At 38.0% G+C, this 72,089-nt stretch overlaps 1 protein-coding gene and 1 pseudogene across 1 annotated transcript; both read right to left on the reverse strand.

Annotated features, from left to right (window-relative positions):
* Positions 1-4,087: 4,087 nt before the first annotated feature.
* Positions 4,088-39,093, reverse strand: LOC104220052 (epoxide hydrolase 2-like; annotated as a pseudogene).
* Positions 39,094-54,343: 15,250 nt separating this feature from the next.
* LOC138868375 (uncharacterized mitochondrial protein AtMg00810-like) lies at positions 54,344-54,838 on the reverse strand. The gene is made up of 2 exons (XM_070145926.1): positions 54,734-54,838; positions 54,344-54,550 (listed from the first exon to the last, which is right to left on the reverse strand). Exons 1-2 carry the CDS (start codon positions 54,836-54,838, stop codon positions 54,344-54,346), a joined length of 312 nt encoding a protein of 103 aa, XP_070002027.1.
* Between the last annotated feature and the right edge of the window lie 17,251 nt (positions 54,839-72,089).

The following is a 72,089-nucleotide window of genomic DNA, read 5'->3' on the forward strand; positions in this document are numbered from 1 at the left end:
GGTGTGTGGGATTACCACATGGAGTTCGTGCGCCTTTCTAAGTATGCTATTTATATGTTGCCCACTATAGAGGCTATAGTGCGCTGGTTTGTGCAGGGCCTTAGCCCCTTGGTTATCAATGAGGCTGCAACAACTACCTTGAATTTTGATATGAACTATTGTAAGATGGTGGCATTTTCTCAAGCTATAGAGAATCATAAACTGAAAAATAGAATGGAGCATGAAGGTACCAGCAAGGCCGGGTCCGAGGGAAACTTTAGTGGTTCTTCCGGTGGTGGTGGTAGTAGGTTGGCACTTAGGGGAGGGTCATTGGGGCCATCTCAGTCTTTCGCTCAATCTTCGATGAGTGCACAACCACTAGGGCCCAGTCATCAGCGGTGGAGTCATTTCAGGCCCAGTCAGGGCAATAGGGGACCCCACCAGCAGGGTCGATCTGGAGGGATACTGTAGCAGCAGCGGAGGCCCCCATGCCCCAAGTGTGGGAGGATGCACTTTGGGATCTGTTTCCTGGACCTACCTATATGCTATGAGTTCAGTATAAGGGGTGACATTTAGAGGGATTGCGACCGCAGAACAGGTCTGTAGACCGCATAATGGCCATAGAGTGGGGCAAACCTGCCTAGTTCCGGAAGGCCATTTTTTGCGGCCCATTTCGCGAACTGCAGAAGCAATATGCAATCACATATGCAACCACAGACCTGTGTTGGGGCTCCTATTTTCTAATTTTTGAACCCAACCCCATTCTACTAAAATACCCTTGGGGATCATTTTAAAGGGGAAAAATATATTTCTAGAGAAAGGGAGTGATATAGAGTGAGAAAGAGAGTTCTTAAGCTTTATCCACCAGTTCTTACTCAGATCTTGGAAGATTAACAAGGAAAGCACACTAGGTCTTTATCTTAGATGAAAGATTCTACACCCTAACTCTTAATTTCGAAATTTAACTAGAAATGGACAATTAGTAAGGTAATTCATGGGTATAGGAGTTGTTCATCTTGCATGCATGTGTTATCAAAGGGTGTAAGAAGATTGTTGAGCTAAAAATGGTAGATAATCGGTTTGGGATGATGGAATCCACCATAGGAGGACCTTGAAACCTTAATGCACACCTAGTGTTTGATAAAATGCTCAAATGAGTTAGAACCATGATCATCTTCCTAATTGTTGTTCAATTTGTTACGTTTCCAAAATAGATCGAAGTTGCTATGATTTCCAGAATATTTTAGAGTGTAAGGAAGCTCAAGTGAGGTATGTTAGCTAAAATTTTCTTTAAGAATTGAACCCCACATTACTCTTGTAAGTTTCATGATGTTCACTATGAATCCATTATTCCGAATAAGCTTTGTGATAAGATATATGTTCAATTCGTGTTTTCAAATGCTCTTATTATGTTATACTATTAATTGAGGATGTGTTCCAAATTATGGATTGTGTATCTACATGTTGTAACTCCAAGTTATTTTTCATATGAAAATTATTATGCCAATTTGCGCAGAGATTGTGATTGGCATTACACCTTCACCCACACATACATTGGGCTGAGGCGGCACAGCCTCTTTGTGTGGGATTTTGGGTATTGTTGTTACAACACCACCCGCATATATATTGGAGTGAGGCGGCCTAGCCGCTTTGTGCCGTATTTGTATCGTTGTTACACCTTCACCTGCAGATATTGGGGTGAGGCGGAAAGGCCGTTTTGTGTAGGGTTTGGTACTATGGTTACCCCTCCACCCGCATACATTGGGGTGAGGCAGCGGAGCTGCTTTGTGTAAAGATGGTTACAAAGGATCTCGTCTTAAAATTGAAAAATGTTATTGGCAACTCTTAATAAACTTGCTTTGGCTTCAATGGCCATCTACACTATTCTATTATCACCCTGATTCATCATATCCAAGATTCTTGATTAGGTGTTTGATTTTCATATTAGTACTATTCGATATGTACTAACGTCCCTTTTACCGGGGGCATTGCATCTTTAATAGATGTAGGTGGTACCATATTGGAGGATGTTGACCAGTGATAGCGATGACCATTCTTCCCAGCTGACTTGGTGAGCCCCATCTTATTTCAAGGTTGTGCATCTTTTGTTTCATTTATATTATCATGTTTTGAGGTATAGCCGGAGTCTTATTGCCGACGCTATCATTATACTCTTTGGTATTTTTAGAGGCTTCGTAGATATAATGTGGGTTGTGTATTGGTGTGGGAAAAGTTGAACTAAAAATGTCACAATCATATCACATGCTCCTATTGGTAGACTATGGTTGTGAAATATACTATTTTGGATACTTATTAAATGAAGTAACTAATGGATATGTATTTAGTATTGTCTACATGATCTCTTGTTGGTCAATTTACAAGTTATGCATTCTCTTTAAATCATGGGTGAGTTGGGTAGAAAGTATTCAACAGGCTTTCTTGACAGGGTTCACTCGGTTGAGTGCCGGTAACGCTCCCCCGAGTTTGGGGCATGAAAAAATATTTGAAGTATGGCATAAAGTAAAGGGAAGTGTGTGTTGAAGGCGTATGCTAGAGTTTAATTGTTTCTATTAACCATAGTCGTAGGTATGATGTGCTTCGGATATACTAAAAGAAAATAAAGTGCTCAAGGTTAGTGTGAATTGGTGGTTAACTCGAGGAAGAGCAATCTTTAAGTGTGGGGTGAAGATGTTAGGCTAAAATGCTATACTTTTAGTACATCACTCGCCCTATATTTTATTGGTTTCGTGATTAATTGTACGACATTTCACCTAAATTGTGTTGTTTTATATGTAGCAACATCAGAAGGAATTGTTGAATGAGAGTTGCACAAAAAGAGGACAAAAATGCAAGAAAAGAGCACAAATGCATCTAGTAACTAAAGCGTGCTACAGATCAGGCTTCGTGAGGTCTATAGCCAGGTTGACTGTGCCATAAACCAGGCTTCGCGAGGTCTATATCCAGGTGGACCGCGCTATAGACCAGGCTTTGCGAGACCTATAGCCAGCTTGACCGCTCTGTAGACCAGGCTTCGCGAGGTCTATAGCACGGTAAATACAAATCAGGGGACAATAAAATCCAACCCAGATTTGGACTGGGGAATTTCGACCCTAACATATAAATACTTCCCAAATGAGTTGGAAAAGGGTTGGACACTATTTTGGAGAAGAAAACGTCTAGAGAACACGGTGGAGCAAGAAGCAAACGAGTTTTCCCTTCTTACTTCTCTATACTTTGTAGTTTAATGTATTTAAACATCATGATGATCGTTAATATAGTTATGAGTAGCTAAACTTTCTAATAGGGTTTGTTGAAATTGATTGGAGGATGATTTTCTACTACGTTTAATATATATTTGCCTTTGATTTTTTTCTACTTGTTCAACTATATTTTCATTGTGGTTGATTGAAGAGCTCTCAATTAACTGTGCCTATTTAGTATGTATATTGCTTGAGAGAGTACACATTTAGGTAATTGTTGAACAACACCACTCTTAATGTATCTCAGAGATCAATACGGTGGGTTTTAAGGCAGGATTAAAGATAACGAAACCTTGGTGCGGTCATAGTGAGCGGTGAATTAGTGCCAGGTAGCGTAGTTTGAGAGAATACGTCTAATAAATTGTGGTAGTTACTCGAGAGAGAGCTACGACACCCAAAGTACTCACGATCAGTAGAGAATACTTAAGCGAATTTATAGGAAGCGTGGTAGGGAGATTCCGACAATTGAGGAAATCATAACCCTAGACTTTTTCAAATCTTGTCCACAACATTTCCTCTTTAGTTATAGATTACTGCATTTTAATTACTTTACTCGTAGTTAGTAAACATTCAAATCGTTATTTAATATTTCTGAAGGTTAAGTACTTGAATTCGTGCGAAATTAGTGGTTATAATTAGTAGGTTAATTTCCTATGGGATTCGACTTCCGACTTATAAACCGGATTATAATTGCAACGAACGCTTAGTTCTTTTTATAAGACATAACTGAGCATGATCATTTATCTTGTATCCTTATTAGTCTTTCTTTAATATTTTATCTGCTAATAGAAAAAAATAAACAAGACATTGAATTTCAAATTACTTTGCCTTTTCCCTCTCAAGGCTAAATTATTCCTCCTGTATTTTCCACTTAAAAGTGTCATAATGTCACTTGTCTGAAGTACAAGTGTCATAATGTTCCTCTCAATACGTTGAAGAGTTTTATTACAACAGAAAATACAAAGGGATAGAAGTAAGTTTAAAACTTCTGAATGAAGTCATATATATGCTTGCTTATCTCATTTGGTCTTTCTTGGTTAACAAAGTGAGCTGCACCTTTTAAAACCACCACTTCCTCCAACAATGGAACATCTTTCTTCAATTTACCATTGTGTATGTACTCTTTAGCACCTGGTATATGATAAACCAAGTCTAATTCTCCGACGATAAACTTGGCCGGAACTTTAACTTTAGCTCCTGTCCAGGGTGTTGTGCGTTCCCAGTTTCTGCATTTCATCATAGGACAGAGAACTTTAGGATGTAAATTGTGCCATTTCAATTTCAAACTTTCCAAATATATACCACAAATCTTGTGGAACTGATATCAGGTGGCCTTTTAAGCATGTCGTTTAAGATATATTCATAGTTTACAATGTATTTAAAAATTAGTCAATTCGCTCAAACTTCAGACACAACGTCCTGAAGTTTAAACATCAAAGCTCAAACTTCATGACACCGTGTCCTAAAGTTCGAAAATTGTATCCAAAAATTTGAATCTTATGTCCTACATTTTAAATTAACAGTTCAGAAATCGAGGACACTTAGTCTGAATTCAAATTAATAGCTCAAAAACTACAGAGCCCGTTTGACATAAGAAATTTTTGCCTTTTTTTCGAAAAAATTTCATTTTTTTTTTTTCGAAATCAACGTTTGTTCATAAAATTTTCGATTTCACTTGAAGATGCATTTTGGAATTTTTAGAAAATTTGAAAAACTCCAAAAAAAAAAAAATCCAAAATTTTCACTCAGATCACTCACAAAACTTCAAAAACAGCCCAAAATTATATTCATGTCCAAACACAACTCTAATTTTCAAATACCATTTTCATTTGAATTTTCTTTCACTTTTTTGTAATTTTACAATTCTTATGTCCAAACGCCCACGAAGTCCCGAGTTCCAAATTAGCATCTCAAAATTCAGGAAATAAAAATTCTGGATACTTAGTCCTGAAATTTTCATGAATTGGCTAATCTTTAAATATATTGTAAATTCTAAATATATTTTCAATAGCAGTCTTAAAAGTGGTTATTGGTGCACTTCCTTCTTGACTAATGTGGAGGAAACGAAGTCCAAGTAATTGACAAAGGACTGAGACCTACTAGCTTCCATGTAAGAAAATTTTGATCAAAACAATCTGTAAGCAACTAATAGAACAGTCTCATGAATTTCACAACTTTCTTGACTTTCTAGAAAACATGATAGTTTATATCAATCAATTGATTACACCTCGATTTCAAATTAGTTGGGTTCGGCCATACACATCCGCTATATTGATTCCACCTTTAGTCAAACCTGCTTCATTCCAATAATAAGAATGTCTTTTAAGGCAAATTAGAGACATTTTAAAGGTAAAAGTTCCCTAAACCTCATACTTATCTTTGAACGAACACACATATTGTTTCACTCAACAACACCAACAAATTCAGTGTTATCCCACAACAGTAAGTAGTTTGTCTATTGAGCGAAATTGGGGATTTCTAAAGGTGTAGAAGTTCTCTAAATATCATACTTATACATACAAGTCTGTAACCAGAACAAAAGTCTCTTGACAAAGATCAGACCTAATGCATATGTAAAAACAACAATTTAAACGTTAATCCCAACTAGTTGAAACAAATGTGAAGTATAGAAGCATACAAGTAATTAAAGCGAGGAAAACAAATGCAATTGAATTTATGATATCATAAAGGCGAGGAAGGCTTACATGGGAAAAGCGCGATAGTAGTTAACTCCACCAGTGAAGCCAGTCTGCTCAAACTTGTTGGTATAGTAATTCAAATCTTCCTCCGTCAGCCAAGACGAAAGCTCAATTGGAGCATCAGGGATAGCCTCAACGCCTTTGCCTTTAGGAAAATAAAATGGCGCAGAGTCGCAGAATCTGAGAAATTTCTTAAGAACAGACTTAGCACCAATTGGAGAAAATTCAGCTTCAATTTCTCCTGGTATCTGCAGGTAAGATTATAGATAAACTTTCTAATTTAATCACAACGAAACTCCCACTGTTATTCTTTGTGCATATAGAACAACCTTATTTTATCAAATTTAAAAAGTACTTCCTTCACAAATGAGATGGAGAGCATTGTTGCATTAGTAAGAGTTATTGTCGTGCGATCAGAAGGTAACGAGTTCGAGTTGTGGAAACAACTTCTTATAGAAATTTAAATTAAGAGTGTTGAGGCGGATCTAGAATTTCTAGAATATCAGTGCACTACTAAAGAAAGGAAAATAAAGAAAATATTAAGTGGAAATCAATCACTATTCCTCTGGGTAAATAACTTAGCATTCAATCAAGTACACCATTCAATCTTTTCGAAGCATGAGACTAACAGATAATATTAGATCAATTCTAAAAAATACGTACATAAAATATATAGTTTGGCGGAGAAACTATGAGTTTACATGCATCATAATTTGGACAATAATTCGCCCCCTCAATAGACTCATCGTGGTTTGGCCCATCCCTAAAACCCCGTACATAGGGAGAGTTTAATATACTGTGCTGCCCTTTATCACGACTGATTTATTTTGTATATGAAGTCTTTTTCTTTTTTTCCCTAATTAGTAGCTCATACTTCATACCAAAAAAGTCAAATTTCTGATGCAAGTATTCGATAGGGGGAGAACCTGAAATCTCCAGACATAATGATCATCACCATATATAGCCCTCGATCATTCCATCAACAATATGCATGCGTGGGTTCCTTGGAAAATAATGGATACTCAAATTAACCAAAGCCTTAACTTTGTCTGGCCTAAAAAGGGATAAATGCCAAGCAATTAAGGGACCCAAGTCATGACCCACAACAAACACCTTATCTTCATTAGGAGCTATGGCTTCAATAAGTGCTATGACATCACCCACAAGGTGAAACATACTGAATTTTGTATGGTCATTAATGGGTGCACCTGTTACCAAAAAAAAAAAAAAAAAGAAGGAGAAAGACTGTTAGAGTGAGAACAACTTTTCTTTAAAAAGATATTGCCCATATACTGTTCGACAAAATGCACATAATTTCCTTCGTGATACAACAAAGCCACCGTAATTCAAATTAACTTAGTCATTTCTCATAAAAATTCTAAATTTTGTAGAGCTGAAAGAGAACTACTACAAAAAAATCATCTTATTTCATGAAAATAAAATTCAAATATTAAACAAAATTGAAAATATCAAGTCTTTTTATACATAATACTTCAAACTTTTATCTTAGCCTTCTGATATAAAAATTGGAAAAAATGACACTGTATAGTCGCTCTCAAAATAATAGCCGAAAAATATACTATATATATATATATATATATATATATATATATATATATATATATATATGCAAAGGAGGATCTAGGATTTAAACTTAATGGGTTTAGAATTTAAGATTCTTAGTATTGAACTCATTACATTTCTAAAATAATGGGTTCATATCTACTCGTTATTGCAATTTTAGTAAATTTTACACATAAATTTATGTTCCGCATCAAAAGTTATGGGTTCAATTGAACCCGTCGGTATTATGCTACATCTGCCTTTATTTGTATGTTATGTATAAAAAAATATAAATTTTACATGCTTTTAGGTCGTCGGATGTAAATAGTTTCGGCTACGGGGTAAAAGCGATGTGCACCCTGTCACACCTCCTTTTTACCTATACCCCCGGAAGGGTATATAAGGAGTTTTTCCAATTAAAGGACAATCGAAACGGGATCATATTATTAAAAGATTCAGAGTCGCCACTTGGGAGAATTTTATGGTGTCCCAAGTCACCGGTTGAATCCCGAATCGAGGAAAAGCTAGACCTTGTATTACAGTCCGCGAACCAGAAATCTGGGTAAGCAATTCTGTTAACCCGGGAGAAGGTGTTAGGCATTCCCGAGTTCCGTGGTTCTAGCATAGTCGCTCAACTATTGTAATTTGCGTATTATCTGATTTTTATACATGTTTTAACCTATGGTTCAATTTTAACTTTTTAACCGCTTTTATTTAATTTTAAAAAAATTCAACGTCACATAAAAAAGCGTTTTGAACCGCGTCACATAAATGCGCACTCGCAGTCCGCAACACATTTTATATAACATTGTTAGGATTTGGATTTAGGTCACATAAATACGCACCCGAATTTAGGAAGGTAAATTGTTGAAATAACGCGCCTAAAGCAACTACGTATTTTTAACTTTACGAGGGACATGGGAATTTGCTAAACGGCGCGCCTCAATTTCCAAAGAATTAAGATTCATCAAGTGATGACCATAGGTTATATGATTCAAATGTGTGAATGGGACGCCTCAAAATTATTCAACTAAAAGAATTAGGGAGATGCGTAATGAAAACTAATTTGAAATTAAATATCCCTACCACACCCCGAAAACAGTACCCTTGATTTAATTATGTGCCTAAAGCTTGATCAACCATCACTCCACCTAGTTCAAACTCAACTTTGTATATCCTCTCTTAAAATGCCGAAATCAGTACTCATAAAATCTGTTCGTACTATGTACACATTTGGCATTTGCCTATTTATCAACATCACAATTTTAATCATATACAATGCACCGAAATTTTCACAATTAAGCAATCATTACTTCAATCCAGACGAGCTCATCACATGAACCAAAACCGCCTTCCACATAACTTCTACACATTCATTTCTAGTCTAAGTCCTAACCATTCTGTTAATTTGCTTATGACGATTTGGTTTTAGACGAATAAAATCAAGCCAATTGTTGTCCAAACTTGTGAAAACTATTTACAACTACCAAATCTATACCTTGTAATAATATTGACATCACTTTGTTATAAGAAACAGACTAATTACACTCTTAAACTAAAATAGGCAATTTATTATCAAGAAGGAGAAATAGTCTACAAATTGATTTGATAGGCAAATTCACACTGCATCTACCATGAATACACAATTGAACCTCTCCGAATATCCCAATACTTTAAACATAATGGACCTTATCAATTTACCTCTAACTTATGGTTATCACAATAGCTGTTCTCATACAAGATTACAGACAAACAAAAACACTTATCTCAGCTGGAATTAAAGATGTTTGACGAAGTATCCTACTGTAGTTCCTTGATAGTCCCATACTACCATACACTTAGCTAACATGGCTTAAACACAAAAAACTTAGTTAATGGTCAACATTCTATCAAGTTTCCTTTCTCAGCAGTTCAAAACCAGCTATAACCATAAGAGTTTCAGAGGCAAGTAAAATTACTATAGGGCTATACTGACTTCAAAGAGGCAAGCTGACTAATAGCTCCCATATTAAGCATACGACATGTCAATTAACTAAAAAAAACAAAACAGAAACTAAACTAATAGATTTGAATGTGCAGAAGACTCATTTGGAACTCCAGCTTTCATTTCATTTCAATACCAAAACCTTGTGTGAGATATTCTAAAAAAACATGTACCTGGAAGTAAAGATGAAACAGATGGGTGAGGATTTCACCAGTAACATCAGTAAAGTAGAATTCAGCAGCAACAAGTGACCCAATTTCAAACTCAAAAAATGATATACAGCAGCCCAGAAATCAGTTTTGATCGAACAGCAAACCAGATTCAATAATCTTCGATGAAATTGACTCAAAATCAAGGAGACAGTGAATAAAATGCAAAATTTGCCCAGACTTTTTCAACGAGAAACAGATTCAAGCCCTTTATCACACTTGATGAACCATAGATGCCTTAACAAGTTGAAATTTAAAAATCGAAATCAATGGAACCACAGATCCCAACTGCCTCTCTGTGTATATGAATTTAGTCTCCCTTTTCTCTGAGGTCTGTCCCCCATTATATACCTCATCAACCAGCCCTTTCCAGCTTCTCTTTTCTTTAAAAATGTATTCTTTTAGCTTCTGAAAATGTCTCCCATGTTCTCTTACTTTCCAGCTCTAAAAGGGTATCAAGCTGACCACTGTCAGTTTCCTTTTTATTTTTAATTCACTCAACTAGACTAGTGCTTTTTATTAATTTAGCAGTGCGCCACTACCATTTGTTGTGAGACATAATTAGTAACCACTCGCGCTAAACAATCTGAGCGGAATCACCGGCACCAATGATCATGGTATGCATTTGGATTAATCAGCCCAGTCTATTTAAACAATCTCCTTTCCAATTATTTTACTTTGTTCTCCAAGATTTCCACAACCCAATTTTACTTTTCGCCAACTTACGGACCTTGTTCGACTTGTAGTGCCCTGAAGGGTTTTCACCGACAAACCTCACTCATTTGTTTTCTCTCAGCTTTCATCGCCTCATGGTGCCTACGAAGGTTTTCACCAATAAGACTCTCATTTTTATTTTCTCTCAGCTTTTGTCGCCTCATGGTGCCCATGAGAGTTTTCACCAGTAAGACTCTCTCATTTTTTTTTTTGATTTTTCTTACTTAAACTGGAGTGTTGCCCCTGATATGAATTCTCTTTACATTGCTCGACTTGGCATCTTTCGAAGACTGATCTGAAGGTCTTTCTTTGGACCGTAATGTGGGCTTTTGGATGGGGTTATAAAGAAAGGGTATCAAAGGCTCAAAACCATTTTGACACGGGTTTAAAATTACAACTCTTGGAATCACAGTTCTTATTACAAGTACAACTTCTGCCCCAGTTTCTTGCTTGGGGATCTTTTGATATTTCATTTTACTATGACCGAGCCCAGAAGCTACCTACGTATCCTTAACAGAAATCAGGTCAAACGTAGTTCACACGTGAATTTCCTTGTTGTTATACTTTTTACTTCTTTTCTTTTCTCTTTTTCTTTTCTTTCTTTTTCTCTCTTTTTCGTTATTGATTCCAAAAGAGGGGTATGAAAGATGTAAATAAGGCTCTAAAGGGGGAACAAAGGGTGAAGTGTTTAGATAGCAGAACAAATTGCCTTCGTCATTCCAATCTTCGAAATAATGTCAAATACAAACAATCAACAATTATAACAAAGAAATCATACATAGTATCTTTTTACTGCATCAGAATTGATAGCCATGTCTATGCATTTTCCTTCGATATCTGTTAAACATAAAGCACCATTGGACAATACTCTGGTCATAACGAATGGCCCTTGCCAATTTGGGGCGAACTTGCCTTTCGCTTCATCCTGGTGTGGAAGGATACGTTTCAGCACCTGTTGGCCCACTTCAAACTTCTGGGGACGTACCTTTTTGTTGTATGCTCTTGCCATTCTCTTTTGATATAACTGGCCATGACACACTGCTACTAATCTTTTTTCATCAATCAAATTCAACTGCTCCAAACGGGTTTTGACCCACTCATTATCATCAATTTTAGCCTCAGCGACAATCCGAAGGGACGGGATTTCAACTTCCGCAGGTATCACTGCTTTAGTTCCATATACCAACAAATAAGAAGTTGCACCTACTGAAGTACGGACAGTAGTGCGATAACCCAGCAACGCAAATGGTAATTTTTCATACCATTGCTTGGAACTTTCTACCATTTTCCGAAGTATCTTCTTTATGTTTTTGTTGGCTGCCTCAACTGCTCCATTTGCCTTGGGACGATATGAGGTAGAATTGCGATGTGTAATCTTAAACTGTTGGCATACCTCTTCCATCAATTTACTATTAAGATTAGAACCATTATCCATGATGATCACCTTTGGGATTCCGAATTGAGATGATATTTGAGTGAACAAAATCGACCACTGCTTTCTTGGTCACCGATTTGAAAGTTTTGGCCTCAACCCACTTGGTGAAATAATCAATGGCTACCAGAATGAATCTATGCCCGTTGGATGTTGCTGGCTCAATTGGTCCAATGATATCCATGCCCCAAGCAATGAAGGGCCATGGTGCCGACATCGTGTGCAATTCCGATGGTAGAGAATGAATCAAATCTTCGTGTATCTGGCATTGACGACATTTGCGAACAAAACTGATACAATCTCGCTCCATGGTGAGCCAATAATAACCTGCTTGGAGAACTTTCTTTGCCAGTACATACCCGCTCATATGTGGTCCGCAAACTCCCGAATGTACTTCGAAGATGACAGTCGTAGCTTGTCTAGCATCTATGCATCTTAATAATCCAAGGTCTGGTGTTCTCTTATACAAAACTCCTCCACTTAAGAAGAATCCATTTGCCAACCGTCGAATTGTTCTCTTTTGATCCCCCGTGGCTTGCACTGGATATATCCCCCTTCTGATGTACTCCTTGATATCGTGGAACCATGGTTCGCCATCAAGTTCTTCTCCAATCATGTTACAGTAAGCATGTTGATCTCGGATTTGAATATGTAGAAGATCGACATAAGCTTTGTCCGGATGGTGCAACATTGATGCCAGGGTAGCCAAAGCATCGGCTACCTCATTATGGACGCTCGGAATATGCCTGAACTCCACTGATCGAAACCGTTGACAAAGATCATGTAAACATTGTCGGTACGGTATGAGCTTCAAATCTCGTGTTTCCCATTTTCCTTGAATTTGGTGTACCAGAAGATCCGAGTCTCCCAAGACCAAGACTTCCTGGACATCCATGTCTGCAGCTAACCTTAAACCCAAAATGCATGCTTCGTATTCAGCCATATTGTTGGTACAATAGAAACGAAGTTGAGCTGTAATAGGATAGTGATGCCCTGTTTCAGAAATAAGCACGGCTCTTATCCCCACTCCTTTCATGTTAGCAGCCCCATCAAAGAAAAGTTTCCAGCCTAGTTTTTTAATTTGCTCCAGTTCATCGATATGCATCACCTCTTCATCGGGAAAGTAAGTTTTCAATGGCTCGTACTCATCATCAACCGGATTCTTGGCCAAATGATCGGCAATGCTTGGGATTTCATCGTAGTCCGAGTCACATAGATTATGTCAAACTCTGTGAGCAAAATCTGCCACTTCGCAAGTCTTCCTGTCGGTATTCGCTTTTGAAAGATATACTTCAATGGATCCAAGCGTGAAATGAGGTAAGTAGTGTAGGATGACAAATAATATTTCAATTTCTGTGCCACCCAAGTTAGGGCGCAACATGTCCTTTCCAGGTGAGTGTACTTAACCTCATAAGTCGTGAACTTCTTGCTAAGATAGTAGATGGCCTGTTCTTTCCTGCTGGTGACGTCATGCTGCCCCAGTACACAGCCAAATGAATTTTCCAGGATAGTCAAGTAAAGAATCAAAGGTCTCCCTAATTCTGGTGGTACCAGCACAGGCAAGTTAGACGAGTATCCCTTTATCTCATTGAATGCTTCTTGACACTCATCAGTCCACTTGATCGCAACGTCCTTCTTTAGCAACTTAAAAATAGGCTCACAAGTTGTCGTGAGCTGAGCAATAAATTTGCTGATATAGTTCAACCTTCCTAACAGACTCATCACTTTAGTCTTGTTCCTCGGAGGTGGAAATTATTGCATGGCTTTGATCTTTGATGGGTCCAACTCGATGCCTCGCCGACTGACTATGAATCCCAATAGTTTTCCCGATGGAACACCAAATGCACACTTGGCAGGGTTAAGCCTGAGGTTGTACCTGCGAAGCCTCTGGAAGAGTTTCTTCAAATCCTCGACGTGGTCGGCCTGATGCTTTGATTTTATGATCACATCATCTACATATACCTCAATCTCCTTGTGTATCATATCATGAAACACAGTAGTCATTGCTCTCATATAAGTTGCCCCAGCATTCTTCAACCCAAATGGCATTACCCGGTAGCAATAAGTTCCCCATGGTGTGACGAAAGTTGTCTTTTCCGCATCTTCTTTGTCCATTAGAATCTGATGATACCCGACATAGCAATCCACAAAAGATCCAATCTCGTGCTTGGCACAACTGTCAATCAAAATGTGAATATTGGGTAGTGGGAAGTTATCCTTCGGACTTGCTTTGTTGAGATTGCGGTAATCGATGCATACTCTAATCTTGCCATCCTTCTTCGGCACAGGCATGATATTAGTCAACCAAACAGGATACCGAGTGACGCGAATAACCCTTGCATCCAACTGCTTGGTAACTTCTTCTTTAATCTTCACACTCATATCAGTTTTGAATTTCCTCAACTTTTGCTTGACGGGAGGGAATGCTGGATCAGTGGGCAATCTGTGGACCACTAAATCAGTGCTTAAATCTGGCATGTCATCATATGACCACGCAAAAAACATCTTTGTACTCGATGAGTGTTTTGATTATCTCCTCCCGGATTTTTGGCTCGAGGTGAACACTTATTTTAGTCTCTCGGACATTGTCTGTGTCCCCTAAATTGATGGCTTCTGTGTCATTCAGGTTGGGTTTGAATTTTTCTTCGAAGTGAATTAACTCCTTACTAATCTCTTCGAAAGCTTCATCCTCATCATCATACTCTGATTTGTAATCAAAATCTACTTCTTGAACTAATATTTCGGAATCAGATTGATTTTTAAGACTGGGCTGAGGATTCCTTATGCATACCATGTCATAGAACTAGCGTAAAAAGAACAAGACTCCTTCCGAGTAGGGAGAGGAGTAGCCTTCCAATTATTAAGCTTTGTTGTTGGCCCAACAAATTGCACTTCTGTGTTGCTAGAACCTTTTCCAATTTCCACCATGTTCACACTGTCGAACAACTTCTCAAATCTTTCAATTAACTCCTTGTCCGGATCATCACAGAACTTGGAATTGTGGTCACTGGGCGACTCCTCGTAGCAGACTTGACAAATGATCTAGAAAGTCGTGGGACCGGCTTTGGAAGGACCCAGGCCCTCTGTTTCAATTTCCTGGCTCTTTTTATGTCTGCGACTGTGGGCTTGAATCCTAGACCAAATGTTCCCAAGTTTTCGGGAAGAGACAGGGGCTGTATGATGCCTTGCAGAGCTGATCCCAAACCCTTTTCTGGTACAAAACCATTCATCAACATTTCATACGCTACCATGACTGATGTGGCGGTTATCTTCGGATTTGGGATACACTTCCTCTCTGGAACTTTCTCGACTGATATTGCGTCAAAAACTTGGTAGACCCATGGTCCCTTATCATCTTCCACTTCAATGAATGGCATAATGGTGTTGCTGTGAGCGCACAAATTATCTTCGCCGTGCACAACTATTTCCTGTCTATCCCATTCAAACTTGACCATCTGATGGAGTGTTGATGGTATTGCTTTAGCGGCATGGATCCATGATCGTCCTAATAGCAAATTGTAGGAAACAACTATATCCAGCACTTGGAATTCCATTGTGAATTCTACTGGACCTATAGTCAGTTCCAACATTATGTCCCCGACTGAGTCTTTGCCTCCGTCGTCAAATCCTCGAACACAGATACTATTCTTATGGATCCTCTCATCTTCTACTTTCAGCTTGCTTAGAGTGGAGAGAGGACAAATGTTCGCACTTGAACCATTGTCAACCAATACCCGGGTAACCACGGAATCCTCGTATTTTACTGTTAGGTAAAGGGCTTTGTTGTGCTCAGTACCCTCTACGGGCAATTCATCATTGGAAAAAGTGACTATGTTTACTTCAAAAATCTTGTTGGCTATCTTTTCCAGATGGTTTACTGAGATCTTGTCGGGGACATGGGCCTCATTCAGGATTTTCATCAGCGATTGACGGTGCTCATCTGAATGGATTAGCAATGAGAGCAATGAGATCTGAGCGGGCGTTTTCCTCAACTGTTTTACAACATAATAGTCGTGCACTTTTATTTTTCTCAAAAATTCCTCTGCCTCTTCTCTAGTTACAGCTTTCTTTACCGGCGTTGGATTATCTTTAGCTCTTCTTAACTCCTCGGGAGTAAAACACCTTCCCGAGAGAGTCAAACCTTGTGCTTCACAAACTTCTTCTTTGATTTCTTTCCCTTTGTAAATCACTGTTACTTGTTCATAATTTCAAGGAACAACCTTGCTGTTGATCACTGGAAGTTGAGTTACTAGTTTTATAATAACAGGCTCTATGCGAGCACCCTTCACGACCAAAACAGGTTTACTTGCAACCCCTGGTACTACCACTTTAGCTTTCTCTGGTTTCACTGCAACAATGCTTGACGAACCTCTCTCAGCTACCACATCGGGCTTATCGTCTACCTCTTTCAACTGGACCACTGATTTCCCACTGGTTACCTTTTCCTTCGAGCTGGTTTTGCTGGAACGGATCATCATTACCGTCTGTAAGGGCTTCCTGGGCTCCCCCTCTTTGTGCATCAACTCAATCATATGTGTCTCATGGTGAGATGACAGTGGATTCTGATTGATATTCGGTGCTTCTGGGGCCTGAACCTCGATCCGTTAAGTATCAATAAGCTCTTGCACAACTGTTTTTAGTTTCTAACACTTCTCTGTATCATGCCCAGGGGCCCCTGAACAATACTCACAACTCACCGAGTGGTCAAGATTTCTAGGAGGGGGATTTGGCATTTTAGGCTCAATTGGATTCAGCATGCCCAACTGCCTCAACCTGTGGAAAAGACTGGTATATGACTCCCCCAGTGGAGTAAAAGTTTTTTGTTTCTGTAACCTCTCATTCTTGAAGGCTTGGTTTGGTCGGAAACCCATCCCGGGGGGATTTCTGTAGGCACTTGGGGGTGGATACGTGTTTTGTGGAGCTAGGTATGGATTTTGTGGAGCCGACGCATGCCATTGTGCGTGTGCTGGAGTTTGGGTATAGGTTTGTGCATGATGGACGGAAAAATGGGGATCTGGCGGTAGGTAATAGTGTTGTGGAGGGCTATATGGAGTGTGGGGGTAATTTTGGTGGTAGGGTCGTGATTGGCTATAGTAGGGTGATGGGCCTTTAAATCCGAACCAGGCTCCGGACTCAACAGTCGTGACATCTTCTTTCTTCTTCTTCCCAAGTACACCCCAGTGCCGCTTTGAATGGCCTGAGTGTTTGCCTTGATCGCTGAATAACTCATGATTTTGTTGGACTTAAGCCCCTCCTCGACCATGCCTCCCATTTTTACAACCTCATTAAAAGACTTGCCAATTGCAGACACCAAATGACCAAAGTAAGTTGGCTCCAAAGCTTGCAAAAAGTAATCAACCATCTCGCTCTCTTTCATTGGGGGATCTACCCTTGCTGCTTGCTCCCTCCACCGGAAACCATATTCTCTAAAGCTTTCAGTGTGCTTCTTCTCTAGTTTAGTCAAAGATAGTCGGTCTGGAATGATCTCAAGATTATACTGAAAGTGACAAGTGAATGCTTGTGCCAGATCATCCCATGTGTACCATCTTCCGTGATCTTGGTGGGTGTACCACTCCAATGCTGCTCTGCTCAAACTCTGACTGAAGTAAGCCATTAGCAATTCATCCTTTCCTCCGGCTCCCCTCATCTTACTGCAAAAACCTCTCAAATGAGCCACCGGATCACCTGTCCGTTGTACAAGTCGAATTTGGGCATTTTGAACCCTGCCGGTAGTTGTACATTTGGGAATAAACACAGGTCTTTGTAAGCCACGCTTACCTGACCTCCTAGCCCTCTCATACCCTTGAAGGATTGTTCTATGCTTTTCATTTTTCTGAATATCTCCTCATGTATGGGATTTTTGGCTGGTCTCTCAGCTTCTCTCGGGAGATCAGAACGTGGATCATAGGGGTAGGTTTCAGGAGCTTTGAAGGTGGGCTCCGGGGGATAATACTGGTTGTCCTAAGCTTGGAACACAGGTTCACTCGGGGATCTATGGAGTGCTGCTGGTGGAGATGCCACAAAGACAAAGGTGACTGGCGGAGGAGGGTATGGAATTGATTTTGGTGGTGGAGCTTGCGGCATATGAGAAGTAGTGCCATGGTAGTGTTGATAAATGGGAAAACCTGGATCGGTGGCGGGATGATCCTGAGACTGAGCTAATGGTGGGGTAAAAGACGGGTTGGCTGGGTAATACAGCGGTGATTGCCCTTTGGACCAGGCTTGGTACATTTCGGCCATCTGTTGCTTAAGCTTGAGCATCTCCTCTTTCATTTTATTGACGTCCAACTCCTCTACCTCAACACTAGTGTCGAAATCCGGGAAAGACATGATTTCTAGTATTGGTCCCTTTGATCTTGTTTGGTAATGATAATGTGCCACTATCCTCAAAATAAACTAACTGCTTGAATTCTCTGAAAAACAACAAACTTGTTAGTTCTTAGAGTTTAACACATATGTAATTACACGTTGGGATGCAATGCACCTAGGCAATTAACCATTTTCTATCATGCATTTTCTTCGGTTGTGTGCGTCATTCCGGCTTCTCATAATTGTGCCCCTTCTTTTAAGCTTCTTTTATTCTATCCTTCTTTATTTCCCCTTTTTTTTTTAGTGGTGGTCGAATCCTATAGAAATTGCCTACGTATCATGTCCCCGCATGAATCAGACCGTGCATAGTTCTGTCAGATAAGTGTGAAAGTAAATAAAATATTTTTGGGATTTTCAACTTTTATAAAAACAGATGCTTCGATCACAAAGACTCAATACTAATAAATTTCAAACGACTAAAAGACTCTGATGCAAAGACAAAGTACAGACTCTGAAATTAAGCTATCATACTTTAAAGAAATACAGACTCAAAAACAGAGAGAAAATATAAACCCAACATGCCTTACAGACTCTGACAGTAAAGGAAATAGAGACTCAAACTGAAAATCATGAGTACATCAATGCTCCTGGTGTCCGTGGGACATCATTCGGTCTCGCCACGGGCCTATGTGCAAGATCCCTTTGAAGTCGGTCCAAGCTGTTTATTATTTGTTTAACAAAGGTCATCACCGCTGGAAAGAATGTAGTGCGAGCCATATCCTTACAAATGTGGAACTTCATAATGATGTAGTCAGCGATGTTTCTAATTCTCTCTCTTATGACGCCCTTTTCTTGTAACAAATGCCCAATATGCTGGGCCCTGGCCTCCAAAGTTTGCTTGGCTGTATAGTTTTGTTCCTGAAGTTGTTGCAAGTCTATTTCTAACTACGCCAATGTCGTGTAACAGTGTTCCCTTTCAACCTTGAAGTCTTTTGCCTGCTTGATCATTTTGTTTCTCGTGGCGATGACCCTTTTATTCAACCCCGCGACCTCATCGTCGTGCCTTTCTCTCAACTGCTTAACCAGGCATACTCGTTCATCTGCATTTTTAGCCAATTGTTTTTGAGCCCCGGCTAGTTCACTTTCTGCTTTGTTCAAATAGAAACTATAGTTACTCACTTTCTGCCTTAGGTTAGCTACGAGCTTTTTATCTCTATTACTTTGAACTAGATTTTCTGCCGCTACTTTCAGTTTCTGAATTTGAGCTCGAAGGGCCTCATTTTCTTTGGCTAACATTTTCTTTTTACCCTCATCCGTCACTGCTTGTAAGCCATTCTTGAATTGAAGGTCTTTGACTTGCTTTTCCAGCTTTCCTATTGTGGCCCTATACTCGTTTTCTTTGGCCAACCAAGCCCACGGTTCTTGCGATGCCTCGACGAATTCCTGAATGTGTGGTTTTTTGGCCGGTCTTTCTGATTCGGCCCTTGCAGCATTCTTCTTTCTATACCAGGCAAGGTAGGCGGGTGAGACCTCGCCTTTAGATAGGTTTCACACTCGGGTGCTTGCCGTCAAATACTGGAACTCGTTCCAAACAGAACAAACTATTTCTTCGTGTAATTGGCCGTCGGAACTAATCTCAACCGTGTAGATACTGAGATCTTCATCTGGATGCATCACCTGACATCTTCCTAATTGTCTCATCACTCGGTAGGGAGCGTAAGGCTGAATACCTCGAATACCCATTAGGAGTAAGTAAGGACCTGTGGCGGGTATATACACAATTTCTTCAACAGGAAGCCAACCTAGTGTCCATTCTATTTGTCCCGTAGTGATGGCGCGAAGGCGCGCTATCCATTCTCCAAACCCCTCCGGTAACTTGAACCCTGAAACCCTTGTGTTGAATTCTTCAATGCAGCTTTTCTCTGCCGATCCATAACTCATCTACTAAGGGTGGTGGCACAAGTGCTCGATCATCCACATTTGTAGTAGCGAATTGCATCCCTCGAAGAAGTCTGCCCCAGCTTTACAAGCTGTGAGAGCTCGGTATATCTCAGACAATATTATAGCGGTGAGAGTGCTCTTGGCGTTGGTAACCAGGACCTTGACGACTCCAGCCACCCGCAAATCGATATTCCCGTCATTTCGGGGAAACACCACAAGGCCTAAGAATGCTACCATGAAAGCGAAACGCCTATGCTCATCCCATTTTGTTCGGTTCCCTTTACTGCAAACCCCGTTTTCCGGATCATTGAACCCTCCTACATGCCCGTACTTATGGTATATAAAACATAGAGTGGAAAAACCCCCTTCTAACTCGGAATATGGGATTCCCTTGTTTATCTTTAGCAAATCCATGAATTTGTGATAGTTAACGGCCCTTGGAGCGATCAGATACTTATGCCTCAAACCTGCAGTACTTTTCATATAACCTGCTATCTCTTCCAAGGTTGGGGTGAGTTCAAAATCTGAGAAGTGAAATACGTTATGGGTCGGGTCCCAGAACGTAACCAAAGCCTTTATGATGTCTCCTCTAGGTCTGATCTTTAATAATCCGGTGAGACCCCCCAATTATAGATTGACCTTATCTTGCTCTGACTTGCCCAGATCTTCCCACCACATACGCAACTCCAAAGGGATTTTGTTCATAATTGTTACCTGCAAATTCTGACTCGTGCTCATTCTGCATGTTTATTGGGGTGTTTAGAATTTAAGACTTATTTGACTCAAAATAAAATTAACACACATTTTTTCAAAAATAAAATAAAACCCCGATTTCGCAAATACGACCTTTCAGCACTTCGAGAACGAAGATTTTAAGGTTGTCTTGGCTCACCGGTGAAAACCTTGAAAACAATGACTACAGGTGGTTGTTCTTGCAAAAACGGTCTTCCGGCGCCTTTTTTAAGGATATTGACAAGAATGACATCACCCTAACTATTTTTCAAATAAAAGTAAAATTTGTTCTTTTGGCTATTTTTGCAAAAAGGAAGTTGGACCCGACGAGAGTTGCCTACGTATCTCACACCCTATGAGAATCAAACTGGCGTAGTTCGGGCAAATAAAATGAACTATTTTCGAAAACAAAACTCCTTTCTCATTTTAAAAAATTCGGCAGAGTTTCAGCGCTATTTGGACACTGGTTTTTCTTTAAACATGTGATTCACTCTATTAACCCTCTACACTGTTATTTATATCCCAAATTCTCTCCTTTCATTCCAAAGTCAGTCAACATGCAAATCCGAAGCAAATAAATGCACAAGTAGCAAGTAAGATGCATCAGGATAGTCTTTTTATTTTGGGTGCACCTGTCCTAGACAGACCCAACCCCTGTGTTGAGTCTCCAAAGTCAAAATGCACATGATGCAGACAAATGTTCCTACTAGGGATCCGGCATGAGGTATTGTTATACTAGGTTTAAAAACCTAGGTTTATTTGTTCTAGACCTGGCTTACCCGAGCAGACAACTCGAGCCGATGGGGGGGCTGCGTACCGGTAACCAAAAGATCATCCGGCTTTGCAACTTGTCCGAACCTTATTCTACTTGGGATTTGACACTAACAGAAAGAAGTTACTACCAGCGTGCACTCCTCAGGAGGGAGAAGAGAGGGGTTTCATAGCAGTTTATATATACAGTTCAGAAAATATCAAAGCGGTAAAAAGCAACAATTAGCACATCAGGACCAAACATGTAATAAAATCAGATAATACATAATGCCAAATAATAACAATTCATCTAAGCTCCAATTCTGAACCCTGAACTAGAGATTCTGGGTTCAATTCCCCAGCAGAGTCGCCAGAGCTGTCACACCTCCTTTTTTACCTACACCCCCAGAAGGGTATATAAGGAGTTTTTTCAATTAAAGGACAATCAAAACGGGATCATATTATTAAAAGAATTCAAAGTCGCTACTTGGGAGAATTTTACGGTGTCCCAAGTCACTGGTTGAATCCCGAATCGAGAAAAAGCTAGACTCTGTATTACAGTCCGCGAACCAGAAATCTGGGTAAGGAATTCTGTTAACCCGGGAGAAAGTGTTAGGCATTCTCGAGTTCTGTGGTTCTAGCACAGTCGCTCAACTGTTGTAATTTGCCTATTATCTGATTTTTATACATGTTTTAACCTATGGTTCAATTTTAACTTTTTAACTGCTTTTATTTAATTTTAAAAAAATTCAACGTCACATAAAAAAGTGTTTTGAACTGCGTCACATAAATGCGCACTCGCAGTCCGCAACACATTTTATATAATGTTGTTAGGATTTGGATTTAGGTCACATAAATGCGCACCCGAATTTAGGAAGGTAGATTGTTGAAATAACGCGCCTAAAGCAACTACGTGTTTTTAACTTTACGAGGGCCATGGGAATTCGCTAAACGGCGCGCCTCAATTTCCAAAGAATTAAGATTCATCAAGTGATGGTCATACGTTATATGATTCAAATGTGTGAATGGGACGCCTCAAAATTATTCAACTAAAAGAATTAGGGAGATGCGTAATGAAAACTAATTTGAAATTAAATATCCCAACCACACCCCGAAAACAGTACCCTTGATTTAATTATGTGCCTAAAGCTTGATCACCATATTCATAAATTGTTTGTTCTCTTCCTGTGCTTGAGACCAATTGTATGTGTTTAAAAACTTGCAGAACGGTTTACGTATAAAGTTAGGGAGAAACTTTAGTTAATATGAATACCCTTTGTTTTATGAAATAACCATCACTCCACCTAGTGCAAACTCAACTTTGTATATCCTCTCTTAAAATGCCGAAATCAGTACTCATAAAATCTGTCCGTACTATGTACACGTTTCGCATTTGCCTATTTATCAACATCACAATTTTAATCATATACAATGCACCGAAATTTTTACACAATTAAGCAATCATTACTTCAATCCAGACGAGCTCATCACATGATCCAACACCGCCTTCCACATAACTTGTACACATTCTTTCTAGTCTAAGTCCTAACCATTCTGTTAATTTGCTTATGACGATTTGGTTTTAGACGAATAAAATCAAGCCAATTGTTGTCCAAACTTGTGAAAACTATTTACAACTACCAAATCTATACCTTGTAATAATATTGACATCACTTTGTTATAAGAAACGGGCTAATTGCACTCCTAAACTAAAATAGGTAATTTATTATCAAGAAGGAGAAATAGTCTACAAATTGATTTGATAGGCAAATTCACACTACATCTACCATGAATACACAATTGAACCTCTCAGAATATCCCAATACTTTAAACATAATGGATTTTATCAATTTACCTCTAACTTATGGTTATCACAATAGCTGTTCTCATGCAAGATTACATACAAACAAAAACACTTATCTCAGCTGGAATTAAAGATGCTTGACGAAGTATCTTACTGTAGTTCCTTGATAGTCCCATACTATCATACACTTAGCTAACATGGCTTAAACACAAAAAACTTAGTTAATGGTCAACATTCTATCAAGTTTCCTTTCTTAGCAGTTCAAAACCAGCTATAACCATAAGAGTTTCAGAGGCAAGTAAAATTACTATAGGTTTATATTGACTTCAAAGAGGCAAACTGACTAATAGCTCCCATATTAAGCATACGACATGTCAATTAACTAAAAAAAAACAAAACTGAAACTAAACTAATAGATTTGAATATGTAGAAGACTCATTTGGAACTCCAGCTTTCATTTCATTTCAATACCAAAACCTTGTGTGAGATATTCTTACAAAACATGTACCTGCAAGTAAAGATGAAACAGATGGGTGAGAATTTCAGCAGTAACAGCAGTAAAGTAGAATTCAGCAGCAACAAGTGACCCAATTTCAAACTCGAAAAATGATATACAGCAACCCAAAAATTAGTTTTGATCGAACAACAAACCAGATTCAATAATCTTTCGATGAAATTGACTCAAAATCAAGGAGACAGTGAATAAAATGCAGAATCTGCCCAGACTTTTTCAACGACAAACAGATTCAAGCCCTTTATCACATTTGATGAACCACAGATGCCTTAACAAGTTGAAATTTAAAAATCAGAATCAATGGAACCATAGATCCCAGCTGCCTCTCTGTGTATATAAATTTAGTCTCCCTTTTCTCTGAGGTCTATCCCCCTTTATATACCTCATCAACCAGCCCTTTCCAGCTTCTCTTTTCTTTAAAAATGTATTCTTTCAACTTCTGAAAATGCCTCCCATGTTCTCTTACTTTCCATCTCTAAAAGGGTATCAAGCTGACCACTGTCAGTTTCCTTTTTATTTTTAATTCACTCAACTAGCCTAGTGCTTTTTAATTAATTTAGCAGTACGCCACTACCATTTGTTGTCAGACTTAATTAGTAACCACTCGCGCTAAACTTATACTAGTCGGTTGGTTATTATACACATTAAAACAAGAAGTTATACCAAACTATTGAACTAATCCTAATTGTTCTAACTAAGTAAAAAACGAGATATAATTTCAGAGTCTTAAACAAACTGATATCCTAATTTGTACAAAACAAATCCACAAAACCAATCTAAAGAAATAAACAATGAACATAAATAATTTATACCAGAGGATTAATCGAATTTCAATTGAAATTGATCAGAAAAAGAAAAAGAGAAAAGGGACATAACCATTTAATCAAATAAACACAAAAACACGGAAGAACCTACCGATTGAACTGGAAAAAAAATCTCGTATCTTGACTTTCCGATTCCATCGCCAAATAATGTTAGTCACTTGTTCTTTGTCAAAACAAGTGAGTAACACTATTTTGTGACGAACTCGGCTCTAAAATTATCAACAGTCTTGAGTTCAGGTTTGGCCCTTGGGTTTAAGATTTGAGCAGATTGAGTTCCGTTCGAAGAAAATTGGTCACGGATTAGGAGAGAGGGGAGTGAGGGGGTTCCACGGTGTGAATTTGGGGTTGATTGGGTAGTCTAGGTGTCACGACCCAAACCAATGGGCCGCGATGGGATCCCGATACCTTACTCAACCGAGTACCAATGTAACGTATCTTTCTTATTTACATCATCATATACATGTGACATACGGGCCTAATAGGCCAACATCATCCTTTATAAAGTCAAAACGTAGGCCGACAAGGCCATGCAATCTTTTATGTACACGACATATGTCTACAAGCCTCTAAGAATACATAAATTCCATTAAAGGTCGGGATAGAGTCCCGCCATACTAAACAATACACGTCTAAATCATACTAACCAAACGAGCAACTGCGAAGCAAATGGAGCGCACCAACATCTTCCGTTGAGCTGATAGCCTACTTGGAGGGCTCTCGACCTGTCTATCGGGACCTGCGGGCATGAAACGCAGCGTCCCCGAGAAAAATGGGCGTCAGTACGAATAATGTACCGAGTATGTAAGGCACATAAGTAAGTACATCAGAGACATTGAAGAAATATAGAGTACATGACTCAACCTGCAAATCTAAATAACTTTGCAAATCATAAATTACTTTTAGCATCATGCATGTGCGTATGAATGTCATGTCGTGCATAGGTACATGTTTCATAACATCATCAGCCTCTGAGGGCATTCCATTATATCATACCGGCCACTGTGGGCAAAATCATCATCGTATACCAGCTGATCAGGTGGTGGTGCGTATATAACGCCATAACCTTTCCCATATCCCATGTACATATATATATATACATACATATATACGCGTATATAACACCGTTTGAATACATACAAATATATGCGTATATAACGTCATTTGAATACATACATATATACGCGTATATAACATCGTTTGAATCATATTTCAGCCACTGTGGGCAACATCATCATCATATACCAGCTGATCAGGTGGTGGTGCGTATATAACGCCATAACCTTTTCCCATATCCCATATACATATATATATATACATATATACGCGTATATAACGCCGTCTGAGTCATGGGTCAATGTACATGTATAAATGCATGAAATGCATATGAAATACGATAACAAAATCTCTCAGTACGTCATAAGACTATTATACCTCTAATTAATATCATAAAATCATTTTACGTATCTTCTGAGACCCATGAACAGACGATGGAATAATAAGACATATGGAAATTCAAGAACATAGGCACTTCTAATACTTCTATGAATAGGGTCATATATGGAATTTGTGCATTTGCACGTTTCGTTCGTATCGTATGGATCATGCCAAAAGAGAGAAGGGATAGCCTTAACATACATGAACCGATTCTCCTGACAATTCCTTTAACACCCGTTGATTGTGACAACACATAACGGCGGATCAAAATAGGAAAAATTCCATGAACTCGTGCGTTACTTAATTCTTGAAAGCTCATATTTTTGAATAATGTAATCTTCACGTTTTTGAAATCTTCATATTGATAAGGTTTCTTAGCATCTGGTTGAACTTAGGGGAAAAAGTGAAATTTTTCATTTTGACTAAAAATCTAAGCTTTTGTTAAAAGACCAAGATTCAAGCCTCTTGTAATTCTTACACGTTTTTAGCCACTAAGCACCTATGACTTATTAGTCGTAGGTTTGAACGGTGGCCTACTGCCACGTGGCGAGTGGGGTGGAGATTATTAATCTTTACCCACTTATTAGTTAACTGGGTATTTTCCTGTTATCCGGTAATTAACCAACTATCCCCATAATTTAAAAATTACCCCAAATTACTTAAATTCTATTTATTACTAAAATACATCATATATACTTTATATGTTATACTACCGTGGTCATATGGTACCTTGCATGGTACTAGTCCATAAATACTGGGTATTTTAGCTCAGGCCGTATTTTACCCCAAAATGCCAATTTTGGACAAAATTCGTTTTCTTCGATATTACTTACCCTCTTACTTTCACGAATTTACTCATCACTTATAATCCTCATAATCCCCAAATAATCTTTTCCTTGGAATTATGTTGATTAACTTACGACGAAATTTTAACGTGCGAAAATGCGGGACGTAACATCTCATTTACGATCTGGTATCAATTTACTTGTGGCGTACTTCCACATATGAAAATATGGGGTATAACACTAGGGTTTGGGGTCTGATCTTCGATCCAAGATTCGAAGAATCACGGGGTGATTCGAGGAAAAAGGAGTGGGGATTTGGCATGAGAGGAGTGAGGGGGTTCTACGGTGTATTTTTGGAAGGTATTGGACCACCAGAACCACCGTGAGGCGATTTTCGGTGGCGAAAGGCGGTGGGGCTAAGCGGTGAGACAGGGGTGTCTCTGAAGAGACGAGTGGCAGATGTTTTAGTATATTAAAATGGTGATTAGATTAGGGCCGTTGGATGATGAGAATCCAACGGCCATGATGGATCCTTTAATGAGAACGGGGTCATTTTGGCCGGTTGGGGTGGGACTGGGTCGAGCAAAGGAGATGGGTCGGGTTAGGTTAAAGCTTTGGGACCGTTCGATCAAGTTAATTCAATGGTCCAGATTGAAACGCCCGAAACGACACCGTTTGGTTGAGGCTGGAGACGGACCGGGTTAGGGCTGGTTTTGGGCTGGACTAGGGTGGGTTTCCAGTGCATTTTATTTGGGCTTTGGGGATTTAAATTAACTTTGGCCCAATTCCGATTTCCTTCTCTTTTATCAATTATTTTCTTCTTAAATTGTCTTCAAAATTAAAACCAAAAATCCTAACTCAAATTATAAAACCAAAATTGACTTAAAATACTAATCCACTTCAAATAATATTTATCACAAGTAATTAAATACTAAAAATAAAACAATCACACAATTTGACATTAAACACTTTAAAAATGTAAAGTACGTTATTTTTTGTGAATTTTTCATTTTTGTAAAAATAACATTTTACTAAATTAACCAAAAATGTAAAATTAAATCCTAAGTGCAGATGCTACATTTTTGGTATTTTTAATGCATTATTAAAATTAAATATGCAAACAATCAAGAAAATTGCACAATAATTCATAAAATAACACATAATCAAAGCCAAGACCTAATTTTGGGAATTATTTTGGAGTAATTCGTATGAGGCAAAAATCACGTGCTCACACACCCTAAAAATTTCCACTTCATATATTTTTCTCATTTCACTCCTTTTAAAAAAATGAACATTTAAATGGCAATACTAAGATTAATTAATTATTCATAAGAGAACCGTATTATTGTTCTTAGATAGACTAAAAAGAAAGCATGTCACATAAAATAAGATCAGATACGAAAAAAAATTTGACAGCACCTATAGTATCACCATAACCCCTTAGGTCAGGTACCACAACACGATAGCCACGTTTAGCTAAGTAGAGGATTTGGTAGTTGTATTGGAAAAAATTAAGTTTATATATGAAATTCATTATAGGATTACACGTCATGACACGTGGACCAGTTAAAGAAGGATATGTAATGAAGAATAATCAAAGAGACATGAGCTTCAACAGGCACGGACGGACGTTCAAATAAAAAGCAAGGAGGATAGGTGCTCGAACCACTTTATGATAGAAGGGAATGAATCTAATAGTAAATAAGGTATAGATACGTACTATTGGGCATTAAATACAGAAAACGTCATGGATTCTGTATTGAATCAAATAAGATTGCTTATTGTAACGTTACATTAAATATCATTAAATCCCATTAATTGACAATATGATTGCTTATTCCTATTTTTGGTTAAACAAATTGGTTCTGTTGCCGGGAATCTGATAATCGTTTACTTTCTTAATCATTCTTTCATCAAAAAATTTACCATGTCGAATAACAACGACAACAACCAACAAGATCCTCAACATCAGGAGAATGATGAAGGTGACAGGACCGCACTTCCCTCACCACGTGATTCACAACGTCAGTCACGAGAAGGAACTCCAGATGGGTCTGAAACAAATAATAGGGTTGTAAATCAAAATGGATTCGAGTCAAATCAAAATACTGGAGTTGCGAACGAACAAGCACTCGATGATGCCTTAAAAAATCTCATTGCTCAACAAGTCAGCAATGCTCTTTGAGCTTTTACCAGCTAATTGCCAGTTGCACCACCAACACCAACTCCGAATTAGAATACTTTGGAAAACCCATGTTCTGGGCTCGTTAGCTCAGGCACTGGTAGAACTCCAAGCGAGTCTCGTGATGGAGAACTAGGTAACATAATTAATTCTAAATTACAAAATTTAGTTCTAACCTTGCAGAAGCAGCTCAAGGAGCAAAGAGATTGCATAGAGCAAATACCTGGAGTGTCACCTGTAATCAAAGGAATAGACATGGATAAGTACTAATAACAACTATGGAAGCCTAGTGCTGCTCCGGTGTCGATCCCGAAGAAGTTCAAAATGCCTGATATTCCAAAGTATGATGACATAACTGATCCACGAGACCACGTGACTGCATTCACAACTAGTGTGAAAGGCAATGATTTAACCAAACAAGAAATTGAATCTGTATTGGTCAAGAAATTTGGTGAAACACTCACTAAGGGGGTATTAATATGGTATTCCCTCTTGCCCGAAAATTCTATAAATTCTTTTACTTAGCTTGCAGATTCTTTTATCAAAGCGCATTCGAGAGCTCAAAAAGTTGAAAAAAGAATGGAAGATATTTTCAAAATCAAGCAAGAAAATTCAGAGCTGCTTAGAGAGTTCGTAGATAGGTTCCAGCGTGAAAGAATAACGTTATCACGCGTACCTGATAACTGGGCAGCTATGGCTTTTGCCAGTAATTTGAATGAGAAAATCTTAGAAGCCATGAGACGACTCAAGGAAAGTCTGCATAAATTCCTAGCAACAACCTGGAATGATGTTTATAACAGATACAACAAGAAGCCGAGGATAGAAGAAGACACTATCTCCCGATCTCAGAAAGAGGAGAAGGTAAGTTCGAGACGTTCAGAAACCAAAAAAAGGTCCGGTAAAAATAGATACAAACCATATATGGGCCTAGCAGGAAAAGTCTCACGATCAAAGCAAGATAATTCAAGGTATGATCATAGATCAAGAAATAGAGAGTCGGGTTCATCATCAAGGTTTGGAAACGATCAAAACACACGAGAAATTCGAGATGATGATAGGAACTTGAAGGCAAGATTTGGCGGTTACAATTTTAATGTTATCACTTCAGAGTTAGTAGCGGTATTAAGAGGCATGGGTGATAAGGTACAGTGGCCAAAAAATGAGATCAAATCCAAACAGGCGCAATCCTGATCACTGGTGCGAATTTCACAACGATCATGGTCATAAAACGACAGATTATAGATTATTACAAGGTGAAGTTGACCATCTATTAAATCAAGGGTATCTCACCGAATTATTCAGTAAGAAAGGTAAGCAAGCATACATGAAGAACATGTAGGAGCCCCCTAAACCTCCTTCTCCCAAAAGGACCATCAATGTTATAAGTAGGGGCGAGGAAATCAATGGCGTGATGTATACAACAGCCAATAAAGTCTCTAAAATTACAATTACCCACGGGAAGCAGGTCCGAAATGTTTTGGAGGAAGAAAGTATTACATTTGATGATGCAGATACGGATGGCGTGTTAACTCCACATAACGATACATTAGTAATATCTCTATTTGTACATGATACTAATGTGAAACGAGTTTTGATTGATCTAGGTAGTTCTGTGAACATTATTCTGCTAAGAGTACTAAACGATATGCAAGTTGAAGATAAACTAGTACTAAAGGCACATACTTTGTCTGGATTTGACAATTCAAGCATTGTGACAAAAAGGGAAGGCAACACTTACTATATTCGCAGAAGGGGTTGTCAAAGATACGAAATTTCAGGTGGTAGAGATGGAAATGGCTTACAATATGATTCTTGAAAGACCATGGATCCACGAGATAGATGCCATTCCATCTACCTTAATTTATTAAATTTCCATCACCATGGGGAGTACGTCAAATTCGTGGGGATCAACAAACATCCAGGAGCATTAACTCTGTAGCAGATTCAAATATGAGAAACGAAGAAAAATAGCAGTTGCAGAATACAGTTGAGGATACCACAACATAAGCCTCAACTGAACAAGGGCGAACATATGTGGACTCAAGGCTTAATTCCATTCAAGAACTAGAAGAAAATGAAAATATCAAAACGACAATTGAAGAACTGGAGGCTATAGAGTTATTTGCACAATGGCTGGAAAGGAAAGTCTACATCGGGGCCAACTTAAGCCACGTCATGAACGGTAAGTTGATTGAATTTTTAAAAACTAATGTGGATTATTTTGCCTGGTCCCATTCTGATATGACAGGAATACACCCGGAAGTAATGACTCACAAGTTAAATGAAGACCCGTCGTATCCACCTATCAAACAAAAGAAGAGAAAGCAAGGGACTTTCAAAAATCAGGTGATTTAAGATGAGGTTCAAAAACTATTAAAATTTGGGTCTATCCGCAAGGTAAAGTATCCTAATTGGTTATTCAACACTATAGTAGTACCGAAAAAGAATGGCAAATGGCGAGTTTGTGTAGATTACACCGACCTTAACAAAGCATGTCCTAAAGATTCTTTTCCATTACCACATATAGATCAACTAATTGATGCTACTGCAGGACATGAATTGTTAAGCTTTTTAGATGCATATTCAGTGTATTACCAGATTAAAATGGATCCATTATGAAGAAAAAACTTCATTTATAATAGACAGGGGAACTTACTGTTATAAAGTAATTCCCTTTGGTCTCAAAAACGCTGGTGCAGCGTATCAAAGATTGGTGACCAAAATGTTCCAAGAATATTTAGGAAAAACTATGGAGGTCTATATAGATGATATGCTCGTTAAATCTCAACAAGTAGGGGATCATATATCGCACTCGTCTGATACATTTAAGATCTTACGAAAATTCAATATGAAGCTGAATCCCGAGAAATGTCCATTCGGCGTTTCATCAGGTAAGTTTTTGGGTTTTCTTGTTTCTAACCGTGGTATTGAAGTAAATCCCGTGCAGATTAAAGCCATTGAAGAAATTCCTGACATGCTTACAAGTAAAAAAGAAGTGCAGAGACTGATAGGAAGAATTGCAGCCTTGGGGAGATTTATTTCCAAGTAATTAGAAAAATGTTTTAAATTCTTTTCAACTCTCAAAAAGCAAGATCAGTTCGAATAGACTGAGGAGTGTCAACAAGCACTAAAAAACTTGAAGACATACCTGTCAAATCCGCCATTGCTCGCAAAACCAAAGGTTAGGGAGAGATTGCTCATCTATCTGGCTGTGTCAGAAGTAGCGATGAGTGTTGTTTTAGTTCATGAAGACCAAGGTAAACAATCTCCAATTTATTATGTTAGCAAATCAATATTATATGCGGAGACGTGGTATCCTCAATTAGAAAAGCTTGCACTTGCACTAATCATGGCATCTAGGAAACTAAGGCCTTATTTTAAATGTCACCCTATTTCCGTAGTAACTGTTTATCTATTGCACAAGATATACACAAACATAAGTTATCAGGTAGATTAGCCAAATAAGCTATAGAATTAACTGAATATGACATCACATATCAGCCCAGAACCGCAATAAAATCTCAGGTGTTAGCAGATTTTTTGGCTGATTTTTGCCGAGGGATGCAACTAGAAGCAGAAAAAGATTACAGGTATTTAACGGGTCTAATCCAGGAATTTGGACCTTATTTACTGATGGCTCATCTAATGTGAAGGGCGCATGTTTAGGAATTGTTTTGGTACCACCTACGGGTGAAACCATTCAGCAAGCCATAAAATGCCATTCTATAACTAACAATGAGGCAGAGTATGAAGCTGTGATTGCAGGTTTAGAACTGGCACGAGAACTCGGCATTAATCAGATTGTGATCAAAAGCGATTCACAGCTTGTAGTTAACCAAATGTTGGGGACTTATATAGCCAGGGAAGCATGAATGCAGTAGTACTTAGAGAAGGTACGGGATCTGATTAGGCAGTTCCAAACCTGGGAAGTTACGCAGATACCAAGAGATGAAAATGTTAAGGCAGACGCCCTTGCTAATCTTTCATTTGCGGCGGACAAGACGAGAAATAAAAATGCCTCCGTAATTCATTTGTTTCATTCAGTGCTCGATCTAGACAAAAATAAGGTAAATTTCAATAACTTAACCTGTGATTGGAGGAACGAGATTGTTGCTTTTTTGCAGTATGGTACCGTTCCTAAAGAAAAGGAAAAATCTCGCACACTTCGGAAAAAGGCTGCTCGATATTGTTTAAAGCAAGGCAATCTTTACCGAAAAATGTTCGCTGGACCCTTAGCAAGATGCCTCTGGCCTTCTCAAATGGAATATGTAATGAGAGAGATACATGAGGGGCATTGTGAAAATCACGCAGGAGGAAGATAATTGGTAAGAACCATGATTAGAGCAGGCTATTATCAGCCTAAAATGCAAGAGGAAGTGGAAAATTTCGTGGCTAAATGTGATAAATGCCAAAGATACGGTAATAACATATACATAGACCTGCAGAGTTGTTACATCCGGGCCTTTTATGAAAAGGGGGATGGATATCGTGGGTCCTCTACCACAAGAAAAAGGCAAGGTAAAATTATTGCTTGTACTTACTGATTACTTTACTAAATGGGTAGAAGCAGTAGCATTTAAATAGGTACGAGAAAAAGAAGTCAAAGATTTTATTTGGAGAAATATCATATGTCAATTCGGTGTACCAAAGGAAATCGTGTGTGATAATGACCCCCAATTTATAGGCGCACAAATCACGGAATATTTTCAAAGTTGGCAGATTAAAAGGATTACTTCAACACCTTATCATCCGGTGGGTAATGGACAAGCTGAATCGTCAAATAAAGTTATAATCAACAATTTGAAGAAACGATTGGAAGAATCCAAAGGTAATTGGCCAGAATTGCTACCTGGTGTTTTATGGGCATACCGTACCATAACAAAAACAAGTATGGGTGAAACACCATTCTCATTGGTGTACGAAGCTGAAGCCTTAATTCTAGTTGAGATAGGGGAGCCAAGCACAAGGTACACGCAAGCGTCAGAGGAGTCCAATGAAGAAGAAATGTGCATAAACCTTGATCTACTTGAAGGAAAAAGGGAAGTTGAATTAATAAGAATGGCAGCACAAAAAAAGTCATGGAACGCTATTACAATCGGAAGGCACGTCTAAGATACTTCAAGATTGGGGACTTCGTACTCAAGAAAGTTTTTCAATCCACAAAGGCGGTTAATGCGGGAAAATTAAGTCCAACTTGGGAAGGACCTTAGAAGACTCATGGTATCGCGGGGAAGGGAGAATACGAGCTGGAAACAATGGATGACAAGATATTACCTTCACATTGGAATGCCATTCACCTGAAGAGATACTATTTCTAAGGAGTACCCACGGTCAGGTATCCTTATTTTAAAACTTTATTTTTGAATTGTTAAAACTTTACTAACGATTTTAGATGATAGGCAAAAATCTAACTCGTACTAAATGATGAATCACGACCTGCAAGGCACGTGGAATAGATTAAAATTCTCGGTCTAGGGTTACAACTATTCTGATAGAAATTGAAACGGGTTAAGTAGTCTTCATCTATAATCATACCTCCGAGTCCCGTATGTTTTATTCCTTTACAGGAAAAGGACCAAATAAGAGGAGTAATCAAGTGCTCGAGACTTTATACTTCAAAGTTCAAACACTTGGGGGACTATATAATATACATAGACATATGTATAAAGAAGGCAATATAATATACATAGACATATAAAGAAGGCAAAAGAAGATTGGGAAATAATCAATGTTCAAGCCTGAAAAGTGTACTCATTGAATGAGTCAAGTGCAGAGCAAAGTTACGAGCTAAGGCCAAAGAAAAACCTTATCATAGTTAGGTCCAAAGGTAATGTACTGAAACAGGTTATAAATAAAAACCTTGTGTTTTATTTTCTTTTTTGAAATCTGTTGTAGGGAAAACAGTTACGAAGAAGTTATTTAAATACATGTAAGGTGTTATTTAAAACTTAACCAAGTTCAAATAAAAACTTGTCAAAGTTATTCCAAGAAACATGTGTATTCCTATTTCTTTTATCGTACATTAACACCATTATAAAGTTGATACGTCTTCTTCATTAAGTGTCAAATATAAAAGGGCACTCTTTTATAAAAAATCATGATTGATCTAAAACATTCATGGAGTTAAAAGTATTTTACAAAATAAAAGTGCAAATTATTGAATAAGTCTTTAAATATAAAGGCAAGATAGAAGTTCAAAAAATAGCTACGAAAACTTCTTAACATTGAAAAGTTTAGACCAAGTATGAACTTAGTCATAAACTAAAGAAGTTACATATACAAAACGCCCCGAAAAAGGTCTTGGGACTTGATATTATCAACAAACCCTCAAATAGGACTAAGGGTTGTAACCACATTCATCTTCAACATTTCAAGAAGCTTCAGTCACAGGAGAAGAAAAGTCTTGGCTCTACTCAGTCTTTTCAATAGTTTCTCTTATTTTGGCTAACTTAGCTTCCAAGTTAAAATTCTCCTGGCTAACTTCCACAAAGGTATCATGGCGAATATTTAAAAATTCCCAACTCACTTCAATTGCGGTTTTGTCTTCAAGAATCTCGTAATCTCTCTCCCAGTCAGCAATTTCACTTTTAAGCTTTTCATTCTCAACCAAGGCAGAATCATAAGAAGTTTGAAGAGAAGCATGTGAACTTTCTAAAGAACGAACCTTAACAGAAGATTCCCCAATGTCTTCTTGAGTTTGAGTCAGAGTTTGCACGAGTTCACCTGCATACGCTTCTTTCTCACTTAAGAGAGCCTTCAACTCTCTGATATCTTCACTAGCCTTGGAAAGTTGCTCTGAAAAAGAAGTTTCGAGAAGATTCGTGTCCTTACCAGCTTGATTTGAGGAAGCTTTTTCAACCGCCAACTCTGAAGTTAAAACCCTAACCTGTTGCTCTAAGGTACATTTGCTCTCTTCTAATATTTCCTTATCGATTTGAAGACTTTCATACTATTCCTTCCAATTGTCCGCTTTTACTTGGTAGTCTTGCATTAGTTGCTCTGAGAGGGAAACCCTCTACATCATCTCCGTGCCAATTAAATTGATCTAAAAAAAAGAGAAAGAAAAAGTGAGAACCCTGAAAATAGAAAAAGGGTGAAGTAAAATTTTGAAAAAGGACACCTTTAAAGAAGATTGCACTATATCGTTCATCAAGGTCAAGGAACTGTGGCTCTCAAGCTTAGCTTTTTCAACTGGGCCAATCAGAGGTTTCAACACACATCAGCTCGTCCTAATTTCCTCAAAAGGTTACCCTCGGTAGGAACTTCAATGATAACTTACCTCATAGCTTCACCTTCACTTGAGGAACCAACCTCAGTGTGATGGATAGTTGAAGGAGGAATTGTAAAATGAGGAACTATAGAAGAAGTAAAAACAACCTGGGGAGTCAAAACAACCTGGGAAGGAGCAGCAACAGTAACAGTTATGACTGGCAAAGGGGGTATCACAGGAACGATTGTAGAAAAAGAAGCAAGGGGTGCTTCATAAGAAATTGGCCCTAAACTTTTATTACCAAACCCGCGGGCAAAAAGCTGTTCAGTAGAATCATGAACAACAGCGGGAGTATCGTCATCAGAAATCACCAACGAGGCTTCAACAGGCTCGGTGGGAGGAATAGAGTGAGGGGGAGATGCTTCATCATCTGAAATAATTTTTCTTCTAGCCCGTGGCCTTTTTATCAAAGAACCCCCGTTTTGTTCTTCTTCCTCCTCAGATTCTTGTTCAACAGTAGCTTTCCTCTTCGATGAAGAACCCAAAATTATCTCTTGGGCCCTTTTTAAAGAAATTCTAGAAGTCGCGGCGGCCTCAACACTTATGCCTCGAATGGGAAATCCTGACAAAAAGAAGGATCAAAATAATTTCTGAAGGAAGTAATAAGTAAATCTATGAAAACAAACTCTTACCGTGAGTTTTCACTTTCCAACCAAATCGATGAGAAAGGTTTTTCCAAGACCTACCGTCCATTGGAGAAATATTTAATAGCTTTCTTACCCAACCACAGAAGTTGGGAATTTCATCAACAACTCCCATGGTTGCTGAAAAAGAAAAAAGGAAGTTAAAAGATGATCACCAAAATTGAGAAAAAGGAACAGGAAACTTATTAATGAAAACTCACAGGCAAAATTCCACTTCTCAAGGAAGGGAATATTTCCATCACCCACTAAACTAACAGTGGGGGGCAGCAACAAACCTGGCGTACCAGCCACGGTTTCTATCGTCTTCAGGACTGACCAGAACTCTTTTGCTCCTTGCCACTAGAGTAAAGACTCCTTGGCGAAAGAGTTTGGGAGAATAGAGATGGATTAAATGAAAAAAAATGTAAAAGGTATACCAGCCATGTTGGCCAAATGCCTCAAACAAGCAACAACCATCCACACAATAGGGTCGATTTGTCCTAAACATACATCAAAAAAGCGACAAAATTTGAGGACAACAGGGTCAATAGCAGATTTGAAACCTAATGTGAAAGGGTATGTATAAACAAAAGAAAACCCAGTTAAATAGAAGGTGATTCTTTGGTTCGCATTGGGGATTATAATGGGGAAGTCATGGCTCCAATGGTAATCTCTATGAACTATTGAAATTAGACCTTCAATGATTTGAGTCGGGTAGATATCAACATGATCTAATGAAGACAGTTGATTTCTAATGGATTCTATATCATTGTAGAAAGATAATTCCGCAGGAACAATTTCATCTACTAAAGGTTCACGAAAAGGTTTAGTGGGTTCTTTAGTCCTAGATGAAGATTTTTGAGAAAGTGAACCCCTCGTTCTGGAAGAAGGAGTAGAACTCGATGAAGGAATAGAGGGTCTCGTGATGAAGAAGACCCTAAACTTCGAAGCCTTCCTCCTCTTCTACTTTTAATAGGAGCAAGAGAAAGGTTGTCAACAATGGGGACTCTCTGAAGGTTGAGGTTTGTAGAAGACATAGTAGTACGAGGAAGAAGAAAATTAGAATTGAATATTCTAAACTTTTGTGAAAAGGACAAAGGTAAAAGTTATATTTATAGTCAGAAGCAACCGTCAAAGAAAAATGTGCAATGATGGAAATTTCATAATGAGAACTGACGCTTCGTAATTGGTGAAGCTTTAAAAAATCCTTAAAAGGCACTGAAAGGTTGCAAAGCCAACCAGGAGATGCCACGTGTCATGGACATTAAATGGAAGAGACAGTTGACGCATTAGTTCCAGTGAAAAATTAAATGGCGGCAAATATTCTCGCTTTAATGAGGTCCACTTCCCAAATATTCTATTGATGAATAAATGGCAAGTGGGGGGACTATCTGTATTGGAAAAAAAAAGTTTATATATGAAATTCATTATAAGATGACACGTCATGACACGTGGACCAGTTAAAGAAGGTTAGGTGATGAAGAATAATCAAAGAGACATGAGCTTCAACAGGCACGGGCGGATTTCAGATAAAAAGCAAGGAGGATAGGTGCTCGAACCTCTTTATGATGGAAGGGAATGAATCTCATAGTAAATAAGGTATAGATACGTACTATTGGGCATTAAATACGGAAAATGTTAAGGATTCTGTATTGAATCAAATATGATTGGTGATTGTAACATTACATTAAATGTCATTAAATGCCATTAATTGACAATAATGACTCAATTATGGTAGAAGCGAAACATATTACCTAGAAATAGCTATAAAAGGAGAAGACTAATCATTTGTAAGGACACAAAATACTATTAGAATATACTGATTTATTTTGCTTTCTTATGTTCATCTTACTATTATTAAACTCATTTTCTTTTACTTATTCTATATTTTATTATCAGTAATTCGAGTTCCTCTAAAATAAAGTTTTGACTGAAATTCCTATTTTTGGTTAAACAGTGATGGCGCCATGAATACCACAACTCAGGGAAGCCATGGATAAAGAGGATTGTTGGACCTTGGCCTAATTCTGCTACATGTATGTTTAGGCCATTTACAGCTACCATCTGGTGTTCTATCTTCTCCATTTTTGCTCACTATTTCTTTGAGTGACAAATTTGGGTGTTTATATGACTTTTAGTGACAAAACAGACGGCCAAACCTATCCTACAGTTTGGCACGAACTACTTCTAAATTGTTTGTTTCAGAAACCTATTGTAAGGCTCATTAAGAAGCTATTTGTAAGCTACGAGTTGTAAGTTGTGAGCTATCTGCATGAGCTATTTGTAAGCTACGTGTTTAAGGTAATAAACTTCCATCGTGAAAAAATTGACCTGATCTAATGGAAGCCATGAAAGAGGTATAATTTGGAGAATTCAATTATTCAAGATATATTTAGACCATTGTAATTGTTCATGGGAATGCTTCAAATTATTGCAAAGGACATAATATATAAAATAATTTGACAACTTAGGGATTAAGTTATATCCTTTGTTGTTTATGTGGCTCCACTGTGAGAAATATCAGAACGAAGTTGGAAATCTGTTAGATCTAGAGGGAGGTGGTAATATGAAATAAATTAACGATGCGAATAAATTTTGTACCAGAATAATGAAATAGTTTATTCTATATAGAAGATAAAATTTCTATCCTGATTATAATTTCTGAATTATATATTAGGATATGTTAGAAATTAAACCAAGATTAATTAGTATTCCTATATTGTTTAATGTTTAACCAAAAAATGAGATTTCGGCCAAAGCTTTAATTTTAGAAGAACTCGGGTTACTGATAATCAAAAGTATATATGAAAGAGCGTAATTTTACTAGCAATGATATAATCAGAAGAAAGCATGTAAACCAGTATATTCAGATTGCTTTTTCGTGTGTCTTACAATTGACCCACTCTCCCCCTTTTATAGCTATTTTGGGGATATGCGTTCTGCCTTTGTCATAATAAGGCCATTATGGACGATTAAAGACATTAAATGCTACGTTACATAATTATTGCATTTAATACAGATTCTCTAACGTTTTTAGTATTTAAGGCTCGATAAATACTGTATCTATATTCCCATGTAATGTCAGATTCATTCCCCTTAATTCTTGGACTTAAATAAGCACGAGCGCCGAGTCTTTTACATAACTGCTCGTGCCTCTTCCTTTGCCTCTGCTCGCATCTGTTGCAACTCGTGCCTCTTTGCCAGTTGTATCTCTTTGACCAGTCTATGTGTCATGACACGTCATCTTTACACCACTTTAATATGTAAACTCAATTTTTCCGAATACAGATAGTCCCCCCCACTTGCCATTTATTCATCGATTGAATATTTAGGAAGTGGATTTCATTAAAAATGAGGATTTTTGTCACCATTAATGCTATGACAGAATCAATGCTTTAGTTGTCCCTTCCATTTAATACTCTTCACACGTGTCATCTTCTCATTAGTTCTGCAGTTTTGTAGCTATTTTTAAGGCTTTTTCACGGCTTCACTATTCACGAAGCGTCAGTTATCATTATTATGGTCCTTCCATCATTGTACCTTTTCCTTTGGTGGTTGCTTATCAGTATAAATATAACTTCTTTCTTTGTCTTTACCACATAAAGTTTTCTGAACATCCCATTTTCTCAAATCTCTTTTTGCTTTTTCAACGTATCATCATGTCTTCATCAAACCCTAACCCTAGAAGGGTCCCCATAGTTGATAACTTCCCTGATGTCCCTAGTAGGAGCAGAAGAGGAGGTAGGCTTCGTAATTTGGGATCTTCATCCTTGCGTGGTTCTTCTTTTCCTTCGCCTAGTTCTGGCCCCTCTTCTAGAACTAGGGGTTCTCTTTCACAAAGATCTTCTTCTAGGGGTAAAGAGCCTTCTGAACCTCTTTGTGAACCTTTAGTAAAAGAAATAGTTCTTGCGGAATTATCTTTTTTCAATGATAGAGAATCTCTTAGAAATCAAGTATCTTCTTTAGACCGTGTTGACATCTATCTCACTCAAATTACTGAAGGTTTGATTTCTTTATTTCGTAGAGACTGCCATTGGGATCATGTCTTTCCTATCATTATTCCCAATCCGAATTAAAGAATTACCTCCTAGTTAACCGGATTTTCATTTGTCTATACGTACCCTTTCACTTTAGGATTCAAACCTGCTATCGATCCTGTTATTCTCGAGTTCTGCCGTTTTTTTATGTTTGCTTGGGTCAAATTGGCCCAATAATATGGAGGGTTGTCGCCTATTTGAGGCATTTGACCAACACAGCCAGTGTGCCTTTTACTTTCCCGTATCTAATTCACCTTTACTCCCCTAGACTCTTTCGCAATGGTGTTTTTACACTAGTAGCCAGAAGCAAAAGAGTTCTAGTTAGCCCTGAAAATAACAAAGACCGTGGCTGGTATGCCAGGTTTGTTGCTGCCCCCACTCTTAGTTTAGTGGGTGATGAGAATGTTCCCTTCCCTGAGAATTGAAATTTTGCACGTGAGTCTTCTAACTTTCTCGTACCTTTTTCTTCAATTTTGTTGATTTTTCTAGTTTTGCCTTTCTTTTTCAGCAACCATTGGAGTTGTAGAAGATGTTCCCAATTTTCGTGATTGGGTGGACAAGCTATTGAAGATTGCGCCAATGAATGGTAGATCTTGGAAAACAATTTCTCAACGATTTGGTTGGAAAGTAAAAACTCATGGTTAGAGCTTTTAACTTACATATATTTTTTTATTTATCTGAACTAATTCCAATCCTTATTTCTATGAGGATTTGTTATTCGAGGAGTTATTGCTGAGGCGGTCACGGCTTCTAGTATCTCTTCGGAAAGGGCCCAAGAAATAATCTTAGGTTCTTCATAGAAAAGAAAAGCCGTTAATGTCCAGGGCTCTGAAGAAGAGGAAGACGGGGGCTCTTTGATAACAAGGCCATAGGCTCGAATACGCATCATTTATGATGATGAAGAAGAAGCATCCCCCCGCCGTTCTATTCCCCTTACCGAGTCTATTGAAGCTCCGATAGTGATTTTTGACGATGATGTTTCTCCCACTGTTGCTCATCACTCTGTTGAGCAGCTTTTTATCAGCGGGTTTGGTGGTGAAGGCTTAGGCCCAGTTTTGGATGAAGCACCTCTAGCTTCTTTTTCTACTCCTGTATCTATGACTCCTTCGTTGCCGATCTCGGCTGTTTTCGTTCCTCCCCAAACTGTCTTTACTACTTCCACTGTCCCTGCTTCCACTATTCCTCCTTCAAAATTCCTCCCCCAATCATTCACCGTGCTGAAGTTGGCTCTTCAAGTAGGAGTGGTGCTATGAGGCAAGTGATCATTGAAGTCTCTGCTGAGGGCAATCTCTTAAGGAAATCGGGTCAAGCATATGTATGGCTAAAGCCCTTAATCAGACCAATTGAAAGAGCCAAGCTAGAGAGCCATAGCTCCTTGACTTTGAGGAATGATATTGTGCACGCTTCTTTAAAGGTATTCCCCTTCTCTTTTTTCCTTCGTTGTGCTTTAAAATTTTCCTATCTTTGAGATTCTCATTTCCCTTCATTTTTTTATAGGCTAATCTTATCGACACGGAGATGATGAAAAGGGTTGCCCTCTCAGAGCAATTAGTACGTGATTCTCAATTAGAGGCGTGCAATTGGAAGGAACAGTATGAAAGCCTTCAAATTGATGTGGAGTACTTAGAAGAAAGTAAGAGTAACTTGGAGCAGCAGGTACGGGCCTTGACTTCAAAGTTGGCAGTTGAAAAGGCTTCCTCAAGTCAATCGGATAAAGAAAAAGCTCGTCTTGAAAACTCTTTCTCCGAGCAGTTGTCTAAGGCAAGTGAAGAGATTAGAGAGTTGAAGGCTCTCTTGGGTAAGAAAGAGGCTTATGCTGGAGAGCTAGTGCAAAATTTGACTCAAGTACAAGAAGACCTCCGAGCTTCTTCTGATAAGGTTTGTGCCTTGGAAAGTTCCCATGCCTCTCTTCAAGCTTCTTACACTTCTGCCTTGCCTGAAAATTAGAAATTAAAGGATAAAATTGCTGACTGGGAAAGGGATTATGAAATCCTTGAGGATAAATCTGTCATTGAAGTGAGTTGGGTGTTTTTGAATTCTTGCCGTGATACCCTAGTTGAAGCTAGCCAAGAGACTTTTAACTTGGAATATGAGTTAGCTAAAATTAATGAAACTATTGAGAAGGCTTAGCAAACTCAAGATTTTCCTTCTCTCGTGGCCGAAGCTTCCGTGAATGTTGAAGTTGATACGGGTATCCCAACTCCTTCAAGCCCAGTTGAGCCCGCTGCTGTTGATGCACCTACTTCAGTTCCTACATCTTCTTAGTGATAAGTTTAAGTCATTTGAATTTCTTTGTGTTGTTTTTTTTAAAACATTGTGGTAAAACCTTTGGTCTCATTTAAGGGTTTGTTTTGGAAATTCAAGTCCCCGGACCTTTCATGGGGCAATTTGTATAAACAATTCGTAGTTTATGACTAAGTTCGTACTTAGTCTTAAGTTTTTTAGTATTAAGAAGTTTTTTTGTACTATCTTGAACTTCCATTTAGTTTATTCTTGCCTTTATTTCTAAGGACTTATAGAATAATTTGCATTTTTATTCTTTAAAAATGCTTCTATTAACTTCATAAATATTTGCATTAATCATGAATTTATAAAAGAGGGCCCTTTTATATTCGACACTTAATGAAGAAGACGTCTCAACTTCATAATGGTGTTAACATACGATAAAAGAAATATGAATACACATGTTTCTTTGAAATAACTTTGACAAATTTTTATTTGAACTTTGTCTAGTTTTGAATAACACTTTACACGTATTTAAATTACATCTATAACTTCCTCGTAACTGTTTTTCTTGTAAGAAATTTAAAAATAAATAAACACGAGATTTTTATTTATAACCCGTTTCAGTACATAGCCTTTACCCTAACTATGGTAAGGTTTTTCTTTGGCCTTAGCTCGTGACTTTGCATTGTACTTCAATCAATGAGTGAACATTTTAGGGCTTGATCTTCTTTGCCTTCCTTATACACATGCCCGTGTATATTATGTAGTCCCCCAAGTGTTTGAGCGTTGAAGTATGAAACCTCGAGCACTTGATTGTTCCTCTCATTTGGTCCTTTCTTTGTAAAGAAAAAACATACGAGACTCGGAGGTGCGATTATAGATGAAGACTGCTTAACCCGTTTGAATTTATATCAGCATAATTGTAACCCTAGGCCAGGAAGTTTAATTTATTCCACATGCCTTGCAGGTCGTGACTCATCATTTAGTATGGGTTAGCGTTTTGCCTGTCATCTAAAATCGTTAGTAAAATTTTAACAATTCAAAAAATAAATTTTAAAATATGGATACCTAACCGTGGGTATTCTTAAGAAATAATATTTTTTAGATGAACAACATTCCAATGTGATGGAAGTATCTTGTCAACCATTGTTTCCAGCTCGTATGCTCCTTTACCTGCAATATCATGAATTCTATAGGGTCCTTCCTATGTTGGACTTAATTTCCCCGAGTTAGCTGCCTTCGTAGATTGAAAAACCTTTTTGAGCACGAAGTCCCCAATTTTAAAGAATCTGAGGCGTGCTTTTAGGTTGTAGTATCGTTTTATGACCTTCTTCTGCGCTTCCATTCTTATTATTGTATCTTATCTTCTTCCTTCAAGTAAATCAAGATTTACACTCATTTCCTCGTCATTAGGTTCTTCTGTCGCCTGTGTGAATCGTGTACTCGGTTCTCCTATCTCAACTGGAATTAAAGCTTCAACTCCATAAACCAATGAAAATAGTGCTTCTCCTGTACTTGTTTTTGTTGTTGTGCGATATGCCCATAAAACACCAGGTAACACTTCTGGCCAATTACCTTTGGATTCCTCTAAACGTTTCTTTAAATTGTTGATAATGACTTTGTTTGTTGACTTAGCTTGCCCATCACCCACCGGATGATAAGGTGTGGATGTAATCCTTTTGATTTGCCAACTTTGAAAGAACTCTGTGATTTGAGCACCTATAAACTGAGGGCCATTATCACACACGATTTCCTTTGGCACACCGAATTAGCATATGATATTCCGCCAAAAGAAATCTCTAACTTCCTTTTCTCGCACCTGTTTGAATGCTCCTGCCTCCACCCATTTAGTAAAATAATCAGTGAGTACGAGCAAAAATTTTAGCTAACCTTTTGCTTGTGGTAGTGGACCCACGATATCCATCCCCCACTTCATAAATGGCCATAGTGCAATGATCGAATGCAGTAACTTTGCAGGCTTATGCATATTATTACCGTACCTTTGGCATTTATCACATTTAGCCACGAAACTTTCCGCTTCTTCTTCCATTTTGGGCCAATAATAACCTGCCCTAATCAAGGTTCTTACCAATGACCTTCCTCCTGCGTGATTCCCACAATGCCCCTCGTGTATTTCTCTTATTATATATTCCATCTGAGAAGGTCTGAGGCATCTTGCTAAGGGACCACCGAACATTTTTCGGTAAAGATTGCCTTGATTTAAGCAATGCCAAGTAGCCTTTTTTCGAAGCGCATGAACTTTTTTCTTATCTTCTAGGACGGTACCATACTGCAAAAAAAGCAACAATCTCGTTCCTCCAATCCCAAGTTAAGTTATTAAAATTTACTTCATTCTTATCGAGGTCAAGAACTGAATGAAACAAATGAACAACTGAAGCATTTTCATTGCTTGCCACGTCTGCCGCAAATGCAAGATTAGCCAAAGCGTCGGCTTCAACATTTTCATCCCTTGGTATTAGTGTTTCTTTCCATGTTTGAAATTGCTTTATCAAATCCGGTACCTTGGCTAAGTATTGTTGCATCCTTGCTTTCCTAGCCATATAAGTCCCAACATTTGATTAACTACGAGCTGTGAATCGCTTTTGATTATAATATGATTTATGTCGAGTTCTCGTGCCAGTTCTAAACCTGCAATCATAGCTTCATACTTTGCCTCATTGTTAGTTATAGAGTGACATTTTATGGCTTGTCGAATGGTTTCACCCGTAGGTGGTACCAAAACAATCCCTAAACCCGCACTCTTTTATGTTAGATGAACCATCAGTAAACAAGGTCCAAGTTCCTGGGTTAGCTCCGTTGAATACCTGCAACTCTTTTTCTGCTTCTAATTGCATCCCTTGGTTAAAATCAACGACAAATCAGCTAACACTTGAGATTTTATAGCAGTTCTAGGTTGGTAGGTGATATCATATTCACTTAATTCTATAGCCCACTTAGCTAACCTTCCTGACAATTCATGATTATGTAATATATTGCGTAATGGATAAGCAGTTACTACAGCAATAGGATGACATTAAAAATAAGGCCTTAATTTTCTAGATGTCATGATTAATGTAAGTGCAAGTTTTTCCAACTGAGGGTACCGTGTCTCCGCATCTAACAAATATTTGCTAACATAATAGATTGGAGATTGTTTACCTTGGTCCTTACGGACTAAAACAGCACTTACCGCTACTTCTGAAATAACAAGGTAGATGAGCAGTCTTTCCTCAGCCTTTGGTTTTGCGAGCAATAGTGGATCTGATAAATATATCTTCAAATTTTTGAGTGCCTGCTGACATTCCTCGTTCCATTCAAAGTGATCTTGCTTTTTAAGAGCTGAAAAGAATTTAAAGCACTTTTCTGATGATTAATAATGAATCTTCCCAAGGCTGCAATTCTTCCTGTCAACCTCTGCACTCTTTTTTTCTTGAAAGCATATTAGGAATTTCTTCAATGGCCTTAATATGTGCGAGATTCACTTCAATACCACGGTTAGAAACAAGAAAACCAAAAAACTTACCTGACGAGACACCAAATGCACATTTCTCCAGATTTAATTTCATATTAAATTTGCATAAAATCTGAAATGTATCAGACAAGTGTGATAGATGATCTTTCGAATGTTGAGTTTTAATGAGAATATCGTCTATATAAACCTCCATGGTTTTTCCCAGATGTTCTTGAAACATTTTATTAACCAGCCTTTGATACGTTGCACCAGCATTTTTGAAACCAAAAGGCATTACTTTATAACAATAAGTCCCCCTGTCTGTTATGAATGAAGTTTTTTATTCATCTACCGGATCTATTTTGATCTGATTGTACCCTGAATATGCATCTAAAAAACTTAATAGTTCATGCCCTGCAGTAACATCAATTAGCTGATCTATATGTGGTAGTGGGAAAGAATCTTTAGGACAAGCTTTATTAAGGTCTATGTAATCTACACAAACTCGCCACTTACCATTCTTCTTTGAAACTACGACAGTATTGGCTAACCAATTAGGATACTTTACCTCGCAGATGGATCCAATCTTTAGCAATTTTTGAACCTCTTCTTGGATCACCTGATTCTTGAAAGTTCCTTGCTTTCTTTTCTTTTGTTTGATAGGAGGGTACGTTGGGTCTTCATTCAATTTGTGAGTCATTACCTCCGGTGGTATTCCTGTCATGTCAAAGTGGGACCAAGAAAAATAGTCCACGTTAGTTTTCAAAAATTCAATTAACTTACCTCTCATGCTTTGGCTTAGATTAGCCCCTACGTAGACTTTCTTATCAGACCATTGTTCAAAAATGTCACAGCCTCCAGTTCTTCAATTGTTGTTTTGATATTTTCGTTTTCTTCTGGTTCTTGAATGGTATCAGGCCTTGAATCCACATTTGTCCTCCCTTGTTCAGTTGAGGTTTCTGTTGTGGTGCCCTCAATTGCTTCTGTGATTGCTATTTTTCTTCTTTTTTTGTACTTGAATCTACTACAGAATTTATGCTCCTGGATGTAAGTTGATCCCCGTGGATTTGACATATTCCCCATGGTGATGGAAATTTGATAACTTGATGCAAGGTTGAAGGAACATCATCGATTTCATGGATCCATGGTCTCCCAAGGATCATATTGTAAGCCATCTCCATATATACTACTTGAAACTTTGTATCTTTGACAAATCCTTCTGCGAATATGGTGAGTGTTACCTCTCCTTTTGTCACAACACTAGAATTGTTAAATCCAGATAAAGTATGTGCCTTTGGTATTAATTTATCCTCAGCTTGCATCTCACGTAATACTCTTAGCAAAATAATGTTCACGGAACTACCTAGATCAATCAAAACTCGTTTCACATTAGTATCATGTATAATTAAAGATATTACCAGGGCATCGTTATGAGGAGATAATACGCCATCTGCATCAGTATCATCAAATGTAATGTTGTCTTGTTCTAATACATGTCGCACTTGTTGCCCTTGGGTAATTGTGACTTTGAAAATTTTATTAGCTGCAGTGTACGTTACGCCACTGATGTCTTCACCCCCGCTTATAACGTTGACGGTCCTTTTTGGAGAAGGTGGTTTAGGGGGTTCTTGCCCATTCTTCATGTAAGCTTGCTTACCTTTCTCACTGAATAACTCAGTGAAATACCCTTGTTTTAATAAATGATCAACTTCACTTTGTAGAAATCTACGGTCTGTTGTTGCCCGTGATCATTATGAAACTCACACCAATTATCAGGGTTGCGCCTGTTTGGATTCGATCTCATCTCTTTTGGTCACCGTACCTTGTCACCCATGCTTCTCAAAACAGCTACGAGCTCGGAAGTGCTCATATTGAAATTTTAACCGCCAAATCTCGCCTTCAAATTTCTATCATCATCTCATGACTCATGGGTGTTTCGGTCATTCCTAAATCTTGATGAAGAGCCTGACTCTGTATTCCTTGATTTGTGATCATACCTTTGACTGTCCTATTTTGACCGTGAATCTTTTCCCGCAGGTCCCATGTATGGCTCGTACCTGTTTTTACCGGACCTTTTTTCGATTTTCGCCTGTCTCGAACTTACTTTTTCTTCTTTTTGGAATCATGGAACATTATCTTCTTCTATCCTTAGCTTTGTGCTATACCTGTTGTAAACGTCATTCCACATTGTAGCTGGGAATTCACGAAGAATTTCCTTGAGTCGTCTCGTAGCTTCTGAACTCTTTTCATTCAAATTACTTGTGAAAGCTATAGATGCCCAATTATCAGGTACATGTGGTAATGTCATTCTTTCATGTTGGAATCTGTCCACGAACTCCCTAAGCAATTCTGAGTCCCCTTGCTTGATCGTGAAAATATCTTCCATTCTTTTTTTCGACTTTTTGAGCTCCTAAGTGTGCTTTGATGAAAAAATATGCAAGCTCAGCAAAAGAATTTATAGTATTTTTGGGTAAAAGGGAATACCATGTTAATGCACCCTTGGTGAGTGTTTCACCGAATATTTTGACTAATATTGATTCAATCTCCTACTTGCTCAAATCGTTGCCTTTTACGCCTGTTGTGAATGCAGTCACATGGTCTCGTGGGTCTGTTGTTCCATCGTATTTTGGAATATCAGGCATTTTGAATTTCTTTGGAATCGGGAGGGGAGCAGCACGTGGCTTCCAGGGTTGTTGCGAGTATTTATCCGTATCTATCCCTTTAATTACGGGCGGCACCCCGGGTATTTGCTCTATGCGGTCACTTTGCTCCTTGAGCTGTTCTGTAATGTTAGTACTAAATTTTGTAAATCAGAATTGACTAAGTTACCTGGTTCTCCCTTCTGTGATTTGCTGGGGGTTCCACCGCTACCTGAGTTGACAAGCCCGGAATGAGGGTTCTCCAAAGTGTTGTTGTTTGGAGTGGGTGTGGGTGGTGCAGCAGGTAACTAGCTAGCAAAAGCCTCAAGAGCTTTACTAACCTGTGCAGCAATTAGTTTATGCAAAGCTTCATCAATAGATTCAATATTTTCAAATTGAGTGTTTCCATTTGTATGAGATCCATCAGGAGAGCCTTCACGAGACCGCCGAGGAGAGCCTCGTGGAGAAGGGACTGGGGTTTGATTACCCTGTGGATTTCCCTGAAGTTGTTGGTTTTCTTGGTTTCCTTGAATGCTGTCATTGTTGTTCGATATGGTTGATGCAACAAGGAAAGTTAAGCTAAAAGAGGGTAGATTATCAGATTCCCGGTAATGGAACCAATGTGTTTAACCAAAACATGAGAGTTCGGTCAAAGCTTTAACTTTAGAAGAACTCGGTTTACTGATAATCAAAAATATATATAAATGAGAGTAATTTTACTAGCAATGATATAATCAGAAGAAAGCAAGTAAACCAGTATATTCAGATTGTTTTTTCGTGTGTCTTACAATTGACCCACTCTCCCCCTTTTATAGCTATTTTTGGGGATATGTGTTTTGCCTTTTTCATAATAAGGCCATTATGGATAATTAAAGAAATTAAATGCTACGTTACATAATCATTGCATTTAATACAGATTCTCTAATATTTTTAGTATTTAAGGCTCAATAAATACTGTATCTATACTCCCATGTAATGTCAGATTCATTCCCCTTAATTCTTGGACTTAAATAAGCCCGAGCCCTGAGTCTTTTACATAATCGCTCGTGCCTCTTCCTTTGCCTCTGCTCGCATCTGTTGCAACTCGTGCCTCTTTGCCAGTTGTATCTCTCTTTGACCAGTCTATGTGTCATGACACATCATCTTTACACCACTTTAATATGTAAACTCAATTTTTCCCAATACATCTAAGATTTGGCATTTACTAATTTATTTAATTCATGTTTAGTTAGGTTTTATTAACCATATTCATGTAGGAATATGTTTTCTAGATTCTAGTCAAATTTGCTTTTGTAGTATTATAAATAGGGGTGCTACTACATATTTTATATTGTAGAGAGGTAGCTACGAAGTAGAGAGATTCAAGAGTTTATGAGTTGTGAAAAAGCCTCCTACCAAGTTCTCTCCATAGTTTAATAAATTTCTTCTATATAGCTTTTGCTGAAATTTTTGCTTGTGCCTAAATTTCTTTTCAGGTTATTTCAATCCTTCAGGATAACTTGCTTTAAACCAGGGATGGACGTTCGGGCAGTTCGGATTGGATACGAAAAATTCGGTATGGATTTTTATTTTCAGATTGAAGAAATGACAATCTAAATCCAATCCAAGTAAGCTCAGATTGGATTGGATTGGATTTTTAAGTTCGGTATCGGATTAATCAATTTGAATATTTTGGATTTTCGGTTTTGAGATTATAAGTTGAGCTTTTTCTAACAAAAATGAATATCCTAATGAAGTACTCATATTAAATTGCCTGAAAAGTTCCTCATCCTCACCGCAATCATCCAAGTACAATATTCAAGTAATGAAACTATTATCAAGGAAATGCAATAAATACATTAATATGGTCGATAAGAAGTAGTAATAGTAAAACCATGTCCAAATAGAAAGTATTCTGACAGTAAATTCATACTTAAAATTTAAGATATGAGATAATATCTAATGGGTAGGGTATTGAAGTTATTATTGTTGCCATGTGGATAATGGGCTAAATTTAAATTATAAAATTTTAGGTAAATATCAGATCCAATACCCAATTCGAAATTCAAAAATTTTAAAAATTAAAATAAAAAATTCAATCTGTAATCCGAAAATTCAAACCAAAAATTCAAAAAAATATCAAATTCGATTTGGATATTGGGTTTGTCCAAACTATACCTGCCCCTACTTTAAACCAGATGATGAGAGTCACCGCTACGCCCTTTGTTTCATTTGAATTTATTAATGATGATCTCGCTTTTACTCCTTATATTTCACGTGGAGTTTTTCTTTCTTTTGTTTTTAAATTAAGCCATCACCAAGGCTAGTGTCATTGGTATTGGGGGTTGCGTTTTACCCCTGCCATGTCTATTCAAATGCAAAAATTACAAAAAGGAGGGGACATTGACCTTAACCTCCAAAAGAAACATGACTGATGCAATCTTCAAAAAAGTTGGAAGAGAAAGCTTGTACAACTCTTCCATAGCTAACTATGAATTTAACTTACAAAGAAATTACTTTTGTCGTTCCTTTTTCTGATACTAGGAAGTTGCCATTTGTTAAGTTGAAAATGTCCCTTCACCTCTTTTGGAAGTTGTTGAGAAGAGTGGTTGGAACGGTGTGCCAATTTTAATACATATATATTTACTTTACATAATGTCATGTGTGAATATTAAAAGGAAGATCTGGGAGCAGAACCCATACCGGAACAATGGAGATATCTTTATCCGGGTTGAAATCCGGCATCCATTTTTAAAGGCACATCTGCATTCCATCCACTTCAACAACCCTACTGAACCAAACAGAATTGAAATCATCTTCATTAGTAAAGTCCAAAAATACATTATAGTTGTCATAGACGCCGATTTTAGCTGATCCCTTCACTGGAAAAAGTTCTCTAAAAGTAGACCTAATTTATCAATTTGGGGCCTTGGCTTAAGAAATTTGCCAATGATGGTCAGTCTACATCGTCATCCATAGTTCCATAATAGCCAGAAGCTCTGACAATCACAGTCGGCATTCCGTAGTGTGTGGTATGTTACCGTAATAACCGATTCTCTGGCATGGAATATATTAGTTGTTTGTTTGGGTGTTGCCGTAGTGGTTGTAGTCCTATAATCAGTTTTCTCATAAATTCCTTTGACAGATGGATTCGCCGTATATGGAGGGTTAATTTGCTTATCTATACGCGCCAGTGGGTCTTAGTCGGACGGCGCCATAGGGCGACATGTGTTGGAGACTCGCGGAAGGTTACCATTTAGAAAGTAACGACTATATAATGTACGGAGAGATTTTTTTTTTTGCAATCCTACCATATGTGCTTTTTTTGGCCAAGATGCAAAAATCAACTTATGTTGAGAAGTGTTTTTTTCTCAAAAGTGCTTTTCTCAAAAGTACTTTTGGTGAAAAGAAGTTTGTGTGAGCCTAATTAATTTGAAAAGTACTTTTGAGCTGCTTGTGTTTGGCTGATCAAAAAAGTACTTTTGGAGAGAAGCTACTTTTTTCTGCTTCTCCAAAATTGTTTCTGCTTCTCTTCAAAAGCATTTTTTTCCTTCCAAAAGCTTAGCCAAACACCTCAAATTTTAGAAAAAAATACTTTTGGCCCAAAAAAACATAGCCAAACAGGCTAGCAGTTTTGTTTTTCTAAAGCAAAAATACCACTCGGGTTGGACCGAAGTGTCTAATTTATGTAAATAATAGGAAGCAAAGTTTACAAAATTGTACCATGTCTATCTAAATCTATGAAATTTAACTATCACAAAATTTAGCTTGAAGCATGAGGTATTGTATTTCTCCATTAGCCTAATGCAAAACTCCATTGTAGCACCTTCTAACACTCTCACCAGGCGCCATGTTTTGCGTTCCAAGGGAATAGGCAAAAATGAATCTCCAACAACCATCGTTAATTGCTGTATGTGCCCAAACATCATAGATGCGTGCAACCACAAATTTAACGGTTATTGTTAAGGAGCTACAGCCGTGGCAGATGAAAATTTTAGAAGAAGGAAAATAGATGAAGAAGAAAGCGATGTTATTACACAACCGAGAAGAAAGAACTGATAATTGTGTACAATGTAACTAATCAACTACTCTATTTATACTATCGCTAAATAACAACTAAGTGTAGTTACAACTAATTACATGCAACTATTAAATAAGTGGGTCCTACTATACTCAACACTCTCCCTTAAGTTGATGGATGAAATACATCTTTCACTCCTATCTTGTCTAGTAGATACTCGTGTTGTGGCTTGCATAGACTCTTAGTTAACAGATCTGCCAGCTGCTCAGTTGTTCTGACATATTGAGTTTTAATTAGGCCTTGAATAAGTTTCTCTCTCATAAAATGGCAATCAATGTCAATGTGTTTGGTTCGTTCATGAAAGATATGGTGATCTACAATTTGTATTGTAGCCTACTATCACAATGCAACTGTATAGGCTGAACTATTTCAACTCCAGCTCCCTAAAAAGTCCTGTTATCCACACCGCCTCTTCTATAGTAGATGCGATACTTCTAAATTCAACTTCAACAGAGCTCCTGGATACAATTCCCTATTTTCTTTTATTTCCATGATATCAATAATTCACCAACTTTTACTACATAGCTTGTCACTGATCTCCTTGATTCTACACAGGCCCCCAATCAAAATCATAGTATGCATACAGGGATTTGCTTGCTTCTGCAGACATAAACAACCCAAGTCCAAGGGTAGTTTTTATGTACCTTACTACTCTTTGAGCAGCTTCCATATGGGACACCGTAGGTGCATGCATATACTGACTTAGCACTTGAACCACAAAAGCAATATCTGGCCTTGTCATGATTAAGTACAACAACCTTCCAACTAGTCTCTGATAGCCTCCCTTGTCTTTAAGTTTTATATCATATGTAGATCTAACTTCTGTTATTTGTTTGTCATACTAAATGTGTGTGAGCTTGTGATTGAACTTCAGAGGTGTTGCTATTGGTTTTGCACCTGTTAGCCCTAGTTCAGAGACTAGTTACAGAGCATGCTTCCTTTGGCACATAAAAATTCCTTCCTGGGATCTAGAGAACTCAATTCCTAGAAAGTATTTTAGTTCACCAAGATCTTTCATTTTGAACCTATCTTGCAAATCCTTCCTGACTTGTTGGATCAGACTTAGACTTCTCCCAATCACTAGAAGATCATCTACATAGAAAAGGATAACTACCAATTCAGAATCTATCTTTTAAGTAAACAAGGAGTAGTCATAGTGACTTTGTACAAATGCCATATCTATAAGAGCTTCAGTCAGTTTTAGATTCCACTGTCTATGAGCCTATTTTAATCCATAGAGTGACTTATGCAATCTACACACATGTTGACACTCCCCCTGGCTTGAAAAGCCATCAGGAACATGCATATATACCTCTTCAAGAAGATCTCGCTGAATAAAGGCATTATGAACATCCATTTGAAATGCATACAATCTTGAAGCAGCAGCTAATGCAACCACAACTCTCACAGTAACCATTTTTGCCACAGGAGAAAAAGCTTATGTGTAGTCCAAACCTTCTTGTTGACGGTAACCTTTAGCACCAATCTGACCTTATACCTCTCCACTTCACCAGATGATTTATATTTGACTTTAATCACCCACTTACACCCTATAGGAATTTTGCTAGGAGGAAGGGGAATAATAGACCAAGTGTTATTTTCTTCAAAAGCTGAGATTTCTACTTTCATAGCTTCAACTCACTTGGGATCCCTACTAGCTTATAAGAAGGATGTAGGTTCTACAATAGCTGAAAATGCAACAAAAAAAGAACTATAGGTAGAATACGACCTATCATAGGTTACATAATTTGAAATAGGATATGCTGACTTAGTTTATGGGACCACATAATCAGCTAGCCACACAAGTGTGTGGTCCTTGATGATTTTCTGAGGGGTAAGGAAGGAAAAGAAGGTGCACCGACAAAAAGAGGTAGAGAGTTTGGTGAGGTTGCAAGAAATTGTCTAGGAGAAGCTGTAGGATACTCAACATCATTAAGATCAATAGCTGACTCTAAGACATGGAATAAAGAAGAAGCATCAGAAGCCATATGCTCAAAAAGAAACACTTCTTCTTTAAACATTGTGTCCCTGCTAACAAAGAACCTTTTTGAACACAAATCATAGAGAATATATCCCTTCTGAGTTGAGGAATACCCCATGTGTACAACTGGAATTGCTCTGGGACAAAATTTATCTCCTTTCTTCATGGTAGTTGTATAACACAGATCGCCAAATATTTTCAGATGCTGCAATGAAGGAACTTTTTGAAATTGCTTTTCAAAAGGGAGATTTGCCTTGTAGCAGTACAGTAGGCAAACGATTGAGAAGATAAGCTATTGTAGATACACATTTTTCCCAAAACTTGAGAGGTAAGAAGGCTTGGAACCTGAGTGCTCTAGCCATGTCTAGAATAGACCTATGTTTTCTCTCAATGACCCCATTTTGTTGAGGGGTATATGTGGAAGAGCTTTGATTTACTATACCTTGAGTCTTCAACAATAAATGCATTAGATCATTAAAGAATTCCGTGCCATTGTCTATTCTTAGACATTTGAGTTTGTGATCAAACTGTGTTGAAACCATTGCTATATAGCTTTTGATTACTTCAATTGTATCTGATTTAGAATGCAGTAAAAATAACCAGGTAAACCTGGAGTAATCATCGACTAAGATCAGAAAGTAACTCTTTCCATCATGTGTAGGAACCCAATATGGCTCCTAGACATCACCATGCACAATATCAAAAATATACTTGGAACAAAAAGAGCTAGTAGGGAAAGGTAATCTTGATTGCTTAGCTATGGGACACATAGTACAAGGATGTTCCTTCAGCTGTATATTATGCAAAGCACCTACAGATCTCAAAATCTTTAAAGGAGTATGTACTAATCTTTGATGCCACAAAGAGGATACATCACAAGTCTTATTACTTGCTAGATTACTATATTTATTGATATCACCTGGAATGGTATGTACAATTGGATTTGAATGAGTGCCTTGGTGATGGAATATTGCTGCTTTTGCCTTGAGAATGTATAGACCCAACTCTTCTTTACCAATCCCCAACACCTTCCCACTTGAGAGTTCCTGAAATATACAGAAATCAGGGTAAAATGCTGCTAGACACTGCAACTCCTTTGTGAGTTTGGACACTGAGACGAGATTATATTTGTATTCTGGAATGTGAAGGATATTCTGAACCTTCTTATTTTTGAAGAATGAACATATACTAGTATGAGTAATAGACACTTGTTCTCCTGTCGGTAAATGAACTTTATTCCTAGCATTTTCTTGTATTTCATCATACTTCTCTAGTAAGTGCAGGCTATGAACCATATGATTTGTTGCTCTTATATCTATAATCCAGTTATTATGTATTATTGTTGTCATACATGCATGTATACTACCTGTTGTTCTTGCAATGACAATATTGGAAACAGGTTCAGCTTCCTTATCCTTGTTCAACAAATGCAGAATTTGCTGGTATTGTTCCTGAGTAAAGAAGTGAACTGGAGAGGTTGTTGGTGTTTAATGTCTTTGACCCTATATCTGCGGTTGAAACACCAGATCTAGTCACACTGTTAGCTTGAGCATTTGGTATCCCTCCTTTCCTCTTGTTCTTGAAGTCAGAAGGATAGCGATGAAGCTTAAAACAGTTTTATCTAGTGTGACCCTTATATTTGTAGTAGTCGCACCAAACAACACCTTTACAATATGAATTTCTAGGTCTATTACCTCCACTAAAATTAGTGTTAACCTGTTCTCCATCATTATATTCACCTGTAAACCCTCCATTAAGATTATTGTTAGTTTGTCTTCCAGAATACCTCTTATTACTCATCATAGCAGCTTTATTACCTTCAGTAAATACACATTTGCCATTAATTCTCTGGCTTTCTACATTGACTATCATAACATAAGTTTGGTTCAGATTAAGCAAGGGTCGAGTCATGAGAACCTGATTCTTTGCATTCTCATATGACTCATTTAACACTGTAAGAAATTGATATAACTTCTATATATAATAGTTCTCTACATGTTTCCTCGATTCAGCACAACCACAAGTAGGTGGAGGAGTCAAAGTCTCATACTCATCCCATAATTCTCTCTGTTTAGTGTAGTATACAGACACAAAGGATATGCCTTGAGATAATGTGGCAATTTCCTTGTGCAAATAGCAAGCCCTAGATGCATTATCCTTATCAAATCTTTCCTTAAGGTCCTCCCACACTGTCCTCAGAAGTATAGATCACTGAACTAATTAAGCTTGGTGAAACAGTGTTCATTATCCAAGCAAGTACAATAGCATTGCACATATCCCACAATTCATGTAAACTAGTATCATATATGTTTTTGTACAAGTACCTAGAACAAATCCTAGTTTGTTTTTATCATGCCATACAATTTTCATAGATCTACTCCAAATAGAATAGTTTTCTGAACCTGGAAGCTGAATAGAAATTAAAACAGAACCTTGATTATCAGATGGATGAATGTAGAGAGGATGGTTGTGATCGACAAGTTCTATAGAAGTTGACGCAGCAATAAGAGAGACATCTACATCTTCATTCATTGACATTGTCACATCAGCGAGATCTTTACCAGAAAATCAAAAATTACTTACTCTTAGACGCAATTTGACCTTGATTCAACTAGAAAATCAAAAAATTTCCAACCCTAGATTGAGTGGAGAGATTACTATATTGAAAATGGCTCGATCAAATTTATGAGTAGACAATTTGATATAGCTGAAGAATCAAAGTTTTCTCACGGCTGAGCTTAAGGAAATCGAGCACCGAGCTCTGATATCGTGTTAAAGAGCTACAACTATGGCAGATGAAGATTCTAGAAGAAGGAAAAGAGATGAAGAAGAATGCTCTGTTATTACACAATTGAGAAGAAGGAAATGATAATTGTGTACTGTGTAACTAACCAACTACTCTATTTATATTATCACTAACTAACAGCTAAATGTAGTTACAACTAATTACATTCAACTATTAAATAAGTGGATCCCACTATACTCAACAGTTATCCATGCTATGTTCTGTGGTGTAGTCCTTCCTATTAGTATGTTACTGTTTGGACAAGACCAACTCGTTACTGTTAGATGTGTCTTTGATTTTGATTAGTATACCTAGAAATGGACCATGATGACTATCTACTAACAGTAGCATTAGTCCTTCAACTTTTTGGAACCTTCGTGCATACCAGATATCCCTAGTAGTGTTGTTTAGTCACCCAATCACATATTGTTATGCAATTCCCCAACTCGACTATTGCTGAAAACACCCCAGTGGCTCTGTAGAACTACTGGTGGTGCGTGACTTGCGTGTGACTGTGTGGTACTAGCATGATAACTGAGTTGTGTTGCACTGAATATTTCGTCAATTGGTGTAGTATGTGGTTGTTGTGGTGGCAATACTCGTGCTCAGAAATATTAGTTAACCTTTTTGTGTAGAAATCTGACAGTTATATAGATGGTTTACAGCCATGTAACATGCGATAGCAACTGTGTTGAGTCGGGTGAAACACTCTCAGTCTCGAGCTCCTCCTTTGGTAATCCTAGTCCTTAGATTAGGAGTTTGTGACTTGTCAAGATTGAGTAGTCTCCTCCTTTCACTAGGCATCTGAGAGAATTAATGAAATTTAGTTATTCCTGCAAAAGAGAATGCACTATTAGCTATAAAATTTGTGATTGTGTTGCCTTCTCTAAAGACGTGTTAAAAGATCACATTAAACTGATCACTCAATCCTTTGTTCTTCTGCACTTCTACCCTATACACCAAGGCGACTCCCATTCCCCTTTGATAACTTTCTTCAACAATAAATAATGTGTCTCCAATATCAGTGGATGAAGGTCATGTGTAACACAGTACGCCAATCCTTGTAATATCGATTTTGCAGAAAAATCATAAATACTGTAATGAACTTATACCTAGTTCCGGAACCAAAATCTGGACCGATAGAAACAAAGTCAAACTACGATCAAACTTGGATTTTCTTTAAACCTTTAAACTTCTAATTTTCATCAAATTATGATAATTCAAGCTAGGGACTTTCGAATTTAATTACAGGCATGCACCCAAGTCCCAAATCACAATACGGACCCACTGGGACCGTCAAAATATTGAACCGGGTCTGTTTGCTCAAAACGTTGATAGAATTCAACTTAAATGAGTTTTAAAGCAAAATTTCAAATTTTTATCATTTTTCAGATAAAAATCTTCCGAGAAAAGACACAAACTGCACATGCAAATCAAGGAAGGCTAAATGGATCTATTCAAGCTTTCAAAATATAGAACTGAGGGTTAAAACTATAAATGACCTATCGGGTCATCACAGTTAGGTAAAACATTAATTTTAAGATTAGTTGTTTATTTCTCTGATGACCCAATATGTCATCTTTAATTTTAAATATTTATTTTTGTATTCTGAGACCTTGAATAGCTCTATTCAACATTTCTATACTTGCGTGCACAGTCCATAAATTTTTTCAGAAAGTTTTTATGTGAAAATTTGATTAAAATATGAAATAGAGCTTAAAAATTCATCTGAGTTGATTTCGGTCAATGTTTTGAGCAAACAGACTTGGATCAGCATATTTGCAGTTCTGGTTGGTCCGTATCGTGATTTGGGACTTGGGCGTATTCACAAAATCTAATTTGGAGGTCCCTAGCTTGAGTTATCGCTATTTGTTGAAATTGAAAACTTAAAGATTTCAAAGTTTGACCATAAATTGACTTTTATTGATATCGGGCTTCGATTTTGATGCCGAAGTTGAAGTAGCTCCATTATGTCATTTAGGACTTATATGTAAAATTTGAAGTCATTCTGAATTCATTTAGTACATTTCGAGATGAATTTTGTGAATTTGAAAGTCTAAAACTCATAAGTCCGAATTGAGGTGCAAATTTTAATTTCGACGTTATTTGACATGATTTGAGACCCCGACTAGGTCCGTATGATATTTAAGGACTTGTTGGTATATTTGAATGAGGTCCCGAGCATCTCGGGTGGATTCCGGATGGTTAACAGATCAAAAATTTGACTTAGAACAAAGCTGAGAAACTTTGCCTTCTGGTGCAATCGTACCTATGGAAATTTTCTCGCAGGTTCGACCTCACAGAAGCGATCATACCATCGCATAATCGGTATGGGCTAGGAAATGGTAGTGTCTGTAGGTGCGTACGAAAGACCACAAAAGCAGACTCGCACCTGCGACAAGTTGAACGCAGAAATGGAAGCCGAGAGGGGAAGGCTGTTCCCATAGAAGTGGCAGTGTTGCTCACAAATGCGTGTCCGTAGAAGTGCAAGAAGCCGCAAGTGTGGAAGCCACCCTCTCGCAGATGCGATCAAGTATGTCGCAGATGCAAAAGCACTGGAGAGTGTACAAAACAGAGGGGTTTCGGCATTTTTGTCATTTTTGGACCTTTCAAGCATGGGTTGGGCGATTTTAGAGCAAGATTTCACGAGGATTCTTAGGGTAAGTTACTTGTGATCATTGTTAGTCAATAAATAATATTGAGACATCATCGAATATTCCGACTAGATTACATGTTTTTGAGGTATAATTCGAGAATTTGGGCCTAAGGATTTGAAAATATGACTTGAGGATTTGGAGGTCAAGCTGATGTCGGAATTTGGTAAAATTTGTATGGTTGTACTCGTGGTTGAATGGGCGTTCATATTTCATAACTTTTGTCAGGTTCTGAGACGTGGGCCCCACTATCGATTTTTGAGTTGAATTTCGGATTTTAATTGGAAAATAATTTAGTATTTTCATATAGAGTTGATTTCTATAATTTGTGCTGACTGTATCGAATTGATTGTGGCTAGATTCGAGGCATTCAGACACCAATTCTCACGGCAAAGGTTTATTGAAATCTTGAATTTGGTTGTGAAGCGTGGTAAGTGTCATGGTTAAACTTTACTTGAGGGAATATGACTTGTTTGTCTATTTGCTACGTAATTTAAAATTGCGGGTACAACATATATGTGAGGTGACCAGTACTTATGCATTGTGGTTGAGTCAAAGCATGCAGGTGAAATTTGTTCTTTGTGTATAATTGCCTATTTAATTAAGATATTCCTGTTTAAGTTTATTATTATTCATTTGATTATTATTCTTGAAATTTTTGCCAATTTAATTATTGTTGAATACTTTGGAAGGTGAGGCTAGTATTCTAGTATCAAATTGATTGAAAAGTATAAACCCCCGCATTTAAAAAACTCTTCAGAATTTATATTATTATTTTCTTGGTAAGGAAGAGTGTAAAAGCATGAAGGTTGATGCCGTCCCATTTATATTATTATATTATCATTATCATGGCAAGGAAGAGTGTTACAACACGAAGGGTGATGCCGTGCCATTTTCACATTATTATTTATTGATGTATAAAGTAAGGAAGAGAGTTAAATAACGAAGCATGATGCCGTGCCATTTAAATTATTTATTCATCATATTGTGGCAAGAAAGAGAGTTAAAGCACGAAGGTGATGTCGTGCCATTCATATTATTTATTTATCATTTCATGGGAAGGATGAGAGTAAAATCACGAAGGGTGGTGTCGTGCCATTTTTATATTTCAGCTACCTATTTTTATTGTTGATGATTTATTTGGTTGTTACATGACACTTTTCCTGTTGGAATTATTATAGTATCCCCCTTAACATGTTCCCTCCCAAATTTGTAAATTTTTTATTTACTATGTTCATTATAGTGCTTCATATATGTATATATACTTGCACAGGTTGTTTACATATGTGTATCTTCATAGCCTCGTCACTACTTCATCGGGGTTAGGTTCGACACTTACGGAGTACATGGGGTCGGTTGTACTCATACTACACTCTAAACTTCTTGGGATTTTGGAGTTGGTCCAAGCGGCATACCATTTACTTGCTCGGATTTAGCTCTCCAGAGGAGACTTGAGGTATAACTGCATAGCGTCTGCATTTTTGAAGTCCTCTTCTACTTTATAATAGTTGTGTACTCTCTTTCAGACAGCTTTACTTTATTTAGACCTTTATTTGTATTACTATGGTAGTTCGTGCACTTGTGACACTAGATTCAATGATGTATTTGGATGATGTGGTTGTAATGGTCTTCAACACTTTATTTCAATAATCGACATCCGTTTAGTTTGATTTGTGTAAAAATTGTTAAGATTATTTTAACGTTGGCTTGCCAAGCAAGTGAAATATTAGATGTCATCACGGTCCAAAAGGTGGGAATTTCAGGTCGTGACAAGTTAGTAGAGCCAGGTTACCAGGTCTCACGAGTCATGAGCAAGCTTAGTAGAGTCTTAAGGATCCGTATAGAGACGTCTGTACTTATCTTCCAGAGGCTATGAAGTTAGGAACAATATCACTTCTACTCTACTTTGTCATGCGATTTTTATTCTGTCATTGACGATTGAACTTTTCTATTCTTGTTCTCTCACAGATAGCGAGAACATGCACCGTGTCTACAGCCAGACAGAAGTCGGAGCCCCTCAGTGACAGCTACAACTAGGGGCAGAGGCCGAGGTTCACCAGAGGCCGAGGTTGAGGTAGGGGTAGAGCTTTGTCTAGAGCTCGAGAAACAACACATGATGTAGAACCTCAAGTGGATTTGGAAGTGGAGGTTCCAACTCAAACTGTACATGTCTAACCAATTCAAGTCTCGGAAGGATTCATAGCCACTCCAGTGCTTCAAGATGCTCTAGTCTATTTGGTGAGCCTTATGGAGGGTGTGTCCCAAAATGGTACATTTACAGTGGCACCAGCTGTCTCATAGGTTGGGGGAGGAGAACAGACTCCCACTACTCTCGCTTCAGAGCAGATGGCTCCCTAGTATCAGGCTCTAGCAACGCTACCAGTTAGGGTGATTTAGCCGGTTATTGTGACATAGGCCGGTGATAGGTCTGCCATGTCTTCTGAGGCTTTATTGAGACTGGATACGTTTACTAACACTTCAGTGATGCTCTTTCGGAGGACCCAGAATTTTCTTTAACTCTTCCATGAGGTACTATAGAACATGGGTATAGTCAAACTAATAGGTAGATTTTGCTGTGTTTCGGATGACGGGTTATGCCAAGAGGTGGTGAATAGATTATATGTTGACAAACCAGCTGGTTTGCCTGCACTTACCTTGGATCAGTTCTTTCAACTATTTCTTGAGAAGTACCTCCTTGTCACACTGCGAGAGGATTACCGCAGGCAGTTTGAGATGGCCAAGAAGACCGGGGTGATATTCCCTTTCAAGCCGCTACAAATGTTGCTAGATGAATAGAGATGGTTCTTGCTCAGGCAAGAGGACAAATATTTGATAAGATGTCTCGTCAGTTTGGTGGGTTTAGGGGTGCACCTCATCTGGAGGTAGTGGTACTTTTGGTAGAGGTCATCCTCTCACGCCGTTTCAGTAAGCACTCCAAGCATCTCAAGGTGCTTAATGGAGCCATGGTCCTAATGTTTCTCATCTTGACCAGTTGGCTTACAGTGCACCACTAGCTCCTTTTAGTGCCCTCTGATTCAGAGTCATCAGGGTGGTTATCCAGGTCAATATGGCCAGTTCCAGGGTGAGCAGTCACAGTAGCTGAGAGCTTGTTATACTTATGGGGATATTAGGCACGTTGCTAGATTTTGCCCCAGGTCTCAGGGCAGAATGCAGCAACATGGTTCTCGTGTTATGGTTCCAGAACCAACTGTTCAGCCAACCGCCCAACTAGTTAGAGGAAGGGGTCAGATGGCAAGAGGTAGAGGTCAAGTCGTTAGTTGTGGAGGCCAGCCAGTTATAGGTCGTTCCAGAGATGTAGCTCAGAGTGGTGGGGCCCAGCCCTGATTTAATGCTTTTCTAACTGGGCTTGAGGTCGAGTAATCTGATGCCATGATCACAGATATTGTTCCAGTTTTCCATAGAGATGTTTGAGTTATATTTGATCCAGGATCTACTTATTCCTATGTGTCCTCCTATTTTTCTTCATATTTGGTTGTGCCTCGTGATTCTCTGAGTGCTTATGCATGTGTGTCCACACCAGCGGTAGATTCTGTTGTGTTAGATCATGTCTATTGTTCGTGTGTGGTTACTATTAGAAGTCTTGAGACTAGCGTGGATCTTTTACTTCTCAATATGGTAGATTTTGACATCATTTTGGGTATGGATTAGTTGTCACCTTATCGTGCTATATTGGATTATCATGCCAAGACGGTGACCTTAGCTATGTCGGGGTTGCCTTGATTATAATGAAAATGAACTTCTAGCCATTCTACGAGCAGGGTTATCTCTTATATGAAGGCTCGACGTATGGTCGTGAATAGGTGTCTAGCCTATTTGGCTTATATTCACGATCCAAGTACATATGTTCCATCTATGGAGTCAGTCCTGATTGTTCATGATAGAGATATTGACTACTATACTGTTTGAGCTCTGAGCACTCAGCCCATTTTTCTTCCACCATACCATATGGACCCGCTGGAGTTGAAAGAATTGAAGGAGCAGTTACAAGACTTGCTTGACCATAGATTCATTATACCCAGTGACTAGCCTTGGGGTGCACCAGTGTTATTTGTAAAGAAGAAAGATGGCTCTATGTGAATGTGCATAGATTATCAACAGTTGAACAAAGTCACTATAAAAAATAAATATCTATTCCCAAGAATTGATGATTTATTTGATCAACTTCAGGGTGCCAAGGTGTTTTCAAAGATCGACTTCAGGTCGGGTTATCATTAACTAAAGATTAGGGCATCTGGTGTCCCTAGCTAAGACAACCTTTTGGACCCGATATGGGCATTATGAATTCCTAGTAATGTTATTTGGGTTAACAAATGCCCCACCAGTATTTATGGATTTGGTGAATCGGGTTTTCAAGCCTTATTTGGATTCTTTTGTAGTGGTATTATTTGATGACATATTGATTTACTCCAACAGTCGAGAGGAGCATGAACGACATCTTCGAATTATGCTTCAGACTTTGAAGAATAGTCAGTCATATGCCAAATTTTCAAAATGCAAGTTTTGGTCAAACGCAGTTGCCTTTTTGGGTAATGTTGTATCGTCTAAAGGCACAAAGATGGATCCTAAGAAGATCGAAGCAGTTCAGAATTGGCCTAGACCTGCTTCAGATATAGAGATCCAGATTTTCCTAGGTTTGGCAGGTTATTATCGCCAATTCGTGGAGGGGTTTTCATCCATAGTATCCCCATTAACCAGATTGACCCAAAAAGGTGCTCAATTCAGATGGTTAGACGAGTGTGAGATGAGCTTTCAGAAGCTTATGACTGCTTTAACTACGACACCAATGTTGGTGTTACCCATAGGTTCAGGATCTTACGCGATGTATTGTGATGTATCTCATATTGTACTTGGTGCAGTATTAATGCAAGATGGCAGGGTGATTGCATATCCATCAGGGCAATTGAAAATTCACGAGAAGCATTATCCTGTTCATGACTTAGAATTGGCAGCCATTGTTCATGCGCTGAAGATTTGGAGACACTACCTTTTTGTCATGTCGTGCGAGGTACTCACAAATCATCGAAGTCTACTGTATCTATTCAAACAAAAATATCTCAATTTGAAGTAGAGAAGATGGTTGGAGTTGTTAAAAGACTATGATATCATCATTTTGTATCACCCTGGAAAAGCCAATATGGTGGCAGGTGCTTTGAGTAAAAAGGTTGTACGTATGGGCAGCCTTGCATATATTCCAGTTGGTGAAAGGCCGCTAGCTACAGATGTTCAGACTTTGGCCAATCAGTTTGTGAGGTTAGATATTTTAGAGCCAGTCAAATTCTAGATTGTACAGTCGCTCGGTCGTCTTTATATGAGTGTATCAGAGAGCGACAATATGATGATCCTCATTTGTTTGTCCTCAAGGACACGGTGTTGCACGGTGGTGCCAAGCAGATTCCTGCGGGAGATGATGGAGTTCTACGGATGCATGGTCATATTTGTGTTTCTAATGTGGATGGGCTTTGTGAATTAATTCTTGAAGAGGCCCACAGTTCCTGGTATTCTATTTATCTGGGTACTGCCAAAATATATCAAGATTTACAGAAACATTATTGGTGGAGGAGAATGAAAAAGGATATAATTGCATATGTAGCTTGGTGTCTGAATTGTCAACAAGTCAAGTACGGGCATCGGAGACCTGGTGGTTTGCTTCAGAAGTTAGAAATTCTTGAGTTATAGTGGGAGCGTATCACTATGGATTTTTTTGTTGGACTCCCATGGACTCAGAGAAAGTTTGTCGCAGTATGGGTCATTGTGGACAGGTTGACCAAGTCAGCACATTTCATTCCAATGGCAGTTACCTATTATTTAGAGCGGCTAGCTGATATTTACATCCACGATATTGTCTGCCTTCATGGTATGCTCGTGTCTATTATCTCAGATTGAGGTACGTAGTTCAACTTGCATTTTTGGAGGGTTGTACAACGTGAGTTAGGCACGCAGGTTGAGTTGAGTATAGCATTTCAACCCCAGACAGACGGACAGTGAGAGCGCACTATTCAGATATTGGAAGATATGCTTCGGGCTTATGTTATAGATTTTGGAGGTTCTTAGGATCATTTCTTGCCGCTTCCGGAGTTTGTCTATAATAACAACTACCAGTCGAGTATTTAGATGGATCCATATGAAGCATTATACGGGAGGCGATGTCGTTCGCCTGTTGGCTAGTTTTAATCGGGCGTAGCTCGGTTGTTGGGTACTGATTTGGTACAGGATGCCTTGGATAAGGCCAAAATTATTAAGGATCGACTTCGCACAGCTCAATCAAGACAAAAACGTTATGTTGACCGTAAAATTCGTGATATTGCATTCATGGCTGGAGAAAGAGTATTGCTTCGGGTTTCACCTATGAAAGGTGTAATGGGATTTGGAAAGAAGGGCAAGTTGAGACCTAGGTATATCGGACCTTTTGAAATTCTTGAAAAGTTGGGTGAGGTAGCCTACAGGCTTGCGCTACCACTTAGTTTATCAGCAGTTCATCCAGTGTTCCATGTATCCATGCTCCGAAAATATCATGGTGATCCCTCCTATGTGCTTGATTTCAGCTCAATCCAATTGGACAAAGAATTGACTTATGAGGAGGAGTCGGTAGCTATTCTAGCCCAGCAGGTCCGACAGTTGAGGTCTAAGAGTTATGTCACGCCCCAAACCTGGGGGACGAGACCAGTACCTGGTGCCTCACCTAACCTTGCATACCAACTTGCGACGAAGGGACTTTGAATATATAATGTCATACTTTGGTCATGGGGCCACATTGCAAGACAATTTGTGAAGAAAAATATAAAAATGAATGGAAACTAACGCTGACTAAACATCAATATAAAGTTGGGCCGACAAGGCCGTCATAACTACTACAGCTGACAAACCAACAAAATATACATACAAGGCCCACAAGCTCAACATTCTGCAGTAACTGACATGATATGTCTACAAGCCTCTACTGATTGATGTACTGTGATCGGAATAGGACCATGCCATAGTAGGCTCGCTCATAGGCGCTTGGTCATACTAGGCCCTGTATCTTGGCCATTTAGGGCTCTCTCATATGCGCTCGGCCACAGTAGTCTCGGTATATAATTTACCATCTAATTAGAGGTTGCCCAATAGGGGTCTGCCCATCAATTATAGCTTGATGGTGGTGAAAATACAGTAATATTGTGTGTGTGTGTGTGTGTATATATATATATATATATATATATATTAGAGACCATCTGCTCTCTTGACTGGAAGAAAACAATACTCAATTGAACATAAAGTCCCGATAAGGAGAATACAGTAACTTACGAGACTAGGATAATGTATATAAATTCGGGAGTATGAATTTCTCGTTATGCCTCGTTATCAAACACATGTAGTTAGGAGATCATGCCAAAATGAAGGAAGAGATTAGCCTTAACATACCTTATCACAATCTTTTTAATCACCAAGTTGAACTCACCTTTTCGCACCTTAATCTACAACAACGATAAAAATACTATCATTAAGTTACGAAAGGTACAACTATCCCACAACGAACGACAAACTTAATTTGTATTAAAACGGACAACATCTCCCCAATAATCCTTGTGAGCACGTGATTTTTGCCTTACGAAAACTACTCCAAAATAAATCAAAAAATAAAATAAATTTCTTTTACTGTGTAATTTTTGAATTTGCGTAGTGTTAAATATTTGTGTTATGTCCTTAAATGTTTACTTTGTCATAATAAAATGAAAATTAAAATAAAATACATGTTGCATGCATATAGGATTTAATTATGCATTTGAAAGATAATTTAAATAAAATCACAAAAAATATGCATTAGTTCCATTTTAAATATGTCACTGTGTGATTAATGTTTTGACTATGTGTTAAATAGCTGTTATAAAGTAATTAATATTTTGTGTAAGGTTCAAAATTGTTTTATAATTTTTATTAGGATTTTTTTATGATTAATAATAAAATTAGAAAATAAAAAATATACAAGTTGTAAAATAAAAATTGGACCTGGATTAAAATCCAGGCCCAAAACCAAGTTACCCCCCCTCAGCCCAATCCAGGCGACCCCAGGACCGGTCCAATTCAAAGCCAAGACCAAACGACGACGTTTGGTCACATTTTATCAAGGACCGTTGGATCAAAGCCAACCAACGGCTGAGATCCCACGAACCGTAACCCATAGCCCTTACCCGACCCAATGGCCCGATTCAGCCCGACCCCATCAGTATACCAAATGACATCGTTGGACTAAATGAACTAATCCTGGCCCTCTATTCTCCTAAATCTAACGGTTAGAATCAACCCACCCCGTCCCTATATAAACCCATAATCCTTACCCCGGCCCCCCTAACTAAACCCCCCCTCTCCACTGTTCATCATCATCTTCCTCAAACAGACCCCTAACCCTAGCCGCCCTAGAATCTCACCGCCTGAAACCCGGCGGCAACAACGCCGCCGATCACCAAAATAACACCCTAGACTCCTCACCACTTCCTCTACACAGATCTGACCTTAGTTTCCTTCGAATCAGACCCCAACTCTTCGAATATTAAATCGAAGGTTGGTCTGAAAACTCAAACCTTTCCAATGGCTCTCAAATTAACACCACAGCTTCCCTTAAACTCCCTCACCACGGATCTGTTAGTTGCATGGTTCGAATCATACTGGAACTACTCGAATCTTCATTTGAAGATTCGAGTAAAACCTGACCCTATCCCAACCTACCTCAAACTCACACCAGTTACCCCCTGACCTCCCTCGTGCCTAGAATACCGTTGGTTTGATTCGAATCTACCCAGAAGTGTTCGGATTTAAAATCCAAGATTTGAAACCCTAAATTTCCAATCCTGGCATCTGTTTCAAATTAAATAGAAGATTGAGGTTTAATCGACCTTAGTCGAAGTATTTTCAGTGGAAAATACTTCGACTAAGGTCTGTTTGATTTCAAACAAAGTCCAAATCCAAGTAGAGTTCGAGTCCGGTTGAATTTGAAGGTTCAGAGGTAATTTTTCTGTTTCTTATGTGTATTCTACGTGTATTCTATTGTTTGTTTCATTAGTCTGTTTAATTTTTCATAATTTTCTAGTCAATTTTGTTATACTGTCTCCTACCCGTCTACTTGATTCTAAATGTAAATTGTTTGTTGATTGTGATTATGTACAATGTGTGTAATCGACTTGATTAAGTTCGTCGATTAGTTGTATTGTGAATCTTGTTTCTGAAAATGTTGACTGAAGCAACCTATTTCGGATGGATTATTTTGTTGTAATCAGTTGTTTCTTATTTGATAATCAGTTTGATTAATACTCGTTAATTAAGTCATCTTTGTTTATAGTTCAATAAAATCCATCAAATGGATGTTGTATGTGTGTTGATTTCTGAGCATTAAGTTTCAGGGCATTGTCAGTATATTGACAATGCTCCTGTATCTGTTTGATCCTAACTCAGTGTTGAAGTTCTGTTTAAATTGTTATGTTGAATTCAGTGTGATTTTACAAATGTTGATTAGATGTAATTGTGTTAGGAGGTTACATTCTTAGTTAGGATTCAGTCCAAAACTTTAGGATTGGTTGTAGCTGTCTTAAATCAGATTAATAATCAGGCTTATATAGATTTTAAAATCTGTATTGTTAGATTCTGAATTTAAGGCAGTAATACCAGCAGAAAACAGTAAATCTGGGACATTTTTGGGACAGAACAGTAAGGGTAATATGATAGCATAATGGGCTGAAAGTGGAAAGTTAGTGATTATTATTTAAAGTGATAATGGGAAACAAAGGGTAATGGGGCTGCTTAAAATCAGGATAGGATCATTTAAAGTATTAAAAAGTAGTTTGTAATGGAACTTTCTGATTTTAAAAGAAGAAAGGGGTCCAAGAAGAACTAGAAGGGTATAGGACAGCCCTGTATAAATAGAGGGAGCTGGATAGGGATTTTAAAAGGAGATTTGAAGAGAGAAGAAAAAAAGAGAGAGCTTTCAGACTGAAAAGAAAGAGAGGAAGAAAAAGAGAGTGTGAGATTAGGAGGAAAAATCAGATTTAGATCAGATTTTAAGAAAAGAAAAAGAAGAGGAGAATTAGTTTTTCAAGAGAAAGGAATAAGTTTTAAGGATCAGATTTTAAAACTGAAGAGGAGGGCTTTCAGACAGAAAGGAAAGAAGAGAAGAAAACAGAAACAGAAAAAATCAGAAATAGGAATTCGAAACAGGAAGAAACTGAAAATCTGAAAAAATGTTATCCTTCTAGAATCTGTCCGTTGTTTGTTTTTGTGGATATTATTCAGTCTGAATCTGAAATCTTTCCCTCAAGTTTCTGTCACTGTTCATCTGGGTTAACGAGTCTTGTTCAGACTTGCTGTGTTGTTGGTATATTCTGCTGGTTTTATTACTGCTGCAACTGCTGAAAATTTACTTCTTCTACCTTCATTTCCAGGTATTTATCTTCTAAATTCTATGTTGGAAAGAGATTCAGCATGACAAATCAATGAAGCTTGATTTGCAGTTTTATTTTTCCATTTATCTAAGTTTGTTATTATAAATTTCAGTTTTTTTGTTTCATGTTGTTTCATATAAAAGTATGCTTGACATGTTAATTATCAGTTGATCATTCTCTTTTGAAATTCATATAAGTGTTGTAATAATATTACCTATTCCAGAATTTCATTAAAGCATAGTTATGGTTGAATTGTTAAGATAGGGAATATGGCATGAAGTTGGCTATTAATTAAGTCTTACGACATTGTTAGACAGGTATAAAGTATTCTGGGAATATCAAGAAAATGCGTGGTTAGTGTATTTCGATTGTTTGGTTGTAGATTAAGGCTAGATGATGATTGGTTGCATTTTATTCATATAAGGCGTAATAATGATTATGGTTAACATCAATAGTCGGAAGTTACATTAGTATCCTCCGCTATGTTTGCAAACGTCAAAATAGGGCGAATAATGTTGGATGCAATATCACTTTATTAAGTCAATTAGGTAGATTTGTTCTCTTTCTTAAAATAACAAATGGCCTAGGAATGTTATAATGTGAAAGTTAGTAACAAGGGTACACATAAATTGAAAATCCAATTGGTTTGATTATATATATATCTTATATTTAATCATAAGCATAATTAATTAAAATAATTTCGCCTATTAGATTAAAAAACGAGTATATGAGAATAAGTTGAGATGTACATGCACAGATTGCAACACTTTAAATCAATGGTAAGTAAAAAATAGAATTTGCACTAAATAAAAATAATGAAA

This window comes from Nicotiana sylvestris, chromosome 5 (assembly GCF_000393655.2).
Source record: "Nicotiana sylvestris chromosome 5, ASM39365v2, whole genome shotgun sequence".
Taxonomy (NCBI): Eukaryota; Viridiplantae; Streptophyta; class Magnoliopsida; order Solanales; family Solanaceae; genus Nicotiana; species Nicotiana sylvestris.

Bases quoted from the DNA above. Each gene is read 5' to 3' on its own strand.
- LOC138868375 (XM_070145926.1), bottom strand. From the start codon at position 54,838: ATGGTTACTGTGAGAGTTGTGGTTGCATTAGCTGCTGCTTCAAGATTG. The intron at 54,551-54,733 runs GTATATATGCAT...TTTACTTAAAAG, and splicing joins AGCGAGATCTTCTTGAAGAG to ATAGATTCTGAATTGGTAGT.